The sequence below is a fragment of the Malus domestica genome, chromosome 12 (assembly GCF_042453785.1).
Source record: "Malus domestica chromosome 12, GDT2T_hap1".
NCBI classification, from domain to species: Eukaryota; Viridiplantae; Streptophyta; class Magnoliopsida; order Rosales; family Rosaceae; genus Malus; species Malus domestica.
In genome coordinates this window covers 25,541,508-25,612,170 of record NC_091672.1, presented here as the reverse complement: position 1 = coordinate 25,612,170, position 70,663 = coordinate 25,541,508, and the positions used below count along the sequence as shown (strand labels likewise).

Here is a 70,663-nt window from a genome sequence, read left to right as displayed (position 1 = left end):
CTATATTTCTGAGTTAGTCTTGAGTTCAGTTTTTTAAAATAATCCTACCAAACAAGTTTTAAGACATAAAACTTGAAAATTGTTTCTGAGTTTAAAAAGTTAGATTCAAGTAGAGTACCAAACATGCCCTTATGAGTTTAAGATATTCAACCTATAAATTGGGATCACTCAACTCATATTTTTTGGTTGTATATGTGTTTAATTCTTCTAGATTGAATCAAACTCAAATTTTTGGCCTACTGTGAAAGGCAATAGGGATCATATTATTAAATACCACTTGTATATAACAGTGACAGTCCTCGATTTGGATATCTAAGAGGACACTAAAATCAAGGCATGTTGGCCGATACTTGAAGGGTGACGAAGCTATAACATGACAGTGATGTGTAAATAATGAATAAATAAAACCAAAGTCTAAAATTAACTTAAACAAAGAGTGAGAGTGTGCAGTACTGGAAGAACCCTTATTACAAAGCATGCATTGTCAAAGCATAGATAAAAGTGCAGCAGAAAGGAAAATATTCTCATATTGGGTAAGATGGATATTATACATACTAACACAAAATAAATTTCCTACATTAATAGAAGTAGATGTTAGAACCACCAATAATCCCCCGCTCGCTACATAATCCAGCTACTAGGTTCTAGAGGGAAACAAAACACAAAGTGCTAGGGGGGAAAAATAAAGATTCTCTTAAACCTTTACTTTTTGTAACATATAGTAATCCCTTATTGTAAAATCTGTATAGTTTTCAAAATCATACTACATATAAGAATGAAAACCAAAGCGATTGAATAGTAATAAGTAGTTTTGTTAGGTATACAGAAAAGTCACAAATATCTCAACAATGTAAACAATATGCTAAAAAAATGTAGACACATAAGTTCATGCAAAAAGTAGCTACATGAAAAGGTTGGGTAGAATAATCTACGCTTGATTACTACATACATATGAAGCTGGCACTAAAGACATCACATATGAGTCCTAAATACAAAAGCAACTAGTAAAAGTTGGCATCCACAATGGATTCATTGTGAGTGTAGTAGTGCAATGTGAACATACACATGAAGATGGCCTTGGCCCGCTCAAGTACTATAGACACCAATATAAGCAAGCATGATGAGCAGATAAAATATGTATGATCATGCCATCATAATTTCATAAATCCCACCATCATCAACTAACGCTTATGTTTATAAGTAAAAGCATGGCATGATGTAAACCCACTTCATCGAAGCAGTTATGTAAATTATATATGTACGCTTGACAATAAAGCCCACTCATTGATACTTCGTCAGGTCGTAGCCATCTTACCTAGCCTAACTCTGAAATCCTCGGGATAAGTTTCTTTTATATGGAAAACCATTACACTAATCATTAAACTACTCAAAGCCTGTAAATACTAGGAAAAAAGCTTGAATTCCCTTTGTATGCTCAAAATGATGATTGAAAGTACGGTTATACTTGTCGTTGAAGGCGCTTGAGGAGGGTCGCGATTGGCAATGTACTCACCATTAACGGTGTTACACACGTCAGCGCGTTCCATTACAGTTAGAGCAACTCCAGCCTTCTACTTTGCTCGGGGGACGGGCTGCAGGAAGGGGCCCGAGGGCCGGTTGATTCTTCTCCAGCCATGGAGGGCTCGAGTGAGGGTGGGAGCCCGAGCACAAGGAGAGTGGATTATTGATAGGCCTGCAGCCCGAGGGCCAAGGCATTTTTTTATTGTTTTTTGTGTCAGCCCGAGGCCCAACAGCCCCATTTCCCTATTTTTTTTATTTTATATTATTTAAACAAACAAAAAAAACTACTATTTTATTACCTATTGCCAGGGGGAGGGCTCCAAGGGTGGAGATGCAAAATGTAATTACTATTCATTAATGGTAGTTACTATTCATTAAAGGCAGTTACTGTTCAATAGGGTGGATTCAATAGTGGATTGCCATGGGGAAGGGCTCCAAAGGTGGAGTTGCTCTTAGCGAGATATACCTGTTGTTAACGAAATATGCTCATCCATTTCCTCACGCACGTCGCCGAAGTCACCGTTAGTCGGCCAAATAGACACCGATTAGCCTAATTTCTCATAGATTTTTCACGTAATTTATGTTCAAATGAAGCTTACGAAGAGAGGTAATATTTTACCTAACCCAAGCTTTGAAATTGGTTGGAAATGGCCTGAAATTGGCCGGAATGTCTCGGCCCAGGAATTAAGATTTCATATCTATTTGAATTAGCATAGATCAGAGAACGAAATGCACGAATGTATTCAATTGGGAATTTGAAAGATTTTAATGGATTTATAAATCTATAGATTTTTATGGAGTTTAACTGATTTGTAGAGATTCTATGTAAAATTTTAATTGAGATTTGTGGATGCTTAAAATACACTACAAAATCTCTCAAATTCCCTCTAATTCCTCAACTTTTCCAAATTATTTAAATTCAAATTCTAATTGAATACACCTGAAATGTTATAAATTTCTTTAAAGTTCTAATTAAATACACCCGGATTTCTAAGGATTTTAATAAATTATCTTAAAATCCTGATTGAATGCACATTGAATTTCAGAGAATAACTTAAAATCCTAATTGAATACCCCTATATTCATTAAAATAATTAAAATCCCTCAAAATTTCAATTGAAAACACTCCCCTAAGTCTAGAAGTGGTGGTGATAATCTCGTCCAACACGACGAGATGAAGCAGAAAATCTTTGCCGGTTATCTGCAATCTCGCTGAAAAATAGATCTGTCAAAGTTATCTTGGAATCCCACAATTGTGAGGTAGATCTTCACATACAAAGGGTCCAGAAGTTACCTCAATTGATGGGAAGTTGATTGGTAACAACCTCAAGACCCACCGCCACATGTATCACCGTGAAAGACAAACCGGACTTGGTTTATGGGTTCTCGGATCTGGGTTCGAGTTTAGGAAAATGGAATGTATGTTGTGTTGGGTTTGAGGAGGAATGAAGGAGGGCCAGCCCTGAGAGGATGTCAGGCGTGCGATCGCACATGGTCTCGATTTTTAGGGATCTTTGAATTTTAATAACCTTTATAATGTACTACATATAAAAAGAGTGTGACCATATTTCACAATGTTACGTTAGGGGAATTGTCAAGTATTGGTACTTACATTTGTTTTTGCAAGGTTTCGAGTACTAGTAGAACCCTTTTTGGGCCTTTTTTGAACTACATTAATTTTTTCTTTTCTCTTTAATATTTGTAGCTTAATTTCTATCATTATAAAAGATAACTTTTGATGATAAATTTATGATTAGGAATATCATAATTAATTAAAATCCTTAAAAGTTTGAAGATAAAATCTTTAAAACCCCCCTTTCCATATATGATATCATTTAATCGAAAACATGTCATTAATTTTCATTCTATTTGAAGACCATTTAGTCATCCATATATATATATAATACAACTTTGCTCATAACACTAAAGTGGAGGTGAGCAAGTGATGCTCATCCCTTATTGATTACCGTTAAATTAATTTGATTTAATTGATTTAAGACACGAATCTCGAATTCTAACTAATCTAACGACAATCAACCGAGTGGGGGTTAGAATCATCCTCACTTTAGGGATTGAGAAAAAATGCAATAAAAAAAGGAACAATTCATTATCAGATGTTACAATATCAAAACCAGTGATTTGTTTAACTAGTTCATAATAAAGAGCATGAGTTGTTCTGATTATAATACATGTACGGTGATATGATATGTACATAGCCACCACACAATGATTTTTGTATTTAAAAAGTAAGGAGTTTCGAACTCAAAAACATAAGGAATGCAGATACATAGCCACCAAACCATGCTTCTTTTTTATTTATTTTCTTTTGCGTTTATATCAATTTATACACACAAAAAAATATAAAATATAACGGAAAATATAGCAACCAAACTTTAGACCTTGTAACTTGTAAGGGTTTCCGTTTGAGTCTCGCATAGGGCCTTCAAAATCTCAGGACCGGCTTGGAATGAAGATGGTGGTGGTACGATGACCAAACTTGCCGAAGAATGGCGACTCTGTATTTGTCTTCTTCTCGATGTTTCCAAAACGGAAGGGAGAGATAGAGTAAGCTGAATGAGAGAGAGAGAAAGAGTGTTGATGTATAGAGAAAGAAAAGAGAAAATGAGGGAGAGATGAAGAGTGATCTACTTCCATTAAAGGAAAGGGTGAATAAATAACCCATTACCCTAACTAGAAAAATTGAAATATTTTTCACGTGCAAAAATTCAGAACGTTCCGCTTAGCCCGTGAGTAAAATAAATATCAATTTTTGGTCTTACAATACACTCAACTTCTTTTTTACGTGTTCGATTTACATTCAATAAGCTCACGTGTTTTTATCGACGAGTACTACTCAAGCATGGTAAAAAGGGAGACAAAGTATGAAATGAGCTCAAATGTCCACGTAGGATTTAGCCATTCCTAGAGCATTTTCTTAATTTCATAACTTTAAAAATTAAAGTATAATAAAATTAGAGACGGTTTATAATTGATAATGTGGTTTAATGAAGATGACAAAGCAACTGTATTTGTTATAAATAAGATGCAATACGCACAACACATAATACTATTAGTTGTTTTCTCCTCTTTTTAAAATAGTGGCGTTTTTAACCGACATAAAAATGACTGTAGGTTAAAGAACCATTGCTTTTATCCGACAAAATTTGCTTTTATTTTAAAACTTCCCACTTGCTTTGCAAGCGGAATTGGTGGTGTTGGTTGTAACCGACGGAGTAGGAATTGGGCAAAGTGATGTCAGTTAGTGCATAGTGGTGTCAGTTTTAACTGACACCTTTGCAATTTGTGTCAGACATTGATTAATGTAGGTTTGTCAGTTTTCAAAGTTGGTGTCGGTTCTTTCCAACATAATGTACAATTAGTAGCAATTTTAACCGACGGCCAACCAAGTTGCTCATGTGGCTGCATCTTTAACTCATTTGAGGGTGAGTAATCTCATGGGCAACTTTGCCCCTCCTTCACTGGTAATGGTGCTATCTCGAGATGGGCTTCCATGTCTTCCTCCATCTTTTGCTTGAGGTCTGATAATGGTATCACTATCAACCTCTTCCTCTTTTGTTTCACCTGAGTGGTATTTAGTAGTGTTTGTCTAATTGTCTAGGTCGTATTTCCCTACTGCCTAATTTGTATCGACTGCACTTTTTTTTTTATTCTGGGTTTTGTCTTTGGGTTATCATAGTTTTATTTGTACTTACTGCCCCTTTTCGGTTTTTTTTATGAATTTTTCATTTGACCAAAACAAAAAAAACAAAAAAAAGGTATGAATTTTCATTTGTGCTGAAGAGGAATAATTTGGTTGACTGTTTGAGTGGCTATTAAGATGTTGAATGTTTGGATGGTATCTATAGTATATGGAAGAAATTTGAAATTTCTTATCTTTTAGAGAATTGTTATTAGCACTCCAAAAATCTTATTCTACACTCCTCATAAGTGTATTTTTCTTTCTAATTCTAGAAAGTTTGGAGTTTCAAATGAGATTTTAGTAGTGCTAATAACAATTCCCATCTTTTAGTAGTGCTAATAACAATTCCCATCTTATTCTGCACTCCTCACAAATGTATTTTTCTTTCTAATTATAGAAAGTTTGGAGTTCCAAATGAGATTTTAATAATGCTAATAACAATCCTCACAAATGTATTTTTCTTTCTAATTAGTGGCGTCGGTTATGAGCAACAATATAGTTGTTTTTATTTTATTTATTCAAAAACTGAAGTATTTTTTTTTTGTATTATTAATGGTCAGTCATGTCAGTTATGGGTGACACAAAGTTGCTCTATCCGACAGACTTTCTCAGTATTTAATGTCGCATGTATCCAACGACAGTTTCCATGTCACTTATATCCGACACTACTATCCTTTTTTTTTCTTGGTTGATTAAGGGAACTAACAGACAAAAAAAGCCTTTTCATGACGCTAGCAATTCTGTCGGTTCTTTTATCCGCCATTACATGAATTTCTGTCAGATTCTTCATAATATCCGACATAAATGGGCTTTTCTTGTTGTTTTTAAAAGCGACACTATTGGGTATTTTTGTAGTAGTGATTCTAATCTCTAAACAAGTGAATGTATATGAAACCTTCACGCCTTCTTACAGTTTTTTTGTTGACACCCTTTTTTACTTCTCACACATCTTTTTAATTTTCTGTCGTCAGATCAGATGTATTGAAGAAGATCAAATGACAAAAATTAACAAGAGGTGTGTGAAAAGTAAAAAGGAGTGTGTGGATAACACATCCCTATTCAAAACACTCACCTAATTAATGGAAGAAATCGATTGAACTAATTACCAAAAAACTAGTAAATTATTCGTTGAACATTATTTCTTTTTGCTATCAAATTGTGATTCGTGATAACCTCATTTTTCTTAAAACTTTCTTTTTGCATGACTTTAAACTAAGGGTGGGCAAACGGGTCATGGACTCGCGGGTCGGGACGGGTTAATGAGGTTCGGGGCAGGTCTAAAATCTTTAAAGTCCAAATGGGATGGGGCGGTGTGGGTTACCAAATTAGCGGGGCAAGGCGGATCCAAAAGTCTGAGGACACGCGCCCCAAACCCGAACCGTGTGATGGAACAAGTCTGCAAATCTCGAATCATGCTCGAGTCTCTACCCAACCAAAATTTTCTCTTGTAGGCTGTCGATCACAAACCCACCCACCCTCTCCCAAATCCACCTACAAAATTTAATAAAGATTTTTCCAACCGAATCTCTCTCTCTCTCTCTCTTTTGTTGATCACAAACTCTTCATTCTCCCAAATCCCAAATCCACCTACAAAATTTAATAAAGATTGAAGTTTTCACTCCCATAGACAGTGAGAAGGGGCAATGAAAACCCACATGGAATTTTGATCAGGGGAAGCTTTTTATTGGTGGAATTTCATGTGAGACCTCAGAGGATAAGCTAAATGAGTATTTTAACTACGGCGACGTTTTGCAGAAGGTGGTCATGAGGGATAAGGTCTCTGGCTGCCCCATAAATTTTGGGTTTGTGGTTTTTGTAAATCATGTTGTTCTTGATAGGGTTCTTCAGTATAAGAACACCATTGATGGTAGAACGGTGAGATTCAAATTCCTAATTTTTTATTTTTTCAATGATAGAATGGTTTGTGGTTTCAGAAATAAGGAGAAGATGGTTGGAGATTTGAAAATACAACTCCAGTCTCTCCAGAAGTTGGGCACTATAGAAAAAAAGTTCTCTACAAAAGGACTCGTGGAGGACCCGTAGAACCGGCCCGTTTCAAATAGGTTGAGTTAGGTCCAGTGTCATTTTTAAACTTTCTGTTACCTAATCCAGTCCGTCCCAGTTTATTTTCAAGCGTGTCTAGTCCGATTCCTCTAATTTTGGGCCCAGCCCTACTTTAAACTCTTTGCTTCTTATTTCTCTAGTCACATTACTCTTTTTTGGTAGAAAAAAAGTCTAAACGGAGAGGAGGCTACCTATTTTAGAGTCATGGTATACCACAACCCTTTCTAAAAACTTGTAGATGGGTCTTTTGGGCTTGGGATTTTTCAGTGTGACCGTCACACGATGTGGTATATCATGTGTCCCTATATAAATGGTGAGTTATGTGTGTTAAAAGGTTAATAACTTAACAATTAAAATTTTTCACCACTTACATAAAAACACATGGTATATCATTCGTGTTCCCGTCACAACTAAAGATTTCTCCTTTTGGGCACCTTTTGAATTATCGTGTGGAATCCAGAAAAAAAAAACCCCCAAAAGACATCGTAACCATTAAATAAGTTTGTTGAATTTTATTTTTATCATGATTTAAGTTTTTGAAGTTGTTATTATTATTAATTTTTAAAAGAAAACTAGAAATTAAGACATAATAAGAAAAGAACTGGAAAGGCATATTTTATACTCTTGCAAAAAGAAAATCCACAACTTGACGACTTTGCTTGGTACGGAAAACATGGCCAACTCAACTATGGATTCCAGTTTTCTGTTAATTACCTATTCCAAATGTAATTAGGGCTTGGTGCCCATTCAAATCCTACTTTTTTATATTAATTATCTCGGCTCCACTGAAAGTTCAATCCAAGTATATCCAGTCCAGACTGCGTACGACCGGACTTTTACACTCTCGATTTTAACCGCCGTCGGATTAACGCGCGACGACTCTCAGATTCAAATCCTTGCACGGGATTTCAGAAATCAACGCTCAACGCGTCGGGACCACCGTACGCAAGTTACACCTTGGAAACTTACAGTCGGAGAAAACAAAACAACGGGGAACAGTGTTGAAGGGACCTAGACACGTGGCTGGTCACAATTGGCTCCCACGTCACGTAGATGCAAAGTGGCATTGCGTTATTAAAACGTGAGCAACCACTTTATATAGCTCCAACAACTCCAATCGACAGAGCGACAAAAAACCTGTTTCCCAAAAAACACAATTGTTTCTCAATTCTTTCCCAACTCAAAAATCCGTTCTCGAACTTCTTCTGTTTCGAATCCATACGACGCCGTTGAGATTTTTCGGTGGAAATTGGTCCTAACAGATTGTTCGTCAATTTAGGCAGTGAATTCAAGGGGAGGAATTGGGATTATTTTCTGGTAATCTCCGCGAAATTCGGGAGCCATGCCGGAGATCGACGTCGTCACCGACAATGGCGACGACTCCGGCGCAGACGAGGTTAACCTGTTCGGGAAGTACGAGGTTGGGAGGCTGCTGGGCCGCGGGGCCTTCGCGAAGGTGTACCACGCGCGGAACGTGCACACGGAGCAGAGCGTGGCGATCAAGGCCGTCAGCAAGCAAAAGGTCCTGAAGGGCGGGTTTGCGGCCCACGTTAAGCAGGAGATCTCTATCATGCGCCGTCTTGGGCACCCGCACATCGTGAAGCTCAACGAGGTTTTAGCGACTAAGACCAAGATCTACTTCATCATGGAGTTCGCCAAGGGCGGCGAGCTCTTCACGAAGATCTCCAAGGGGCGGTTCAGCGAGCATCTCAGCCGTCGGTACTTTCAGCAGCTGATCTCCGCCGTCGGATACTGCCACTCGCGGGGAGTGTACCACCGCGATTTGAAGCCCGAGAATCTGCTCCTCGACGAGAACTGGAACTTGAAAGTCTCGGACTTCGGGCTGAGCGCCTTGACGGAGCAGGTCCGGTCAGACGGTCTCCTCCACACACTCTGCGGGACCCCCGGGTACGTGGCGCCGGAGATTCTCGCGAAGAAGGGGTACGACGGCGCGAAGATCGACATCTGGTCGTGCGGCATCATTTTGTTCGTTCTGAACGCGGGCTACCTACCTTTTAACGACCCGAATCTCATGGTGATGTACCGCAAGATTTACAAGGGAGATTATCGGGTTCCGAGATGGACGTCGCCGGAACTGAAGCACCTGATTTCTCGGCTCCTCGACACGAATTCCGAGACGCGGATAACCGTCGACGAGATTTTGAAGGACCCGTGGTTCGAGAAGGGGTACCGGGAGACTAAATTCGACTTCGAGGACTTTGGCTTGGAGGACATGCGGGACGGGGACAGCGACAAAACGTCGTCGTTGAACGCGTTTGATTTGATTTCGTTCTCGTCTGGGTTCGATATCTCGGGGTTGTTTAGCAAGTCCGCGATATCCGACTGCGGGGAGCGGTTCGTGTCGGCGGAGACGCCGGAGAGGATAATGGAGAAGGTGGAGGAGGTGGCGAAGGCGGGGGACGTGTCGGTGACGGAGAAGAAGAGCTGGGGGGCGAAATTGGCGGGGAAGAATGGGAATTTTGTCGTGATGGTTGGGATTTACCGGTTAACGGAGAAGCTGGTCGTGGTGGAGTTGAATTTAAGGCAAAGAGAAGTTGAAAGTGGGCCGCAAATATGGATAGATAAGCTGAGGCCGCAGCTAAACTGTTTGATGTACCGACCGGGAGAGCCGGTCGCCGGTGACTGTTAGGACCCCAGAAACCGGAAGAAAACATGTCCAGGAATTTGAGTTGTATATTAAAAATTGCTATTAAAAATTGCATGGGCGAAAAAAATTGCATGGGCGAAAAAAAAAGGAACAATATAATTTCAGTGTCCGGGTTTTCTTGTATCTTTGTTTTTGGCCGGAATTAATTTCGAACATCTCAAAAAGAGACAAAGGAAAGGCTAGTTAAATTCAGCTAGTTACTGTTTAAAAAGTTAAAATAGCTAGTGTTGGAGCTTGATTTTTGTTAAATTAGCCAAAAAAACATCATTTGGATAGGCTGTTGAAGATGCTCTTATATTCTTCTGTATATTCATAATTTCATTTCATTAAATCTATGGTAAGGTGCAGCAAGTATCAAGAGATTGCAATTAGTAGCATTGTTTATTGTTAAAGCTAAAAGCTCGTTTGATAACCGTCAATTTATTTTTTGGGCTGAAAAACGAGGCTAAAAGCGAGCCCAAACAAACCTTCTCAATAATAAATATAGACCAGGACATCCAAAGTCGATCCTCATGAATAAAACTAACTGAATAAGAAGAAGTATAAAAAAAATGACCTAAATTTAAATCAAGACTATAGGTCGCTAAACTGTCCGCCACAAAATTCTTTTCTCCGTAGACATGCCGAAAAGTTCACATTGCCAAGATCTTGAAAGCAAATCTCGACAGGCCAACACAAGGGAACCTAAAGGATGATTATTGCCAGCAGCTTGCAACACCAGATGAACGGTGAATGCAGAGTCTGATTCCACCAATAATTTATCAATCCGTAATCTCCATGCCAATTGTAAGTCCAAGTAAAGACCCCATAGCTCAGCATTGAGAATCTCTTATGTGCCCAAGTTAGTGCAAAACCCATAAATCCATTTACCATCATAATCTCTTAAAACACCACATGCTCCAATAGAATTATTACTTCCCTTGCAACTATCAACATTAAGCATAAACCAACCTGAAGGAGGAACTTTCCAATGGAGCAAGATTCAATCCTATGTGATTTATCAATCTTGTGAGTATTTGCCGTCAATTTCGTTATTAGATGAATATGCTGGCCTAGATTAGCTAATTTTGTTTTTGTTTTTGTAATAATTTCGTTCAAAACACTCCGACATTCGTAAATATGAATGGACTTATTGCTTCCAGTTGCAGCATGCCAGCATGTGAAGTACTCGATCAATCTTACCTAAAAGGTTCAAGTAACTCAGACATCTACCAATATCCACGAGAGTCCCATGACTCATCTCATTGCAAAGTGCTTGTAGCAATTAGGTTAAAAACATTGGTTCACGTACTCGAAGTCAAATTTATATTGTCAGAATGCACAAAATTGTATCGCATCGAAAATTTACAAAATAAAAAAAACGGAATATATAGTTGGATTACTTCACATTAACCGGTTTCTCCCACCTCAGTATCTCGCTTGTATCCAACATGTTATCTGATTAAAAATCCAGTGTGGGATCGTGGGAGAAATATGAATGTGATGCAGAGTGGTAGGTATAGCTTGACAAAAATTGCAGTTAGTGTCCTATCGTTAACATTCTGCACTTGCTCTGGCTGCCTTATCCGTAGCAGATAATCAAACCGCAATAACACATGGACCCGGCTTCTTTGCCCTACCACTTTCCAGGAGGAGGATCCTCTCCTGAGCTAAGGATGAGGATCCTCCTCATTAAGGGATGTGGGCTGTTGGATGAAAATTCAACGGCTACAATTATTATAATTTTAAAGGAACCTCCTATTTGTAGCCGTTGGATTTTCATCCAATGGTCCACACTCATTGGTGAGGTGGATCCTCATCCTTAGCTTAGGAGACGATCCTGGTCCCACTTTCCATACTCTTATCCTCCCTTATTTTGTGCAGTCACGGTTAAACCACGTCAATATTTTATATTAATTTTTTTTATAAAGATAATAAGATAAAAAATAATAATAATATAAAATATTGACGTGACTTAATCATGATCGCATAAATAAAAAAGGACGAATGTATATGAGAAGTGGGAGAGCAGAGAAACCAGGTCCATAACACACCGACCCTTTAAACTAATTTTTTTTTTCTGATTTGATTTGATTTGATTTGAATTGATTTTATACATTTTTGCGTCTGAGGCACTGTTTACTGATGAGTATATAATATTTTTAATTAATTTTCTTTGTGTCACTTCCAAATCCTGTGGTGTGTAGGCAGTTGCAACATGGGGTAGTGGTGATCGGGTTCCAAATCCACCGTCGGATCATGAATAAACAAACGCAAGAGGGTCCATCACACACTGCTTTATGCAACTTTGTTAATCAATATTTTATAGCAAGCCAAATGGTCCACCATGCAATTATATACATGCATGATTGCATACTATTCGATTGCATGAATCAGAATTACGTATATATCGTTGTACATATCTATAATGACCCTAAATTTAATCTTTTTGGGTTGTTAGCAGTGTCCAAAGGCTGGAGTTAGACGGATCAAAATATGAATAGCTTAGAAGTCTGTTTGTGCCACAATCATCATATTTCAAAATTCGTGGGTGAAATCCGATGAGACTTCGTTGAGATTGGCCATGCTTGTTCTGTAAGAGACCGAAATCCAATCCAACAAGGAATTATCAGGTTGCCTATAATCTTGGACTCCTTACCATCTAAGGTTGGCGTGCGCTGCAAGTAAATTACACTCCTAAAACGATACAATATCTATTTTTATATATCCTTTGCGATTTTCCCGTTTAATACGGATTCCCTATCCTAAAAGATCACATCCTCGACTAGTATAAATACACCTTCTAAGGTTATTTTCTGGTAACACAATTATCATATACTTATTCTCTTACCCATTGATTGAGTCTTATATTGCTTATTAACTTGACCGTATGAGAGCCTTTGACCGGCACACCCTCCCCCAATCTTTGGCTAACTTACGGTTTATTGTTCTTTTACCAGTTACACAGATTTGTGCATCTCCACCCTTCACGATGGTGCGTGAATTTAGTTCTAACAAGTAGGTATTGAAAGCAAGTTTGCAAATCTGGTTTAGCTACAACATTGTGTTCCTCATACAATAATTAAGTTCTATTTTCGCTCTCCTCTCTTTAGTTTAAAACTAGTTTAAACTACAAAGATAATTATTTGAACTAGATTGACTCTAGTCAATATAACTACTCCTACGTTCGAATCAAAAGAATGTAAATTTTAATTTCAACAAAAAAGTGTCCTCATGAGAAGGGTGTAGCGTGTGGCGCAAGGTGCTAGGGTTAGGGTTTTCAACTTGTGACGGCGCTGGCAAGTGAGTGGTGATCAGTAGGTTTGAAAGGCTGGTAGTGAGTGGATTCTTCACGACTGCTGGTGGTGTTTGTTTTGCCTGTGTTTTGAGTTTGACTAAATTGAAAAATTAGGGTTTGTAATGGAGAGATCGAGTGTGCAGAATATGGAGTTCTTGACAACGAAGTTTGGCACGGGCTTATCATTATCAGAGAATGAGAAGGGTGGGATTAAGATTAGGAAGAAAGCTATTGAAGATGCTCTGCTGGGCTTTCAGTATAGTGTGGTTGCTGAAGTTTGCACGCGGAATGATGTTAATGATAATGGATTTATTAATCAATTTACGAATCTTTTGAGAGGAAGGGCGAGGGTATCAATTAGGGCACTGGGTGGGGCTAGGTTCATGGCTCGCTTTGTGGGATGCCGGGACATGTGTCGTGTACTGGAGGCGGAGAAGTCGTGGCTGTTTAAGGATGATTTGGTGTTGGTGGTTGATGGGCTCGTCGTGGTCGATGGGCAGAACCCCTTTACTTGGTGTCCATGTGGGTGCAGTCGCACAATGTACCACCCATTAGTATGACGGAGGCTATATCATCCACAATTGGGGGTTTGATTGGTATGGTGCTTAGGGTGGATAAAGATGACGGTTGAGATTGTATTAGAAGATTTTTGTGTGTTAAGATTTCCTTTAATGTCTGTGAACCGATCATAAGGGGAACCAATGTGGATTTTCCTGATGATGGTAATATATGGATGGACTTTCATTATAAGGGGTTGCCTAGCTATTGTCTTATATGTGGTAAGGTGGGGCATGTCACACGACGATGTAGGGAGGGTCGAGATGGCGAAGAAGGGTTAGAGGAGGATATAGAGACGTCATATGCATTCAAAGGGCTCGATGTGGAAGTCAATCTCAAATGGAATGTGATTACAAAGAGAAGTGATGTAGGAATGTGATTACAAAGAGAAATGATGTACAAAGAGGAACAAGGGGGATGATGGGCTCGTCTTCCTCATCTAACTGGTGGAGAAATGAGAGTGTAGAAGAACGAAGGCATGTCCAGGATGATGTGGAACATGAACGACAATGGAGGGAAAGAGAGACAAAGTTTGATGCAAGTTTCATTGGCCTGGGGGGTATTATTGTTGTGGCTGCTGGGGGGATTGTGTTACATAATCCACCGGATGAGGAGGGCGGGAATATGGGAAGCAGTGAGGTTGTGTAGCCAAGTACTGTCTTTGATCTTTATATGCCGATTATTGCTGAACAGGAGAATAAGCATGACGGGATCCTGAAAGGGGCTGTGATGGGTGGTGAGTTGAGGGAAGGGTTGATGTCCTAAGACTCTGATTCGTTTAACCTACTTCCCATAATTGAAGCTGTTTCTAGAGGTAGGGTTAAAAGGAGCCGTGAAGATGGTAGTGAGGGGTTGGAAACATGTGAAGATTTGTACCGTGTAATTAAACACTAGAGGTCTGCTTTGGACCAAATGAAAGCCACCTGCGAGGGGTCTCCATGATCGCAATGAAAATCATATGTTAGAACTGTCAGGGTATCGGGGAGGACTGACAGTTTATGATCTTATGGAGTAGAATAGGCTCCACTCCCCAGAGGTAGTGGCGTTATTAAAGACTAAAAACCATAGTAGAAGGTACTGTTACTTAAAACGAAGGCTTGGAATGTCATGTATGCATACAATCGAGCCTAGGGGAATTGTATGAGGTATGTGTATGTTTTGGAGAGATGCGAATGATGTTGTATTGGTTAAGTATGGGGATTTTTTCATTGAGGTGTTGATTGTGGATGAGATACAACATTGTAGGTGGCGACTTGTGGTTGTGTATACAAGTACTGATGCTCATAAAATAGAGCAACAGTTAGATATGTTAATGGACCGAATTGATGAATATCCAGAACTATGACTTTTGATGGGTGATTTTAATGACTTACTACTTGAGTCGGAGAAGGTGGGGGGCAATGTGCAGACGGCAACTAGTATGTGGACCTTCAGGAATTTCGTCACTCAATCACTGTTGTTGGATTTGGGGTTTAAAGGTTATCCGTATACATGGAGGAATAGGCGGGAAGAGGGTTTTATTCAGGAAAGAATTGATCGTGCACTTGCTACCAATGAATGGGTCCAAAGTTATCAATAAGCGGTAGTTAAGCATGTAGTGCTCGAGAGGTCTGACCATGCGATGTTAGTGCTTTTAATGGAAATGGACCAACCTAGGCGAAAGAAGAGATTTATGTATGACCCTAGTTGGAACGGGGAGGATCAGTGTGCATAGGTGGTGAGATCTTGTTGGGGTATTAAGCTTGGTGGAGCTCCGAATCTTGAACTGGTGGCTAATTTAAAATGAGTTAGACATGGTTTAGTGATGTGGAGGAAAAATGAGGGTCGTAATGAGGAAAAATAAATTTGTCGATTGATGGAGATCATTCGTTGGGAGTATCAAAAGCCGGTGTTTGATGGCTATCAAGTCCTACAGTTGAAGGCTGACCATTTGCGTGCGGTTATGATGGAAGAGGTTTATTAGCGTACGAAGTCAAGAGTGCAATGGTTAAAGGAGGGTGATAAAAACACTAATTTTTTTTCATGCACAAATATTGAAACGAAGACGGATGAATGCTCTTCGTGGTTTGGAGAAGGAGGCCGGCACTTGGTATACTGATGAGCAGTGGTTGAGTGATATTACTGTGAGATAGTTTCAACAATTATTCACCACGGATCAACCTACAAATGTAATGGAACTTATGCCATGTGTGCCGTGTAAGGTTGATCAAGTGGAGAATAGGAAATTGATTGCTCAGATCACGAATATGGAAATTGAAAATGATATTCATCAAATGCATCGAACGAAATCGCCGGGTCCTGATGGATTTAATGCTGGATTTTTCCATCATCATTGGGAAACGGTGGGATGAATGGTTATGGGGATGGTTAAATCTTTCTTTCAATCGCGGCGAATGTTAAAAGAGTTGAATCATACCAATATAGTGCTTATTCCCAAGGTGGATAATCCAATGAAGATGTCTCAATTTAGACCGATTTCGTTATGTAATGTGGTGTACAAGATTATTTCAAAGGTGTTAACGAATTGGTTAAAGAGAGTTCTGCCTAAGGTGATAAGTCTAAATCAATCGGTGTTTGTAGCAAGAAGGCAAATCTCGGATAATATTTTGGTAGGTCATGAGCTCTTACACTCAATGAGACAAAGGAATGATGAAGGTATTAATTTTATGGCACTTAAATTGGACATGGCTAAAGCCCATGATAGAGTTGAATGGTCGTTTCTGAATGCTATGATGCATAAGTTAGGATTTGATGATGTCTTTTCCTAATGGGTGATGAAGTGTATGCAAACAGTGTCGTATAGTGTGGTAATTAATGGGGAGGCCACGAGCAACATTAAACCGAGTAGAGGTCTCCGACAAGGGGATCCATTGTCACCGTTCTTGTTCCTTATTTGTGTCGAGGGTTTTTCAACTTTAATCCATGATGAGGAACGAATTGACCGGATAAGGGGTATCACAATGAATTCCTTAGCTGAGCCCATTTCCCATGTATTCTTTGCAGATAACTCGGTTCTTTTTTGTCGGGCTACAGAGACAGAAGCTCGGAATGTTAAGGAGTTGTTGAAGAAATATGCCGGAGGGTCAAGGTAATTCATTAATATGGAGAAGAGTTCGGTGCATTTTAGTGAGGGATGCTCTCAGACTTTGAAAGATCAATTATCAAATGTGTTGGGTATTCGACACTAGGAGGGCTTTGGAAAATATTTGGGCATTCAAGCGGATTTTGGGGCATCGAAAAAGAAAGTGTTCGAAGATGTACGAAATAGATTGGATGAAAGGATTAATGGGTGGGCGGAGCAGTTTTTGTTGGTTGCAGGGAAGGAAGTACTAATTAAAAGTGTGGCGTCTGCTTTACCAAATTATACAATGTCGTGCTTCCAACTTCCAATACAATTGGCTAAGGAAATTGCGCATGTTATTGCTTGATTTTGGTGGCGAGATCAAAAGACTAATAAAGGTCTACATTGGGTGGCTTAGAGTAAGGTTGCGAAGAAAAAGTTCGTTGGAGGTCTTGATTTTAAGGAAATTATTGCCTTTAATTTAGCAATGCTTGCTAAAGTGGGGTGGCGTGTGATTTGTAATATGGAGTCAATGTTGGCTAAAGTGCTCCAAGCGAAATATTATCCTTCCTCATCATTTCTTGATGCTCCGGTGGGTAGAGGAACATCATGGGGTTGGAAAGGAATATTACAAGGAAGGAAAGTACTAAAGGCAGATGTTCGTTGGAGGGTGGGAGATGGAAGAAATATTCATATTTTAACTGATCCATGGATGCCAACACTAAGATCTTTTAAGCCTTTGTCAAGACATATTGATATGCCTAGTAGGGTGTCTGACATTGTAGCACCTGGTGGGCAATGGGACAGGGAGAAAATAGAGAGGTGCTTTAGTCCGGAAGAAGCTGGTATTATTTTATACATGCCATTGAGCAAATGTGGTTGTTCTGATCGTCTTATATGGCACTATACTCGTAATGGGATGTATTCGGTTAAATCTGGGTATCTAGTTGCTCAAGAAATGAACAAGAACAAGGAGTTAGGGCGGAAAGGTGTTGGGCAATCAAGTAGAGAAGATGATAATGATCCGATATGGTTGGCATTATGGCGGTTGAGAGTTCCTCCCAAGTTATGCCATTTTATTTGGAGGGGTTGTAGAAATATTCTTCCAGTAAGGTCTAATTTGCTAAGAAGGGGTATAAAACTAGAGACTAGTTGCCCGTTATGTGATGAAGAGATGGAAACACAGGTACATTTGATTTTCCGTTGTCCGTTTGCTCAAGTATTTTGGTTTGGTTCAGCGCTCCAATTGGATGTACTTACGGTGGAGGGTGGAGACTTTTTGGAGTGCTGGAAATGGCTATGTAAAAAATATAATGAGACTAAGGATACGGAACAACTTATGCAGTGGGTGGTATGTGGTTTGTGGCTGATATGGAAATGCTGAAATAGTGCAGTGTTTGAGACAGTTATTATACCACCGAGTGATGGTGGCGGGCAGATTGTGCAGCAACATGGTCCTAGGTGAAACCTTGAGGGGGAGGTGCATGTGCGGTGGGTGAAGCCCCCTTTTCGTACTATTAAGGTGAACTGTGATGGAGCTTGGTGTAAGCAAACGAGTGTGGGGGGTTGTGGGTGGGTAGCGAGGGACTTTGTTGGGATCATTAGAGCTGCTGGTGGTTTGGGAGATATAAGATGTGGTTCTAGTTTGATGGCGGAAGTGGAAGCATTGCGATTGGCATTGATGGCTTGTGTGGAATTTGGGTTCGAGTTTGTTCAATTCGAGACGGATTCGAAGGTCTTGGTGGATATGATTAATGGGGTCTTGGCTCCGGAGGCAGATTTGGAAGGTATCCTTTGGGATATGAACCATATTCGACAACAATTAAGTTAAGTAAAGTTTATGTTTACTCCTTATGTCTGTAATAGGGCTGCGCATCAAGTGGCTTCTTATATCACGAGTGTGTGTGTGTGTGTGTGGGGGGGGGGGGGGGGGTTTCATATGTGGGATCGTTTTGAGCAAGAATGGTTGTTTAACACTCTGACTTCTGATGTAAACATTTCAATTCATCTTTAATAATATTTGAATTTCGACACAAAAAAAAAAAACTAAATTTTAGCTATTAAAAGCAGACAAAACCATGTGCTATATATGATTAATGAACGACAATACGGGTAGGTTTGTATTGTTCTAAAACCACAACAACAAAAAAATAAAAAAAATTGTCTGCCAAAAAATTTAAAAAAAAAAGAAAGAAAGAAAGAAAAAATAATTTGGTCTGGGTCAGGTCAAGACTCAAGACAAATACAGGACATGGTCCACCATACCCTACGTGATCGTCATTCCAAGATACCTTGTACGCAAAATAAAACGACTTTTATGGAAGTTCCTATTTGGATAAATCTTAATGTGCATTTTACTAGAACATAAGCCATATCTTACTAGTTTATGTGTTATAATAAGAGCAGACAATTTAGACATTATATCATGTTTTTATGGATATTGATTTAAAAAAAAAACAAATTCATTTGCTATAATTTAAGTAAAATAATAATGACGGCACAACATGATTGTGTTTCATATACACCGAAAAATTACTTATGTATGGTAGACCAAGTTCTTCTAACTTTTAGGATGCGATTTTAAGGTCATTTTTATGCAATTTTAAAGTCATTTTTAATGCAATATTAAAGTCATTTTTATGCAATTTTAAAGTCATATTGTATGATGCATGCACTAAGTTAATTCTATAATCTACATTAATTTATAAACATGTTCACTATTGGTGATCCCTTCACAAGGAGGGAAGAACGATCTCTCTCTTTTCTCTTACGATTTAGGTTTAAATCTTTGAATCTTTTGCTAAGTATCTGGTTTAAATCTTTGACGACTTGTTATATTAGTGTATTACATTTGCGGAAATTACAGAGCGGAGATGAAATGGAAAATCTCACTGACATAATAATACGATGAATTAGCAATTTTGAAGAAAATTTTCACAAAAAAAAAGAATTCTTCACTTATGATAATTCAAGAACTAAATCGATACTTCACCCTATATATTCTGCATATGTGTTTGTGTGTCATGTCCTTTTTACAAGCACCCCTGTATAAACTTTTTGGCCTCATCCCTTTCTCTTGGTTCTTATCTATTGAAGATGCTCAATCGGCAATATCCATTTCCATGCCTTTTGGTTGGTTTCGATAGTTCTGCATTATTGGTTGCAATTTTGTTTCCTTTTGGTCCGACCACACACGTGTTGCACATACAATGGCTGTGGAAAACTAAGTTTCGTTTCAGTAATATTACCATGGTTCTCTGTTGAGATCCTTGGTCTGCTACACACTCGATCTTTTGGCTAACACATGGTTGTTTGTTCTTTTTATAAGTTACACAAATTACAACTTATGTGGGTGTGATTGTGGCATTGTCAATTGTTGATGAATAATATAGCCTCGCCAATTATTATTTTTTTAGTTGTAAGATTAAATATCATTGATAATGGAAATATTACAAATATGAGGATGCAAAGAGTGGTCTCGTTAAAACCTTAGTATATAAAAAAAACTTTAAATAAAAAGAAGCTAACCAATGACTTGTTTGGAAGTTCTTTTAAAGCAGCTGAAAGTACTTTAGGTGAGAATGTTTTTTGAAGCAATCTTTAGTGAAAATCTAAGTAAATCTTAGAAAAGCATTTGAAGTGCTTCAAGCAAAAACACATAACTGATACTTCTTACAGGAAACATTTCAAGACTTTTGGAACCCAAAAATATTTTTTTAAGAACATTTTGAATCATTTTAAAAACACTTCCAAAGAAATTTTAATATTTTTATTTAAATAAATTAGATTTAGCTACGGTAAGAGTTGTAGGCGATCGAAAAGACCAAAAAGACAAGATTTTAATAACTTACTAGATATAAGCCCGTTAAAGCAAAATATATGATCATGGGCCAAGAAAGCAATTAGTAATGGGCTCACATGAGAGGTTGATAAGCCTACAATTTTTTTTTTCTTATGATCGAAACTGTTAATATAAATTAATGTGTTAAGAACATGTTTGTAAAAAAATCAATAAAAATATGAGATGACATTGAATTGGTGAAAGCATTACCAGTTATTTATCTATCTGTTACAATTTACTGACTAAACAACCTTATTTTTAATTAAATTTTTACAGAGATAATTTTACATAATAGTTTATAATATGAACAGTTCTGATCATAAGCATAATGTTTACGAAACCATAAAATATTTTGCAGAGAAACTTCTACAAATCTTTGAGGAGCCAAAACTTTATTCTTCAGGATATTCTTGAATAATTTTGACTTCGATGAGGAAATATTAATATTTCAAGTTCAACATTATAATGTAACATTTATTCTAGCAAACTACAATTTGTTTTCGTGTTTGGTGAGCCAATGAATACGAAGATACTAGATTATTTGTTAATATAAAATCAATTTGAACTAACGTCAACCAATTCTTTTTTATTTTCTGTTGCTAGTTTCAAACCATGACAAGATGATTTCAGACTGTTTTGGCCTGCATAGGCAGCTTCTAAAATATAAATTTGTAGTAAAGAAAAAAAACATAGCGGATTTGTCATTCGAATTTGGATAGTACGAGGGAGAAGATTCGAACTTGGAATGTCTTTTCAGTTTGGGAAGAAGAGTGGCACGAGACCAACAACCAGATGATGAACTAGTTTGTGTATTTATTTCATGTTTTCTTGAGTTGGGTTTGTGACAATAATGAAATATAAGTACTTGCAAGATTTGGTTAATTATTTATTTCATGTTTTCTTGAGTTGGGTGTGTGACAATAATTCAAAATAAGTATTTGCAAGATTTGGTTAATTAGCTATATAACTTCTCTTTGGCTTGGACTAATTTAGGAGAAGCAAACGAATATGGAAGAAGAAAATTAGGTACAAGTACTTCTAGTTAGAAGTTAATAAAATTCAAGATTACGCTCTCCTTCTCTCTCATATTCTTTCTACTATAACCTGTAACTCACCTTTTTTCTGTACAATGTGTCATTAAAACTCAAATAACAACCATATGAGGGGATCACGCGGCTAGCAACAATCTTTCTATTGACAGTTTGATACTTAGCAAACAATTGAACGGAGTAGGATTCTTTCCCCTCTTTTTTTCCCTTCCATTCATTCTCCTCCTATTTGAACGGTCACAGTTAAGCCACGCTAACATCTTTTATTAATTTTTTATAGCAAGAGAAAGACATAATAAGAGAATGTGAGAGAAATGGATGGAAATGGATGGAAAGAGGAGGGAAGAGACTCCTAGTCTCAATTGAGCAACTGCGTGAGCTTCAGTTCTATCGAAAAAAGGGAAGAAACCAAATTAAAGAAAATTTGAATAATAAAGAATTAATGTAAATGTACAGTGGTCTTTAATATGCGTTATCTAATAATCAACTACAACAACAACAACAACAAAGCCTTTTCCCACTAAGTGGGGTCGGCTATATGAATCCTAGAACGCCATTGCGCTCGGTTTTGTGTCATGTCCTCCGTTAGATCCAAGTACTCTAAGTCTTTTCTTAGAGTCTCTTCCAAAGTTTTCCTAGGTCTTCCTCTACCCCTTTGGCCCTGAACCTCTGTCCCGTAGTCACATCTTCGAACCGGAGCGTCAGTCGGCCTTCTTTGCACATGTCCAAATCATCGGAGCCGATTTTCTCTCATCTTTCCTACAATTTCGGCTACTCCTACTTTACCTCGGATATCCTCATTCCCAATCTTATCCTTTCTCGTGTGCCCACACATCCCACGAAGCATCCTCATCTCCGCTACACCCATTTTGTGTACGTGTTGATGCTTCACCGCCCAACATTCTGTGCCATACAACATCGCTGGCCTTATTGCCGTCCTATAAAATTTTCCCTTGAGCTTCAGTGGCCTACGACGGTCACACAACACGCCGGATGCACTCTTACACTTCATCCATCCTGCTCGTATTCTATGGTTGAGATCTCCATCTAATTCTCCGTTCTCTTGCAAGATAGATCCTAGGTAGCGAAAACGGTCGCTTTTTGTGATCTTCGCTAGATTGCTCCGGTCATTAGTGTGGATAAGTATATAAATGGATAGAGATAGGAAAGCAAACACAATATGTACGTGGTTCACCCAGATTGGCTACGTCCACGGAATAGAAGAGTTCTCATTAATTGTGAAGGGTTTACACAAGTACATAGGTTCAAGCTCTCCTTTAGTGAGTACAAGTGAATGATTTAGTACAAATGACATTAGGAAATATTGTGGGAGAATGATCTCGTAATCACGAAACTTCTAAGTATCGGAGTGTGGTGTCGTCTTGACTTGCCTTATCTGTCTCATAGGTAGATGTGGCATCTTCTCTGGAAGTACTCTTCCTCCATCCAGGGGTGGTATCTTTAACTGGTGGAGATGCACAAGGTAATGTATCAATTTCACTTGAAGCTTACTTGTAGTCTCAGGCTTGGTCAAGCGCGATACAAACCATGTAGTAGGAGTCCCCCAAGTCGCCGAGCTAGGGGGTCTGCTGAAAGAGGTGACAGACAAGGTAAGCCATCAGAGCTCCGACTGATTGTTCACCTTCTCCCCATCTTGCAGCAGCATGAAGGATAAAGAGAAGAAAAATGAGAAGAGATGATATGAGATACTTTTGCTTTTGAAGAAGTAACTTTCCACAGGCTTATTCTTGAACTGAGCTGGAGGGTTTTCTGGTTTCCTCCAGAGTATAAGGCCGACTGAAGAATTTGAGGGTCAAAACAAGTCCATCAAATCTAGAGTACGTTCCACCCTGCTGATATGGGATACTTTTGCTTTTGACAGAGTAATGGGTGTATCGGCACGTGTGCTGTTACGCTTGTCTCCACATGCTTCCTTGTATCCTTCGCACTTGCCCTATCTGTTCCTCAAGCAGATGCGGAATCTTCCCTGGAAACATAAGATGTTGAAGATGAGTACTCAAGAGCAATGCCAGGTAAGTAATCAGGTAAGGGGTTCCAGGCAGTCAGTTCCTGGCTGGAAGCTTGATTCCAAGTGCTGACTGATTGCTCTCTTTCTCCTTGTCTTGCAGGTAAAAACAAGGCCAAAGGAAAAGACAGGGAAAAAGCATGATATGGGATACTCTTGCTTTTAACCCTGATGATATGAGATATTCTTGCTCTAGTATAGCTTGTTTGCAGAGGTATTATCGGGGGGAAAGAAAGCTGAATATTTCGAAAGGCTTCGTTGGGAGTGCCCTCTCAGATATGATGAAGGGTTGAGCATTTTTGCAGGTCTGCCTGTCCGTTGGGGATGGAGGTCGACATATATAGGAGTCTCCCTAACAACAAGTAGTAATGCTATTCCTTTACCCTGCTTGGTCATAGCACGGTAGTGGGAGCTGCCAGTTTCACATGTTTTAACTCTGTCAGAGCACTTTGAAAAAGTGGTCTGTGGTATCTGGCTCTCGAGATTCGGAGAACGATGCCTCTTCGATTTTTGAGAAAGCAATCATGCTGGGGGTCTGGCTCTCGAGATTCGGAGAGCAGTGTCTCTTCGATTTTTGAGGAAGTAATCATTTTGGGAGTCTGGCGTAAAGGTTGGGCATGTTTGCTAGTCTACCTTGCCACGAAGCACAAAGGTTGACACACAGGGACTTTCCAATTATCCAGCAATGGTACTGTTCCTTTACCCTCTCTTCGATTTTGAGAAAGTAGTCATGTTGGGAGTCTGGCTCTCGAGATTCGGAGGACGGTGCCTCTTCGATTTTGGAGCAAGCAATCTTGTTGGGAGTGTTTTCTCGAATGTGAGTAAAGGTTGGGCATGTTTGCTAGTCTACCTTGCCACGAAGCACAGAGGTTGACACACAGGGACTTTCCAATTATCCAGCAGTGGTACTGTTCCTTTACCCTTGTGGGTAATAATATGGTAGCTAGACCTTCAAAATTTATGTGTCTAAACTTTGTTAGTGCTGTTTCTTTGCTATTCTTTTACCTTTCTTGGTCAGAGCGATGTAGTGGGAGCTGCAAGCTTCACGTGCTCAACTTTGGCAGAGAACTTTGGCAAAGTTATCTGTGGTACCCATGAGCTATTGTTGCGTGTGGGAAGTGGGTGATTGAACAGTAAGATTCATGTGCTTTCTACTTCACCAGAAGTCTTCGACAGAATGCCCATAATTTTTGCAAAGCTGAGTGTGCGTGTGACAGGTGCTGACAAGGCTAGAAAAGTAGGTGCCTCTTCGATTTCTGAGATCGGCCATCGTGGTCTCTGAGCAGCCTAGCTTTTGAGAAAGCGAGCGCCTCTTCGATTGATTCGGAGAACGATGCCTCATCGATTTTTGAGAAAGCAATCATGCTGGGGGTCTGGCTCTCGAAGATTCGGGGAGCAGTGTCTCTTCGATTTTTGAGAAAGTAATCACGTTGGGAGTCTGGCTCACGAGATTCGGAGGGCGGTGCCTCTTCGATTTTGGAGCAAGCAATCTTGTTGGGAGTGTTTTCTCGAATGTGAGTAAAGGTTGGGCATGTTTGCTAGTCTACCTTGCCACGAAGCACAGAGGTTGACACACAGGGACTTTCCAATTATCCAGCAATGGTACTGTTCCTTTACCCTCTCTTCGATTTTTAAGAAAGTAGTCATGTTGGGAGTCTGGCTCTCGAGATTCGGAGGACGGTGCCTCTTCGCTTTTGGAGCAAGCAATCTTATTGGGAGTGTTTTCTCGAATGTGAGTAAAGGTTGGGCATGTTTGCTAGTCTACCTTGCCACGAAGCACAGAGGTTGACACACAGGGACTTTCCAATTATCCAGCAGTGGTACTGTTCCTTTACCCTTGTGGGTAATAATATGGTAGCTAGACCTTCAAAATTTATGGGTCTAAACTTTGTTAGTGCTGTTTCTTTGCTATTCTTTTACCCTTCTTGGTCAGAGCGATGTAGTGGGAGCTGCAAGCTTCACGTGCTCAACTTTAGCAGGGAACTTTGGCAAAGTTATCTGTGGTACCCATGAGCTATTGTTGCGTGTGGGAAGTGGGTGATTGAACAGTAAGATTCATGTGTTTTCTACTTCCCCAGAAGTCTTCGACAGAATGCCCATAATTTCTGCAAAGCTGAGTGTGCGTGTGACGGGTGCTGACAAGGCTGGAAAAGTAGGTGCCTCTTCGATTTCTGAGATCGGCCCTCGTGGTCTCTGGGGAGCCCAGCTTTTGAAAAAGCGAGCGCCTCTTCGATTTCTGAGATCGGCCTTCGTGGTCTTTGAGCAGCCCAACTTTTGAGAAAGCAAACGCCTCTTCGATTTCTAAGATCAACCCTCGTGATCTCTAAGCAGCCCAGCTTTTGAGAAAGCAAACGCCTCTTCGATTTCTGAGCAGGCGCCTCTTCGATTTCTGAAGCTCCGTCGAGTGCAGATTTTTATAGAGGCTGACATTAAGTTCCAAAGCACACTTGAATCTCCACCAGTAGAAGCTTCATTCTTGCACTTCTAAGATCTTGATTTGTCTGACCTCTTCTCTCTTCAACACCTTTGAAAATGTCTGGCCCCTCCGACCGTCGTTTTGACTTGAACCTTGTTGAAGAGGCAGCCCCGCCTTCTCCAGACAACATATGGCGCCCATCCTTCGTCTCCCCTACTGGTCCTCTTACCGTTGGGGATTCCGTGATGAAGAATGATATGACCGCTGCGGTGGTGGCCAGGAACCTTCTCACTCCCAAAGATAACAGACTACTTTCCAAACGGTCTGATGAGTTAGCTGTTAAGGATTCGCTGGCTCTCAGTGTTCAGTGTGCAGGTTCTGTGTCTAATATGGCCCAACGCCTATTTGCTCGAACCCGCCAAGTTGAATCCTTGGCGGCTGAAGTGATGAGTCTCAAACAGGAGATTAGAGGGCTCAAGCATGAGAATAAACAGTTGCACCGGCTCGCACATGACTATGCTACAAACATGAAGAGGAAGCTTGACCAGATGAAGGAAACTGATGGTCAGGTTTTACTTGATCATCAGAGATTTGTGGGTTTGTTCCAAAGGCATTTATTGCCTTCGTCTTCTGGGGCTGTACCGCGTAATGAAGCTCCGAATGATCAACCTCTGATGCCTCCTCCTTCTAGGGTTCTGTCCAGTACTGAGGCTCCAAATGATCCCCCTCCGGTGCCTTCTCTTTCTGGGGCTCTACCGACTGCTGAGACTTCTCCTAAGCAACCTTTGTGAAGGCTCCGTCTTGTGTGTTTATTTTGACTCATGTATATGTACATATTTGTAGCTGATCGGGGATATCAATAAATAAGCTTTCCTTCATTTCAACGTATTGTGTTAAACCAAAGCCTTCTTCGCTAAGTTCTTTGAATTTTCTTTTGTTGAAGCTTGTATGTTGAAGCTTTCTGAGTGGAGCATGTAGGTTGGGGTAGTGTTCCCTTAATTTCCCGAGTGAGGAAAACTTCTCGATTGGAGACTTGGAAAATCCAAGTCACTGAGTGGGATCGGCTATATGAATCTTAGAACGCCATTGTGCTCGATCCTGTGTCATGTCTTTCGTTAGATCCAAGTACTCTAAGTCTTTTCTTAGAGTCTCTTCCAAAGTTTTCCTAGGTCTTCCTCTACCCCTTCGGCCCTGAACCTCTGTCCCATAGTCGCATCTTCTAATCGGAGCATCAGTAGGCCTTCTTTGCACATGTCCAAACCACCGTAACCGATTTTCTCTCATCTTTCCTTCAATTTCGGCTACTCCTACTTTACCCCGGATATCCTCATTCCTAATCTTATCCTTTCTCGTGTGCCCACACATCCAACGAAGCATCCTCATCTCCGCTACACCCATTTTGTGTACGTGTTGATGTTTCACCGCCCAACATTCTGTGCCATACAGCATCGCCGGCCTTATTGCCGTCCTATAAAATTTTCCCTTGAGCTTCAATGGCATACGGCGGTCACACAACACGCCGGATGCACTCTTCCACTTCATCCATCCAGCTTGTATTCTATGGTTGAGATCTCCATCTAATTCTCCGTTCTTTTGCAAGATAGATCCTAGGTAACGAAAACGGTCGCTTTTTGGTATTTCTTGATCTCCGATCCTCACCCCTAACTCGTTTTGGCCTCCATTTGCACTGAACTTGCACTCCATATATTCTGTCTTTGATCGGCTTAGGCGAAGACCTTTAGATTCCAACACTTCTCTCCAAAGGTTAAGCTTTGCATTTACCCCTTCCTGAGTTTCATCTATCAACACTATATCGTCTGCGAAAAGCATACACCAAGGAATATCATCTTGAATATGTCCTGTTAACTCATCCATTACCAACGCAAAAAGGTAAGGACTTAAGGATGAGCCTTGATGTAATCCTACAGTTATGGGGAAGCTTTCGGTTTGTCCTTCATGAGTTCTTACGGCAGTCTTTGCTCCTTTATACATATCCTTTATAGCTTGGATATATGCTACTCGTACTCCTTTCTTCTCTAAAATCCTCCAAAGAATGTCTCTTGGGACCCTATCATACGCTTTTTCCAAATCTATAAAGACCATGTGTAAATCCTTTTTCTCATCTCTATATCTTTCCATCAATCTTCGTAAGAGATAGATTGCCTCCATGGTTGAGCGCCCTGGCATGAACCCGAATTGGTTGTCCGAAACCCGTGTCTCTTGCCTCAATCTATGCTCAATGACTCTCTCCCAGAGCTTCATTGTATGACTCATTAGCTTAATACCCCTATAGTTCATGCAATTTTGTACGTCGCCCTTGTTCTTGTAGATAGGCACCAAAGTGCTCGTTCGCCACTCATTTGGCATCTTCTTCGTTTTCAAAATCCTATTGAAAAGGTCAGTGAGCCATGTTATACCTGTCTCTCCCAAAAGTTTCCACACTTCGATTGGTATATTGTCTGGGCCTATTGCTTTTTTATGCTTCATCTTCTTCAAAGCTACAACCACTTCTTCCTTCCGGATTCGACGATAAAAAGAGTAGTTTCTACACTCTTCTGAGTTACTCAACTCCCCTAAAGAATCACTCATTTCATGTCCTTCATTGAAAAGATTATGAAAATAACCTCTCCATCTGTCTTTAACCGCGTTCTCTGTAGCAAGAACCTTTCCATCCTCATCCTTGATGCACCTCACTTGGTTTAGGTCCCTTGTCTTCTTTTCCCTTGCTCTAGATAGTTTATAGATATCCAACTCTCCTTCTTTGGTATCTAATCGTTTATACATATCGTCGTAAGCCGCTAACTTAGCTTCTCTGACAGCTTTTTTCGCCTCTTGCTTCGCTTTTCTATACTTTTCACCATTTTCATCGGTCCTCTCCTTGTATAAGGCTTTACAACATTCCTTCTTAGCCTTCACCTTTGTTTGTACCTCCTCATTCCACCACCAAGATTCCTTTTGGTGTGGGGCAAAGCCCTTGGACTCTCCTAATACCTCTTTTGCTACTTTTCGGATACAACTAGCCATGGAATCCCACATTTGGCTAGCTTCCCCCTCTCTATCCCACACACATTGGGTGATTACCTTCTCTTTGAAAATGACTTGTTTTTCTTCTTTTAGATTCCACCATCTAGTCCTTGGGCACTTCCAAGTCTTGTTCTTTTGTCTTACTCTTTTGATATGTACATCCATCACCAACAAGCGATGTTGATTAGCCACGCTCTCTCCTGGTATAACTTTGCAATCCTTACAAGTTATACGATCCCCTTTCCTCATTAGAAGAAAATCTATTTGTGTTTTTGACGACCCACTCTTGTAGGTGATCACATGTTCTTCTCTCTTCTTAAAGAAGGTGTTGGCTAAGAAGAGATCATATGCCATTGCAAAATCCAAGATAGCTTCCCCATCCTCGTTTCTCTCCCCAAAACCATGGCCACCATGAAAACCTCCATAGTTGCCTGTCTCCCTGCCCACGTGTCCATTTAAATCTCCTCCTATAAATAATTTCTCCGTCTGAGCAATTCCTTGCACCAAGTCTCCAAGATCTTCCCAAAATTTCTCCTTCGAACTCGTATCCAACCCTACTTGAGGTGCGTACGCACTAATCACATTGATAAGTTCTTGTCCTATTACAATCTTGATTGCCATGATTCTATCTCCTACCCTCTTGACATCTACAACATCTTGTACCAAGGTCTTGTCCACGATGATGCCAACACCGTTTCTCGTTCTATTTGTGCCCGAATACCAAAGTTTAAACCCTGAGTTTTCTAGATCCTTTGCCTTACTACCAACCCACTTAGTTTCTTGTAGGCACATAATATTTATCCTTCTCCTCACCATAACTTCCACTACTTCCATAGATTTTCCCGTTAAGGTTCCTATATTCCACGTTCCTAAACGCATTTTGCTCTCTTGAACTCTACCCTTCTGTCCTAGCTTCTTCACCCTCCCCCGTCTAATAGGATCAAAGTACTTCTTTTGTGTGTCCCGGGTAAAGTTGATAGGAGCATATGCTCCCAAACAACTTTGAGTGGAGTCGTTCGAAAAGAAGTTTCTATGGCCCCCTTGCTCATTTAACACTGCATCCGGGTGCCGATGGAGATACAGCGACCCTTGCTCACTTATCACTGTGCTCAGGCCACACAGCGCGCCACTTACGGGTGACGCCCTAGCTTTAGCGCGATTTTGTTCTGGATTCATTTTCATAAGGATTTGACGTGATCATGGAGTGCCGGCTGTCGACTACCTGACGCCCTCCCCCTCCTCCTTTATCCGGGCTTGGGACCGGCCATGTAAGACATAGGCGGAGTTTATCTAATAATCAACTATGATAAAAAAAAAAAAAAAAAAAATTTGCAGCTCAAGCGATTTTTTTACTTTCTATTTTTGGTTATTTGAGATGAAAGTTTAAATGATTATAAGTAATTACTTTTACACAAGAAATTTTGTACTCGATTATATGTATCCATAATTTCACCCTCCCTAGCAATTACTTATTTGATAAAAATTATTAAAGAAAATTGGAGCAGTTGTCTCTGAATGAAGTTTTGAATAACTTAAAATCCATGAGTATTTGTTCATGAACTTATTATAATGCGAATCAATTATCCTTTATGCTACATTTGTTAGAATTTTTATCCAAAATAAAGGGTTTAAAAGGACAAAAAATAGATAGAAGTTTTAACAAAGTTGGCCCAAAAGACCATTGCTCCATATTATTATAAGTTCAAAGACAGATACTCACAATTTATTTTTATTTCAAAAACCAAAACTCCAATTAAACTAAAACTACGGGATTATTCCTGTTATCTAGACTTACTATACATGGAAAGAATAAGGGATCCCAAGATTCTCTCCTTACCAATTACCCTAAACTCACATCATAATATCTGCCCCACGATTTTCTATCATCGTTCACATACTCTTTTCAACTCCGCCTATGTCTTACATGGCCGGTCCCAAGCCCGGATAAAGGAGGAGGGGGAGGGCGTCAGGTAGTCGACAGCCGGCACTCCATGATCACGTCGAATCCTTATGAAAATGAATCCAGAACAAAATCGTGCTAAAGCTAGGGCGTCACCCGTAAGTGGCGCGCTGTGTGGCCTGAGCACAGTGATAAATGAGCAAGGGTCGCTGTATCTCCATCGGCACCCGGATGCAGTGTTAAATGAGCAAGGGGGCCATAGAAACTTCTTTTCGAACGACTCCACTCAAAGTTGTTTGGGAGCATATGCTCCTATCAACTTTACCCGGGACACACAAAAGAAGTACTTTGATCCTATTAGACGGGGGAGGGTGAAGAAGCTAGGACAGAAGGGTAGAGTTCAAGAGAGCAAAATGCGTTTAGGAACGTGGAATATAGGAACCTTAACGGGAAAATCTATGGAAGTAGTGGAAGTTATGGTGAGGAGAAGGATAAATATTATGTGCCTACAAGAAACTAAGTGGGTTGGTAGTAAGGCAAAGGATCTAGAAAACTCAGGGTTTAAACTTTGGTATTCGGGCACAAATAGAACGAGAAACGGTGTTGGCATCATCGTGGACAAGACCTTGGTACAAGATGTTGTAGATGTCAAGAGGGTAGGAGATAGAATCATGGCAATCAAGATTGTAATAGGACAAGAACTTATCAATGTGATTAGTGCGTACGCACCTCAAGTAGGGTTGGATACGAGTTCGAAGGAGAAATTTTGGGAAGATCTTGGAGACTTGGTGCAAGGAATTGCTCAGACGGAGAAGTTATTTATAGGAGGAGATTTAAATGGACACGTGGGCAGGGAGACAGGCAACTATGGAGGTTTTCATGGTGGCCATGGTTTTGGGGAGAGAAACGAGGATGGGGAAGCTATCTTGGATTTTGCAATGGCATATGATCTCTTCTTAGCCAACACCTTCTTTAAGAAGAGAGAAGAACATGTGATCACCTACAAGAGTGGGTCGTCAAAAACACAAATAGATTTTCTTCTAATGAGGAAAGGGGATCGTATAACTTGTAAGGATTGCAAAGTTATACCAGGAGAGAGCGTGGCTAATCAACATCGCTTGTTGGTGATGGATGTACATATCAAAAGAGTAAGACAAAAGAACAAGACTTGGAAGTGCCCAAGGACTAGATGGTGGAATCTAAAAGAAGAAAAACAAGCCATTTTCAAAGAGAAGGTAATCACCCAATGTGTGTGGGATAGAGAGGGGGAAGCTAGCCAAATGTGGGATTCCATGGCTAGTTGTATCCGAAAAGTAGCAAAAGAGGTATTAGGAGAGTCCAAGGGCTTTGCCCCACACCAAAAGGAATCTTGGTGGTGGAATGAGGAGGTACAAACAAAGGTGAAGGCTAAGAAGGAATGTTGTAAAGCCTTATACAAGGAGAGGACTGATGAAAATGGTGAAAGGTATAGAAAAGCGAAGCAAGAGGCGAAGAAAGCTGTCAGAGAAGCTAAGTTAGCGGCTTACGACGATATGTATAAACGACTAGATACCAAAGAAGGAGAGTTGGATATCTATAAACTATCTAGAGCAAGGGAAAAGAAGACAAGGGACCTAAACCAAGTGAGGTGCATCAAGGATGAGGATGGAAAGGTTCTTGCTACAGAGAACGCGGTTAAAGACAGATGGAGAGGTTATTTTCATAATCTTTTCAATGAAGGACATGAAATGAGTGCTTCTTTAGGGGAGTTGAGTAACTCAGAAGAGTGTAGAAACTACTCTTTTTATCGTCGAATCCGGAAGGAAGAAGTGGTTGTAGCTTTGAAGAAGATGAAGCATAAAAAAGCAATAGGTCCAGACGATATACCAATCGAAGTGTGGAAACTTTTGGGAGAGACAGGTATAACATGGCTCACTGACCTTTTCAATAGGATTTTGAAAACGAAGAAGATGCCAAATGAGTGGCGAATGAGCACTTTGGTGCCTATCTACAAGAATAAGGGCGACGTACAAAATTGCATGAACTATAGGGGTATTAAGCTAATGAGTCATACAATGAAGCTCTGGGAGAGAGTCATTGAGCATAGATTGAGGCAAGAGACACGGGTTTCGGACAACCAATTCGGGTTCATGCCAGGGCGCTCAACCATGGAGGCAATCTATCTCTTACGAAGATTGATGGAAAGATATAGAGATGGGAAAAAGGATTTACACATGGTCTTTATAGATTTGGAAAAAGCGTATGATAGGGTCCCAAGAGACATTCTTTGGAGGATTTTAGAGAAGAAAGGAGTACGAGTAGCATATATCCAAGCTATAAAGGATATGTATGAAGGAGCAAAGACTGCCGTAAGAACTCATGAAGGACAAACCGAAAGCTTTCCCATAACTGTAGGATTACATCAAGGCTCATCCTTAAGTCCTTACCTTTTTGCGTTGGTAATGGATGAGTTAACACGACATATTCAAGATGATATTCCTTGGTGTATGCTTTTCGCAGACGATATAGTGTTGATAGATGAAACTCAGGAAGGGGTAAATGCAAAGCTTAACCTTTGGAGAGAAGTGTTGGAATCTAAAGGTCTTCGCCTAAGCCGATCAAAGACAGAATATATGGAGTGCAAGTTCAGTGCAAATGGAGGCCAAAACGAGTTAGGGGTGAGGATCGGAGATCAAGAAATACCAAAGAGCGACCGTTTTCGTTACCTAGGATCTATCTTGCAAAAGAACGGAGAATTAGATGGAGATCTCAACCATAGAATACAAGCTGGATGGATGAAGTGGAAGAGTGCATCCGGCGTGTTGTGTGACCGCCGTATGCCACTGAAGCTCAAGGGAAAATTTTATAGGACGGCAATAAGGCCGGCGATGCTGTATGGCACAGAATGTTGGGCGGTGAAACATCAACACGTACACAAAATGGGTGTAGCGGAGATGAGGATGCTTCGTTGGATGTGTGGGCACACGAGAAAGGATAAGATTAGGAATGAGGATATCCGGGGTAAAGTAGGAGTAGCCGAAATTGAAGGAAAGATGAGAGAAAATCGGTTACGGTGGTTTGGACATGTGCAAAGAAGGCCTACTGACGTTCCGATTAGAAGATGCGACTATGGGACAGAGGTTCAGGGCCGAAGGGGTAGAGGAAGACCTAGGAAAACTTTGGAAGAGACTCTAAGAAAAGACTTAGAGTACTTGGATCTAACGAAGGACATGACACAGGATCGAGCACAATGGCGTTCTAAGATTCATATAGCCGATCCCACTCAGTGACTTGGATTTTCCAAGTCTCCAACCGAGAAGTTTTCCTCATTCGGGAAATTAAGAGAACACTACCCCAACCTACATGCTCCACTCAGAAAGCTTCAACATACAAGCTTTAACAAAAGAAAATTCAAAGAACTTAGCGAAGAAGGCTTTGGTGTATTTAACACAATACGTTGAAATGAAGGAAAGCTTATTTATTGATATCCCCGATAAGCTACAAATATGTACATATACATGAGTCAAAATAAGCACACAAGAGGGAGCCTTCACAAAGGTTGCTTAGGAGAAGTCTCAGCAGTCGGTAGAGCCCCAGAAAGAGAAGGCACCGGAGGGGGATCATTTGGAGCCTCAGTACTGGACAGAACCCTAGAAGGAGGAGGCATCAGAGGTTGATCATTTGGAGCTTCATTACGCGGTACAGCCCCAGAAGACGAAGGCAATAAATGCCTTTGGAACAAACCCACAAATCTCTGATGATCAAGTAAAACCTGACCATCAGTTTCCTTCATCTGGTCAAGCTTCCTCTTCATGTTTGTAGCATAGTCATGTGCGAGCCGGTGCAACTGTTTATTCTCATGCTTGAGCCCTCTAATCTCCTGTTTGAGACTCATCACTTCAGCCGCCAATGATTCAACTTGGCGGGTTCGAGCAAATAGGCGTTGGGCCATATTAGACACAGAACCTGCACACTGAACACTGAGAGCCAGCGAATCCTTAACAGCTAACTCATCAGACCGTTTGGAAAGTAGTCTGTTATCTTTGGGAGTGAGAAGGTTCCTGGCCACCACCGCAGCGGTCATATCATTCTTCATCACGGAATCCCCAACGGTAAGAGGACCAGTAGGGGAGACGAAGGATGGGCGCCATATGTTGTCTGGAGAAGGCGGGGCTGCCTCTTCAACAAGGTTCAAGTCAAAACGACGGTCGGAGGGGCCAGACATTTTCAAAGGTGTTGAAGAGAGAAGAGGTCGGACAAATCAAGATCTTAGAAGTGCAAGAATGAAGCTTCTACTGGTGGAGATTCAAGTGTGCTTTGGAACTTAATGCCAGCCCCTATAAAAATCTGCACTCGACGAAGCTTCAGAAATCGAAGAGGCGCCTGCTCAGAAATCGAAGAGGCGCCTGCTCAGAAATCGAAGAGGCGTTTGCTTTCTCAAAAGCTGGGCTGCTTAGAGATCACGAGGGTTGATCTCAGAAATCGAAGAGGCGTTTGCTTTCTCAAAAGTTGGGCTGCTCAAAGACCACGAAGGCCGATCTCAAAAATCGAAGAGGCGCTCGCTTTCTCAAAAGCTGGGCTCCCCAGAGACCACGAGGGCCGATATCAGAAATCGAAGAGGCACCTACTTTTCCAGCCTTTTCCAGCCTTGTCAGCACCTGTCACACGCACACTCAGTTTTGCGGAAATTATGGGCATTCTGTCAAAGACTTCTGGGGAAGTAGAAAACACATGAATCTTACTGTTCAATCACCCACTTCCCACACGCAACAATAGCTCATGGGTACCACAGATAACTTTGCCAAAGTTCTCTGCCAAAGTTGAGCACGTGAAGCTTGCAGCTCCCACTACATCGCTCTGACCAAGAAGGGTAAAAGAATAGCAAAGAAACAGCACTAACAAAGTTTAGACCCATAAATTTTGAAGGTCTAGCTACCATATTATTACCCACAAGGGTAAAGGAACAGTACCACTGCTGGATAATTGGAAAGTCCCTGTGTGTCAACCTCTGTGCTTCGTGGCAAGGTAGACTAGCAAACATGCCCAACCTTTACTCACATTCGAGAAAACACTCCCAATAAGATTGCTTGCTCCAAAATCGAAGAGGCACCGTCCTCCGAATCTCGAGAGCCAGACTCCCAACATGACTACTTTCTTAAAAATCGAAGAGAGGGTAAAGGAACAGTACCATTGCTGGATAATTGGAAAGTCCCTGTGTGTCAACCTCTGTGCTTCGTGGCAAGGTAGACTAGCAAACATGCCCAACCTTTACTCACATTCGAGAAAACACTCCCAACAAGATTGCTTGCTCCAAAATCGAAGAGGCACCGCCCTCCGAATCTCGAGAGCCAGACTCCCAACATGATTACTTTCTCAAAAATCGAAGAGACACTGCTCCCCGAATCTCGAGAGCCAGACCCCCAGCATGATTGCTTTCTCAAAAATCGATGAGGCATCGTTCTCCGAATCAATCGAAGAGGCGCTCGCTTTCTCAAAAGCTGGGCTGCTCAGAGACCACGAGGGCCGATCTCAGAAATCGAAGAGGCACCTACTTTTCTAGCCTTGTCAACACCTGTCACACGCACACTCAGCTTTGCAGAAATTATGGGCATTCTGTCGAAGACTTCTGGTGAAGTAGAAAGCACATGAATCTTACTGTTCAATCACCCACTTCCCACACGCAACAATATCTCATGGGTACCACAAATAACTTTGCCAAAGTTCTCTGCCAAAGTTGAGCACGTGAAGCTTGCAGCTCCCACTACATCGCTCTGACCAAGAAAGGTAAAAGAATAGCAAAGAAACAGCACTAACAAAAGTTTAGACACATAAATTTTGAAGGTCTAGCTACCATATTATTACCCACAACTGTAAACGAACAGTACCACTGCTGGATAATTGGAAAGTCCCTGTGTGTCAACCTCTGTGCTTCGTGGCAAGGTAGACTAGCAAACATGCCCAACCTTTACTCACATTCGAGAAAACACTCCCAATAAGATTGCTTGCTCCAAAATCGAAGAGGCACCGTCCTCCGAATCTCGAGAGCCAGACTCCCAACATGACTACTTTCTCAAAATCGAAGAGAGGGTAAAGGAACAGTACCATTGCTGGATAATTGGAAAGTCCCTGTGTGTCAACCTTTGTGCTTCGTGGCAAGGTAGACTAGCAAACATGCCCAACCTTTACTCACATTCGAGACAACACTCCCAACAAGATTGCTTGCTCCAAAATCGAAGAGGCACCACCCTCCGAATCTCGAGAGCCAGACTCCCAACATGATTACTTCCTCAAAAATCGAAGAGACACTGCTCTCCGAATCTCGAGAGTCATACCCCCAGCATGATTGCTTTCTCAAAAATCGAAGAGGCATCGTTCTCCGAATCTCGAGAGCCAGATACCACAGACCACTTTTTCAAAGTGCTCTGACAGAGTTAAAACATGTGAAACTGGCAGCTCCCACTACCGTGCTATGACCAAGCAGGGTAAAGGAATAGCATTACTACTTGTTGTTAGGGAGACTCCTATATATGTCGACCTCCATCCCCAACGGACAGGCAGACCTGCAAAAATGCTCAACTCTTCATCATATCTGAGAGGGCACTCCCAACGAAGCCTTTCGAAATATTCAGCTTTCTTTCCCCCCGATAATACCTCTGCAAACAAGCTATACTAGAGCAAGAATATCTCATATCATCAGGGTTAAAAGCAAGAGTATCCCATATCATGCTTTTTCCCTGTCTTTTCTTTTGGCCTTGTTTTTACCTGCAAGACAAGGAGAAAGAGAACAATCAGTCAGCACTTGGAATCAAGCTTCCAGCCAGGAACTGACTGCCTGGAACCCCTTACCTGATTACTTACCTGGCATTGCTCTCGAGTACTCATCTTCAACATCTTATGTTTCCAGGGAAGATTCCGCATCTGCTTGAGGAACAGATAGGGCAAGTGCGAAGGATACAAGGAAGCATGTGGAGACAAGTGTAACAGCACACGTGCCGATACATTCATTACTCTGTCAAAAGCAAAAGTATCCCATATCAGCAGGGTGGAACGTACTCTAGATTTGATGGACTTGTTTTGACCCTCAAATTCTTCAGTCGGCCTTATACTCTGGAGGAAACCAGAAAACCCTCCAGCTCAGTTCAAGAATAAGCCTGTGGAAAGTTACTTCTTCAAAAGCAAAAGTATCTCATATCATCTCTTCTCATTTTTCTTCTCTTTATCCTTCATGCTGCTGCAAGATGGGGAGAAGGTGAACAATCAGTCGGAGCTCTGATTGCTTACCTTGTCTGTCACCTCTTTCAGCAGACCCCCTAGCTCGGCGACTTGGGGGACTCCTACTACATGGTTTGTATCGCGCTTGACCAAGCCTGAAACTACAAGTAAGCTTCAAGTGAAATTGATACATTACCTTGTGCATCTCCACCAGTTAAAGATACCACCCCTGGATGGAGGAAGAGTACTTCCAGAGAAGATGCCACATCTACCTATGAGACAGATAAGGCAAGTCAAGACGACACCACACTCCGATACTTAGAAGTTTCGTGATTACGAGATCATTCTCCCACAATATTTCCTAATGTCATTTGTACTAAATCATTCACTTGTACTCACTAAATGAGAGCTTGAACCTATGTACTTGTGTAAACCCTTCACAATTAATGAGAACTCTTCTATTCCGTGGACGTAGCCAATCTGGGTGAACCACGTACATCTTGTGTTTGCTTTCCTATCTCTATCCATTTATATACTTATCCACACTAATGACCGGAGCAATCTAGCGAAGATCACAAAAAGCGGTCGTTTTCGCTACCTAGGATCTATCTTGCAAGAGAACGGAGAATTAGATGGAGATCTCAACCATAGAATACGAGCTGGATGGAAAGAGTGCATCCGGCGTGTTGTGTGACCGTCGTAGGCCACTGAAGCTCAAGGGAAAATTTTATAGGACGGCAATAAGGCTAGCGATGTTGTATGGCACAGAATGTTGGGTGGTGAAGCATCAACACGTACACAAAATGGGTGTAGCGGAGATGAGGATGCTTCGTGGGATGTGTGGGCACACGAGAAAGGATAAGATTGGGAATGAGGATATCCGAGGTAAAGTAGGAGTAGCCGAAATTGTAGGAAAGATGAGAGAAAATCGGCTCCGGTGATTTTGAACATGTGCAAAGAAGGCCGACTGACGCTCCGGTTCGAAGATGTGACTACGGGACAGAGGTTCAGGGCCGAAGGGGTAGAGGAAGACCTAGGACAACTTTGGAAGAGACTCTAAGAAAAGACTTAGAGTACTTGGATCTAACGGAGGACATGACACAAAACCGAGCGCAATGGCGTTCTAGGATTCATATAGCCGACCCCACTTAGTGGGAAAAGGCTTTGTTGTTGTTGTTGTTGTTGTTCACATACTCTTTTCGCTTTATCCTCAAAACCTGCCACGAGCTTCAAATTCTAGTCAAAATCTGACCTCCTTGAAGAACAAGAAAAGACCCCGCCCACTTTGACAAATTTCAAGCTAAATTTTTACCCTTAAACGTAATTAGTAATTAATTAATTTGGCATGCAAAAGACATTTCAAATGCTAATCACGCCTTCCCTAAATGCACCCATCAATGACTGCAATAATATTTCCCTAATTAAATTTACTTATTTAATTAAACAATTAATCAACTCTGACCCTCAAATTAAACCCATATCTAATATAATTTTTGTCAAAAAAAAAAAAAAAAAAAAAAAACCCACTTTTTAACAATAAGAAATTTCACGTTTACCAAACCGACGATTCAAAGACCGGTTGACTTCGAACCCGGTCCGACCGGGCGGTCCAGTGCTTGGTTATATAATTGATTTTCTTTACGTTGTCTCAATTTCTTCTCCATCTCTCTTATCTTTTTCTGCTTTCTTTCCATCATCGCAGTTTCTCAACTTTGGTGCTGTTTCGCAACGAAAGCGATAAAACGAGCTCAACGGCCGGTGCGACCCGAATCCGAGTCCTAAACCCTTTTCAAAGCGGCGGCGGCGGCTCCAATTAGCCTTCCGAAACTTGGGCCCTCATTCCGAATACGGCATGCACTTCGAATCTGTAAGTCTCCGAATCGCTGAACCCATTTGATTGATGTGCAGCTCAGAATCTTGAAAACCCTAAATTTGATTGAATTTTCGAGCTCTTTTGGGTGCTGCTCAAACATTAATGGTGAATTGTCTTTTTCCATGCTTTTTTGTATCTTGAAGGGTTCGAGATTTTAGTTGCTTCTAGGGTTCTTGGCGACGTTGGGGAAATTTGTTGTCTTGGTTTTCGATTTGAGCGGGAAATTAGGGTTAGGGTTTGCTATTCGGAGCATTGTTGCTTGGGGAAGTTTGCTGTCTGAAAATCTAAGGGTTTTTAATTTGTCGAAATTCGAGACTGGGAAAGATAGGCGTATGCTAGAGGATAATGTGTATACTTTGTGTGATTCAGAAGTGGTCTCGCCGGGTTGCTACAATGCTTCCTTGGTTAGTTATTCCATTAATAGGACTGTGGGGTCTCTCTCAGCTTCTACCACCAGCTTTCCGATTTGAGATAACTTCGCCTAGACTCGCTTGTGTTGTTGTGCTCTTGGTTACTCTCTTCTGGTATGAGGTTTTGATGCCTCAGCTTTCAGCTTGGCGCTTGCGGAGGAATGCAATGCTTAGAGAGAGGAAAAGGTTTGAGGCAATAGAGTTGCAAAAGCTGAGGAAAACAGCAACAAGGCGGTGTCGAAACTGCTCGACACCATATAGGGATCAGAATCCTGGTGGTGGTCGGTTTATGTGTTCGTATTGTGGGCATTTATCAAAGAGACCGGTTTTGGACTTACCTGAGGTACCCGGGATGGGACTTTCGAAGTCTGGGATCATCAAAGATTTAGTTGGAAAGGGTGGAAAGATATTGAATGGAAAGGCGTGGTCTGAAAATGGGTGGATGCAAGGTCAAGATTGGTCGGAGAATGGAAATTGGGTCAATGGTTCTGTTGGAGGAAAGTCTAGTTATTGGAGAAAGGACGGGAGCGGTGTTTTTGGAGCGGATGAGAGTTGCTTGGCAGAAAAGTCGTATTCAGGTGTTGTTAATTTTGCTTGCAAGCTACTAACCTTTTTTTTCTTGAGTGTTAGATGGCTTTGGAGAAAGCTTTTTAGTAGTAGTACATCAGATGATGCATCTGACGGAGATCGTAAAGGATTGGCCAAGAGGGGCGAGAATGGGGCCAACTTGAATGAAAGTAGAGGAGAAAAGGCCCGCAGAAAAGCTGAAGAGAAGAGACAGGCTAAGATAGAGAAGGAGCTTTGGGAGGAGGAAGAAAGAAAGCAGAGGGAGGAAGTTGCAAGGTTGGTGGAGGAACGCAGGAGACTTAGGGATGAGAAAAAGGAAGCTGAACGTGGGAAATCATCACCACCTGTGATTGAAAAAGATACTAAGAAGGAAGCAGAAAAGAAACGACAGGAAAGAAGGAAAGAGAAAGACAAGGGTTCTAGCAAGAGCAACTCTGATGCAGAAGAGCTGGAAAAGAGAGCAGGTAAGGAAAATGAACGAAAGCGGGACCTTGACAAGAAGAGTGACATTGACCGCAGGGAACATCTGAAATCAGGGGCAGATTTTCTTAAGGGACAAAGCACGGAGATGGGGAATAATATAAAAAATGCATCTGCAAACAATTTTATTCAGGGAAATGCTGGATCTAGGTACCTGGACCGCATGAGGGGTACGATTTTTAATTCTTCAAAGGCATTTGGTGGAGGTAGTTTCTTTGGAAAGGATGCTAATACTACAATGACAAAAGAAACCAAATCTAGCAGTTCTGTAGATCATGTCCATAGTTATTATGCCCAGAAGAGAGACTTATGTCCACCTGAGCGCGTAGCTGCAAGACCTTTTATTAATGGAGATGATAAGAGTGTCCACCGCCCTGTAAGTTTCTTGCTTTATACCTCATTGTTAATATGTGCTTTCATATAACTTTAAATATGTATCAGTAGCCTGCCTAACTTCTAAGGGAGAATTTATACACTAATAATTTTCATGGGAATTATAGATACCTGTGATCCAGTTGAGTTTGTTCATTATGCCGTTTATCTATTAGGTTGTTTTTGACTTTCTGAGCATTTAAAAATGTGATTGTATCAAGTTCAACAGTTCTGTAACTTAAGTAGATTCAGGCTCAACATTTTCTGGATCCTTCTTGGAACTTCTACCCAAAAATCTACAAAGTGAAACACTAATTTCAACTCCTGTTGCCTCATAAATGATAATAATATTAGGCATATTATAACAACATTTAGATGCATACAATAAGTGTTACAATGTGATCCATTTCAATGCAGGTTCACTCAGAACCACAGTCAGGGACTGCACCTAAAAAATCATGGCAGCAGTTGTTTACTCGTTCATCGTCAGTGCCTTCATCATCAAGTGTAAATGTAATAAGTAGACCAAAAGCAAAGTCTCAGACAAAAGTTCAAAGTTCTCAGTTATCTGGCCAGTCGTCATCAATCCAATCATTTGATAATCCAATCAACTTTGGGCTGCCATCACCATTCGCTTTATCTACTACCTATCCAAAAGGATCTACTAGCAGCAGTTTAGGTTTTTCACCCGCAATTGATCCCATATTTCCTCACATTGGAGAAGGACATCATGAACTTATACCCGAGGAGCCAGAGCTTTTTGAAGACCCAAGTTACGTCCCTGATCCGGTATCCTTGCTTGGGCCAGTTTCTGAGTCACTTGATAATTTTCAATTAAACATGGGATTGGAGAGGCCTCGCACATTGAAGAATGGACCTGCTTCATCTGAAGTGAACAAGCCATCTCCAATCGAGTCACCAATGTCGCGAGAAAAGCTTAATAATTCTAGTCGCTTCCCTAGTACCCCAAAGGCCCATGATATGCATGCTTACCCCTTGGATGATGCAAGTGCAAATGATAAGGGAACGTGGCAAATGTGGAACAGTTGCCCTCTTGGTCAGGAAGGTCTAGGTTTTGCAGGTGGCTCTCCAAGCTGGTTTCTACCTCCAGAACTGAACAGATCAAACAAGGATGATCTTTTGCACCCATCATCAGTATCACTGTTTACTACAGAAGATCAGGTTGTTTCTGGCTCTCAATCTCCTAAGAATCAGAGAATTTTTCTTGGAAATGGCCAGAATGGCGGAACCTTTAGCCCTGTTACTGGTTCCGGTGATCATGATCCTTGGTTGCAGAAAGCCTTTTTTCCTCCATTGTCAACAGCTGAAAACCATTTTCATCTGAGACCTCCAGACGAAACTTCGAAGAATGAACTGATTTTTGGGAGTCCCATCAGAGCTACTGGTAACCATCCATTTGAGCTGCCTCAAGCGAATGGTTGGTCCGAGTAAGTGCATCACACCTCATCCTCTGTATTTCGAATTTAGTTTCTAAAACTTGCTTTTTATGTCCTTCATAGAGCTTTTATAGATTAATTATGGCGGGATTACTGTCCTGTAATAGTGGTGTGTAAAGGTTAGGGATATTTGTTCTTGCCTGAAGCGAAGAATGTCAACTAGAAACAATAATGAATCACGAAGGGAAAGTTAAAATGTTTACACTTTTTTATTCTTTCCCGTTCTTGCAATGTAATCCATCCAGGACAACACTAGGGTGGGCGTTTGAATCAATAATGAATCAGGAAGGGCAAGTGGAAACGTCTACGCATATTTTCTTCAGTTCTTGCAATATAATCCTGTATAGCACTAGGGTGGACGTTGGAGTTCTAATGTGCTGAGAAAGGGTTTGGATATGCACAGTATATAGCTTGATGTTTTAGTTATGTTGTTGTGGGAGTAATTTCTTCATTAAATGGCTTGTATGTTTTGTTGCCTCTATTTGCCAAACCTTGTCATTGGATGAGGTTGACCATGTACCATGTCGTGGACGGAAGTTGGTAAGAGTTTTCATTGATGCGATAGGCACAACCCCAAAGCTGGAACTCAATTAAAGTTGTCACTGAATAATAGTTAGTATAAGTTTGTTTTGAATGGTTGGACAACGAGTAGATTTATGCAGTGCTTTTAACCAAGTCATGGAGTCCTTGCTTGGTTTGCTATTCTGTCGTGCTATTTATCTCAGTGTTAAATAGAATTCATTGTTTGAAAATGCCTTCCAGTTGATAACGGTGATCTAATTTTTGTTGTGATTTGGTTTTTGTTTTCCAGCAGAAAGGAATGGGATGAATGCGCTGTGACGGGAACAGGGGACGGTGTTGGAAAGCCATATGTGTTGAGGCCTCCTGTCAGGGGTATGTATCCGACCCCGAATCCAAATGTACAGCCGCTTTGGTGATTTTAATTGAAAACAGAAAATGAGAAACAGTCTGCCTCCTGTACTAGTGGTCAAATAGCCTGTTTTGGCGGATAGTTTAGAAAATACTGGACGCATTGTATCTTCCTGCTCTTCTTTATAAGGGAGATTGATGTTTACTTAACAGTAGCTTGGATAGGAATACTAAGAATTCTGCTGCATTTGCCCTCCCTCTCTCTTTGCTTGAACCATGATATGAATGTTGGATATCTTGTAACATACTAACTAGCAAGAGGAACCAAGGAGTCCCTTCATTCCTATATATAGTTGTTTTCCGCTTGTTCCTGGTCGTTTTTAAGGGTTTTTTTAGCACTGAGTTGTTGAACACCTGCTTCCCTGTTGAATAAGCGGTTTAGAGAATCGAACAAACGACACTCATCTAACTATGGTTGGAGGTTAAATAGCACTCATCTAACCATGGTTAATGCGGTGGTAAGATTGTTGATTTGGGTGGATTTTGCTCCTATAGGGGTTTTAGGGGAGTTCTGTTATGAATAGTAATAGACGTGTTAGTTACTATTGGCAATGATTATTATTTTTTCTTTTACGTATGATTCAATTACTTAATAATTATTTCATAGATGAGATGAATTCAGAATAGGTTGCTAATATAGTTGCGGTGTCCAAATTTTATTTCGACAAAAAAAAAAGGGATTTTATTTTATTTTAAATATATTCGTCAAATTAGGGGTGGGTTCAAAAAACCGAAAACCGAAAAAAACCGAAAACCAAACCGAACCGAAACCGAAAAAACCGAACCGAACAAAAAAACCGAACCGAATTGAAAAAACCGAACCGAACCGAATTCTTTTGGTTCGGTTCGGTTTTAGTGATCTAGAAACCAAACCAAACCGAACCGAACCGAATTAATTAAATTAATTTTTTTATTTAATTATTTGTTTTGGATATTATTTTCTAAACCCAATTTGTAAGTTAAAATATGCTAAACCCAATGTGTTGCCAAACTTTAAGCTCAAAATATTAAAAAAAAGTCCTATAAAAACTTTAAACCCTAACCTATTATTTATCCCCTATATAAGGTTCCGGAGCCAAACCTCATCCTGAAGTACCTACATCCATCTCCATAGCACTGTCTACTTTTGTCTCAGCTTTCTTTTCCAAATCTACTCTCATATAACATGTAACAGAATCTATAAACATTTATTTCGGGTAGATTACTTAGGGAATTTGTGATGGAAAAGAATCCAACACACACTAAATAAATCCACCCACGCATTTCTTTTACTAATCAAGTTGTCAACATGCAGTTACAAGCAAACAACCCCGATCTTTGAACAACATCATACAATTTAACTTTTCTAAGTCATTTGTACGATTTTTGTGTTGTGATGTTGTTAGTTTGGACTTTGGAAGACTTGATTGATGATTTTAGTTCAACTTTAAATGTTTATTTTCATTGTCTTTGATTATAGTTAGAATGCTTGTGTTATGATTGTGTTGGATACGTTAAAATTTAAAATTTCAATGTTTTTCATTTTTTGAAAGAAAAAAAAAACAAAAAACCGAAACCGAACCGAAAAAAACCGAACCGAAAAAAAACCGAACCGAAAAAAACCGAAAAAAAAATGAACCGAACCGAAATTTCGGTTTGGTTTCGGTTTTGGCAAAAAACCGAACCGAATTAAACCGAACCCACCCCTACGTCAAATTTTAATAGATTCATTTTTTTTTTCAAAATTTTATGATTTTCTTATAATTTTTTACTTTACATTTAAAAAAAAATGTTGGATTGAAGTTACCATTTGATCAGAAGGCTAGAAAAGTGTCACTTGGCAGTAGGGATGGGCAAATATCCATTAGTTATGGGTAATTGTGGTTATCCGTCCATTTAAATTTCACGGTTACGGTTATGGGTATAACCGTTTATCCATAAAATTTAAATGGACGGTTATGAATATTAACTGCGGTTATAACGGTTACCTGTTTATTTTAATAGATATATAAAATAAAAAAAATAAAAAACCTAATCTGTAAGATTTTAAATTTCTATTTCTCTTAATGGTGCACTGAGGAATCTGACTGGTATAGATTTGACATTTTGGGCTATAATGGTGATGTGCATCATAGTAGCTATAATGGTGTTGTGCATCATAGTAGCTAGGTGATGAATATGATTGGTATGTTTAATTCACTTTTTAATTGTTGCCGTGGGAACCAGTTGTGGACCTGTGGTATGAATATGATGTATAATCTAAGGTCACATTCGCTAGTTATACCTTACTTAATGCATTCTCTTCTAGTTGTCCTTTTTGATCCTTCATACGTATTTCCTCCTATATGCCAACACCTCTGGTTAGAAACATTTATTTTGGGATACTAATTCAATTTATACATTTCTTTTGTAGCCGATGAGACTTTGTGATTGAATGTGCTTAAAGCATTAGTGTTTGAAGGTGTTTAGTTTAGAAATATTTTAGAGCTATGAATTATTTAGTATTCAAGATAATGATAGTTTTTAGAAGCTTTACTTTGTAATCATATGGATGTTATAATTGAATAATTGCTTGGGTATAGAAGAAAAATATGTCGAAAATACATGAATTTTCTTTCCAATATGCTTGCTTAAGTAATGAGAGGTATTTTGTTAGTAAAAAAATCAATTATTAGCAAATATATTATATTACCTTGATTGATTAAAACTATCGTTCGTCTTAATTATTTCAATTATTGGAGTTGTATATGGTTACAATTAAAAAAATATGTAAATAGGCGCAAAAAGGGGTAAATGAGTTAAAAAATGGATAAACGGATAAACGGGTATACGGTTACTGTTAAATAGGTACGCGGTTATGGGTATGGTTAACCGTTTATAAACGGTTATGGGTATGAGTACAACCATTTAGGCAATTACCCAACAGGTAAACGGTTATGCGGATATGAGTATAAACGGTTATGGGTAAATAACCGCGATTACCCGTCCGCCATAACCATTGCCCATCCTTACGTGGCAAAGACCATTACACTCCAGCTTTTGACTGGCCTCACGAGACATGTTCACATGACTAACGTCATCCCATGATGCATAAAAGGTCATTCCTCTCAAAGATCATCAAGGTTAAAGGAAAACAAACACCATTGAACTCTTATTTTGACGAATCAATATTTTAGCTACTCCAGTGTATGGAGAAGAAGATTGAACTTGAATGCAATAGAGCACCGCACAATCCTGAGTAACTAGTTTAGTTTTTAGGATCAGGATCCTCTCCTGAGCAGATGGAGAGGATCCTCCTGACTAGGTCCATCGGACTGTTCAAAAATTATCCAAGGGCTATAATTATTATAATTTTTAGTGGAGCCCCCTGTTTGTAGCCGTTGGATAAATTTTGAACGGCCTGATGGGCCCGGTCAAGAGGATCCTCTCCATTTGCTCAGGAGAGGATCCTAATCCTAGTTTTTATTCATCGTGTTAGAACAAGACAGGTGTCTTGACTAAAATACATGAAACATTATTAATAAAATTAGAAAAAGATAGGGAACTTTAACGAAAAGCTCCCGGTACTGTTCATTTTAACGAAAAACCACATTTTTACACTAAAAAGTTAATCCTGGTACTATTCACTTTACCATTTATTTTGTCCTTATCATTAAAACTCAAAGTTTTCAAATCCTTTTCATTAGTTTTCCTAAAAAGATATGCCTCAAAAAAAAAAAAAAAAAAAAAAAAAAAGTTATCATTAAAACTCAAAGTTTTCAAACCCTTTTCATTAGTTTTCTTAAAAAGATATGCCTCAAAAATAAAAAATAAAAAATATAAAAAAAAAGAAAAAGAAAAAGAAAAAAAGGGAAATCCGACCTACCGGATTCGAACCAGTGACCTAAGGATGCCTGACAGGCTTTTTACCCACTACAGTCCTCCGCTCTACCAACTGAGCTAAGGTCGGTTGTTGATGTTGTTCCTATTATACGTTGTAGTATCCCATTAGTAAAACATACCAAAAAATAAAAAATAAAAAAAGTGTAAGGCAGCATTTGCCACCTTTTAGGTTGTTTTTTACACATTCTACCCGTCAAATATGTGGTCAAAAAAACAAAGTCACTCGGTAATCCCAAAACCTCCGCTGATCCAAAATTTCCACGTCCACTTTGCATTCTAATTCCAAATCTGAGTTGTATTAGGAGAAGCATAGATTGGCTATTTAAGCAGCTACAGCCACAGCCACAGCCACATCTCTCTCAAATAGTTGCTCTTAATTCTTAACTTCTAAATCCAACGTTAACAAAGAAACAAGGAAAGAATTTACGAAAGCAAGAAAGAAGAAGGAAAGGAAAGAATGTGTCCGCTGAGGTTCATACTCATCTTCTTGTCCGCCGCGCTCGCCGCATTCTTCGCTTTGAGGAACCTCGAAAACTTGTTCCAAGATTCTACTACTTGTGCTGACCATCACCAGGAACTGCTCAGTTCGCTCAAAGGTCAATCGGCATCCCCTTCCTTGTCTTCCAAGGTTGCATCTGCTGCCGGAAAGGGTTTTTGGACGTTCGTTGACATGGCAAGCGGACACTACCTTTGGAGGACTTTGGTTTCATCATCTTCTTCTTCTTCTTACACAGCTTGATTAGTGTTTTCTTGCTGCAGCTCTTATTCAATGTTTTATTTTTTATTTTTTAATCCGCTTGTAATTTATTTACATGTAGTAGGAAAATTCTTGCATTAGCAATAGGTTTAAGAAAAATTCAAATTCTTGCATTCATTGTACTTTGCAATCGCTACAATGATTAATGTTTCTCGATAATGGACCAACAAAGTTCATACTAGGACATACTACAAACGAATCCGCTACCCTTTTTTTATTCGATTTTTATGAATCCTAGGGTGCGACTGCGTGCACTGGGATTGCCAGAGAAGGCTGTTGCTCTTGCTGCCCTAGTTGTGGCAGCTCTTGTTCTTGTTGCTGCAGCAGCTGCTGCCCGAGTTCTGGTGGCTCTTCTTGTTGCTGCTGCTCCTCTCCTTGCCAAGTCCAAACAATGTCCTTGAGAGCTGGTCTGATATCTTTCTTCATGGCCTTGCGATACTCCAGTGTATCTCCACTAGACTTCTTCACTTCTACCAGATGAAAAGACGGGGTGATTTCAAATATCTCGGTTTCAATGCCCAGCACCCCCTTCCTGCCTTCTGTGGACCCTTCCATTTTCAACAACCCTCCATCCCACTTCTTTATTTTCAGTTTCAGACGCTTGGCAATGTCCTCCAGCTTAGAGATGATGGTGGAGGCCGTTTTGTTGGACGTAAACCGCACTTCCTTTTTCTGATCTGTCTGCTCAAACAATCCAGACAAGTCAAAGCCTGCTGAGTAGGAGATGATATCGAAAGCATTCAAGTTAGATGGCTTTGATAATTCTTGCTTTGACTCCACAGAAGAATTGCTATCTTCATTAGCTCCAAAAATTGCATCAACATCCAGAGGGGCTGGCTCTTTCATTGGTACCTCAGCAATTACAGGTTTCTGGACGAGTCCCTTCCGGCACCAAGAACTCTGCATAATTTTGGCAATGGATATCCGAGTATTTGGATTCGGGTCCATGATCTTTGACAGCAACCTGCGTACTTCCGGAGAAAACCAGTTCGGGAATTTGAATTCACCCTTACCAATCTTCCTATACATCTCCATCAGATTTGAATCGTGAAATGGGAGATAGCCAGCCAATAGAACATACAACACCACCCCACATGACCAAATGTCAGCCTTGGCGCCATCATAGCCTTTCCTGTTTATTACTTCTGGAGCAACGTATGCAGGGGTTCCACAGGTTGTATGAAGCAGACCATCTTGGCGCTTAGATTCACCAAGGGCACTAAATCCGAAATCCGAAACCTTTAGATCCTCATTCTCATCCAAAAGTAGGTTTTCTGGTTTCAAATCCCGATGGCAGACTCCTCGACTATGGCAGTAATCAACAGCACTGATGAGCTGCTGAAAATATTTCCTAGCAACATCCTCTTTTAGCTTGCCTTTGGAAACCTTGTTGAAGAGCTCACCGCCTTTGACATACTCCATGACAAAGTAAATCTTGGTTTTGGTGGCCATTACCTCATAAAGCTCCACAACATTCGGGTGTCTAATCAGTCGCATGACAGAAATTTCTCGCTTAATCTGATCAATCATTCCGACCTTCAAGACCCTCTCTTTATCAATTATCTTAATCGCAACACTCATGCCGGTTTTAAGGTTCCTCGCATGGTGAACCTTGGCAAAGGTTCCTTGCCCTAATAATCGCCCCAATTCATACCGCTGCATCAACACGCTCCCTTTTTTCTCCATCTCCAGCTACTATTCTTGTACACTGCAGAAGCTACTTCTACCCGATAGCGTAATATATAATACAGAAGCTATATTCTCAAGAATATAAAAGTTCAACCATCTTCATAGACATCATGTTTTGACAAGATGTGCCCGCCTATATTTCTCACTGAAGTGGGCACTTGAGCATAGAATCTGAACTCGTAGCGAGTTTTATCAATCTCATCATTGATAAGCAAGGGCAGCTCAAACAGAGCCACAACCTCATCAGTAAGAGATGGAGAGCTCTCGACCTTGACGCACATCTTTCAGCATTCCCTGGCTTTCGTCTTTGATAACCAAGAGAAAACTGAGGAAGATGACTTGCTCAAACTCAACCGGACGCGAAACCAGATCCTCACCTGAGAGAAAAACAACGGAAACATAAGATCTTTGACCCTTCCATGCTTAAATTTGGTGCATAATTTGGAAGTAAGTTCGAAAAAATGCGTAGTTTTCACAGTGAATTACAAGTTTACAACAACCCTGTCAAAGCTTTAATATTTTACAACATTTCGTCAATTTCTCTATCTTTCATATTTGAAAGCTGTGAACTTCACCAAGTATTTCAACAATTTATAAATAATTTGCAGCTTTTTATTAATTTGCAACAAGAAATAATTACAATTCAGCAACATAATCATTTCTTAAACTCGATATATTCAACCAAGACTCATCCAAAAAGAACCAGGAAGAAAAACCCATTTCCCAGCTTCAGATTTCCAAGATTTCAGCATATCAAGAAGGGAAAATAAAAGAAAAAACTCAAATTTTCTCGGCAACCAAACAGTAAACAGATTCGAAACAAAAACCCTCAACCTAAAAACAAACAAAATTGAAAAATTCACACTCAACAGAAACAGCAAAGAAAACCAGAATCGAATAAAAAGATTCGAACTTTACCTTGAAATTAAAGCAGAAATTCTTCCCCAGTTGAAAGAATGAAGAGAATTTGAAGCGAATGAAATGCTTGGTGGTTATCTTTTAGATTTAAAGCAAGAAAAAAAGGGAGAATTTGAAGAGAATGAAATGCTTGGTGCTTGGCTTTTAGATTTAAAGCAAGAAAAAAAGGGTGGAGCGCTGTGCCTAACGCGCCAACGGCAACCAATAATTTTCCAAATCGTTTGTTTTTTTGTTGTTGTCTTCTTGTTTCCCTGAGATTACAGCACTGCCACTCACTGTTCGGGGAATAATTACAAAGATGCCACCTTTTTCTTATTAATATAACATTATTTCCATAAACTTTGATAAAATATTTGTAAAATTTAGATAAATATCTGTTTTGTTTTGCTAACTACATACGTTTTTGTTAAACGGAAAAGCATTAAGCTTTTATCATGTTTCTAAACTATTGTGTCTGCCATTACACTTGTTTACTTTTCTTAATTGGAGGCTTAGCATGAATCTTCATCACTGCTTCGCAATTAGCACGGCTTTAACGCGATGGATATCAGTATTTCAAAAACTCTTTGTCATTTATAGTTTTATATTAATTTTCATGCTAAAATTATAATATTATGTCAAAAATATAAGTGTAGAGCAAAAAAGAATCTCAAAAAATCCAAAAAACGATATTTGAACTTATTCCTTAAATAAGAATACAACAACAACAACAACAAAGCCTTTTCCCACTAAGTGGGGTCGGCTATATGAATCCTAGAACGCCATTGCGCTCGGTTTTGTGTCATGTCCTCCGTTAGAACCAAGTACTCTAAGTCTTTTCTTAGAGTCTCTTCCAAAGTTTTCCTAGGTCTTCCTCTACCCCTTTGGCCCTGAACCTCTGTCCCGTAGTCACATCTTCGAACCGGAGCGTCAGTAGGCCTTCTTTGCACATGTCCAAATCACCGGAACCGATTTTCTCTCATCTTTCCTTCAATTTCGGTCACTCCTACTTTACCTCGAATATCCTCATTTCCAATCTTATCATTTCTTGTGTGCCCACACATCCCACGAAGCATCCTCGTCTCCGCCACACCCATTTTGTGTACGTGTTGATGCTTCACCGCCCAACATTCTGTGTCATACAACATCGCTGGCCTTATTGCCGTCCTATAAAATTTTCCCTTGAGCTTCAGTGGCCTACGACGGTCACACAACCCGCCGGATGCACTCTTACACTTCATCTATCCAACTTCTATTCTATGGTTGAGATCTCTCTCTAATTCTCCGTTCTCTTGCACGATATATCCTAGGTAGCGAAAACAGTCGCTTTTTGTGATCTTCGCTAGATTGCTCCGATCATTAGTGTGGATAAGTATATAAATGGATATAGATAGGAAAGCAAACACAAGATGTACGTGGTTCACCCAGATTGGCTACGTCCACGGAATAGAGGAGTTCTCATTAATTGTGAAGGGTTTACACAAGTACATAGGTTCAAGCTTTCCTTTAGTGAGTACAGGTGAATGATTTAGTACAAATGACATTAGGAAATATTGTGGGAGAATGATCTCGTAATCACGAAACTTCTAAGTATCGGAATGTGGTATCGTCTTGACTTGCCTTATCTGTCTCATAGGTAGATGTGGCATCTTCTCTGGAAGTACTCTTCCTCCATCCAGGGGTGGTATCTTTAACTGGTGGAGATGCACAAGGTAATGTATCAATTTCACTTGAAGCTTACTTGTAGTTTCAGGCTTGGTCAAGCGCGATACAAACCATGTAGTAAGAGTCCCTCAAGTTGCCGAGCTAGGGGATTTGCTGAAAGAGGTGACAGACAAGGTAAGCAATCAGAGCTCCGGCTGATTGTTCACATTCTCCCTATCTTGCAGGCAGCATGAAGGATAAAGAGAAGAAAAATGAGAAGAGATGATATGGGATACTTTTGCTTTTGAAGAAGTAACTTTCCACAGGCTTATTCTTGAACTGAGCTGGAGGGTTTTCTGGTTTCCTCCAGAGTATAAGGCCGACTGAAGAATTTGAGGGTCAAAACAAGTCCATCAAATCTAGAGTACGTTCGACCCTACTGATATGGGATACTTTTGCTTTGACAGAGTAATGGATGTATCGGCACGTGTGCTGTTACGCTTGTCTCCACATGCTTCCTTGTATCCTTCTCACTTGCCCTATCTGTTCCTCAGGCAGATGCGGTATCTTCCCTGGAAGCATAAGATGTTGAAGATGAGTACTCGAGAGCAATGCCAGGTAAGTAAGTTCCAGGCAGTCAGTTCCTGGCTGGAAGCTTGATTCCAAGTGCTGACTGATTGCTCTTTTTCTCCTTGTCTTGCAGGTAAGAACAAGGCCAAAGGAAAAGACAGGGAAAAAGCATGATATGGGATACTCTTGCTTTTAACCCTGATGATATGAGATATTCTTGCTCTAGTATAACTTGTTTGCAGAGGTATTATCGGGGGGAAAGAAAGCTGAATATTTCGAAAGGCTTCGTTGAGAGTGCCCTCTCATATATGAGGAAGGGTTGAGCATTTTTGCAGGTCTGTCTGTCCGTTGGGGATGGAGGTTGACATATATAGGAGTCTCCTTAACAACAAGTAGTAATGCTATTCCTTTACCCTGTCAGAGCACTTTGAAAAAGTGGTCTGTGGTATGTGGAAAGCTGATGTTGCGTGTGAAGATTACAGACAGCTTTATCCAATGAGATCCGGCTCTTGTAGTTGGGAAAGTGTTGCCTCTTCGGTTTTCGAACAAGCAATCCTATCAGGGATCTGGCTCTCGAGATTCGGAGAACGATGTCTCTTCGATTTTTGAGAAAGTAATCATGTTGGGAGTCTGGCTCTCGAGATTCGGAGGGCGGTGCCTCTTCGATTTTGGAGCAAGCAATCTTGTTGGGAGTGTTTTCTCGAATGTGAGTAAAGGTTGGGCATGTTTGCTAGTCTACCTTGCCACGAAGCACAGAGGTTGACACACAGGGACTTTCCAATTATCCAGCAATGGTACTGTTTCTTTACCCTCTCTTCGATTTTTGAGAAAGTAGTCATGTTGGGAGTCTGGCTCTCGAGATTCGGAGGACGGTGCCTCTTCGATTTTGGAGCAAGCAATCTTGTTGGGAGTGTTTTCTCGAATGTGAGTAAAGGTTGGGCATGTTTGCTAGTCTACCTTGCCACGAAGCACAGAGGTTGACACACAAGGACTTTCCTATTATCCAGCAGTGATACTGTTCCTTTACCCTTGTGGGTAATAATATGGGGTAGCTAGACCTTCAAAATTTATGTGTCTAAACTTTGTTAGTGCTGTTTCTTTGCTATTCTTTTACCCGTCTTGGTCAGAGCGATGTAGTGGAAGCTGCAAGCTTCACGTGCTCAACTTTGGCAGAGAACTTTGGCAGAGTTATCTGTGATACACATGAACTACTATTGCGTGTGGGAAGTGGGTGATTGAACAGTAAGACTCATGTGCTTTCTACTTCACCAGAAGTCTTCGACAGAATGCCCATAATTTCCGCAAAGCTGAGTGTGCGTGTGACAGGTGCTGCCAAGGCTGGAAAAGTAGGTGCCTCTTCGATTTTTGAGATCGGCCCTCGTGGTCTCTGAGCTGCCCAACTTTTGAGAAAGCAAGCGCCTCTTCGATTTCTGCGATCGGCCTTCGTGGTCTTTGAGCAGCCCAACTTTTGAGAAAGCAGACGCCTCTTCGATTTCTGAGATCGACCCTCGTGGTCTCTGAGCAGCCCAGCTTTTGAGAAAGCAAACGCCTCTTCGATTTCTGAGCAGGCGCCTCTTCGATTTCTGAAGCTCCGTCGAGTGCAGATTTTTATAGGGGCTGACATTAAGTTCCAAAGCACACTTGAATCTCCACCAGTACAAGCTCCATTCTTACACTTCTAAGATCTTGATTTGTTCGACCTCTTCTCTCTTCAACACCTTTGAAAATGTCTGGCCCCTCCGACCGTCGTTTTGACTTGAACCTTGTTGAAGAGGCAACCCCGCCTTCTCCAGACAACATATGGCACCCATCCTTCGTCTCCCCTACTGGTCCTCTTACCGTTGGGGATTCCGTTATGAAGAATGATATGACCGCTGCGGTGGTGGCCAGGAACCTTCTCACTCCCAAAGATAACAGACTACTTTCCAAACGATCTGATGAGTTAGCTGTTAAGGATTCTCTGGCTCTCAGTGTTCAGTGTGCAGGTTCTGTGTCTAATATGGCCCAACGCCTATTTGCTCGAACCCGCCAAGTTGAATCATTGGCGGCTGAAGTGATGAGTCTCAAACAGGAGATTAGAGGGCTCAAGCATGAGAATAAACAGTTGCACCGTCTCGCACATGACTATGCTACAAACATGAAGAGGAAGCTGGACCAGATGAAGGAATCTGATGGTCAGGTTTTACTTGATCATCAGAGATTTGTGGGTTTGTTCCAAAGGCATTTATTGCCTTCGTCTTCTGGGGCTGTGCCGCGTAATGAAGCTCCAAATGATCAACCTCTGATGCCTCCTCCTTCTAGGGTTCTGTCCAGTACTGAGGCTCCGAATGATCCCCCTCCGGTGCCTTCTCTTTCTGGGGCTCTACCGACTGCTGCGACTTCTCCTAAGCAACCTTTGTGAAGGCTCTCTCTTGTTTGTTTATTTTGACTCATGTATATGTACATATTTGTAGCTTATCGGGGATATCAATAAATAAGTTTTCCTTCATTTCAACGTATTGTGTTAAATACACCAAAGCCTTCTTCGCTAAGTTCTTTGAATTTTCTTTTGTTGGAGCTTTGTGAGTGGAGCATGTAGGTTGAGGTAGTGTTCCCTTAATTTCCTGAGTGAGGAAAACTTCTCGGTTGGAGACTTGGAAAATCCAAGTCACTGAGTGGGATCGGCTACATGAATCTTAGAACGCCATTGTGCTCGGTCCTGTGTCATGTCCTTCGTTAGATCCAAGTACTCTAAGTCTTTTCTTAGAGTCTCTTCCAAAGTTTTCCTAGGTCTTCCTCTACCCCTTCGGCCCTGAACCTCTGTCCCATAGTCGCATCTTCTAATCGGAGCGTCAGTAGGCCTTCTTTGCACATGTCCAAACCACCGTAACCGATTTTCTCTCATCTTTCCTTCAATTTCGGCTACTCCTACTTTACCCCGGATATCCTCATTCCTAATCTTATCCTTTTTCGTGTGCCCACACATCCAACGAAGCATCCTCATCTCCGCTACACCCATTTTGTGTACGTGTTGATGCTTCACCGCCCAACATTCTGTGCCATACAGCATCGCCGGCCTTATTGCCGTCCTATAAAATTTTCCCTTGAGCTTCAGTGGCATACGGCGGTCACACAACACGCCGGATGCACTCTTCCACTTCATCCATCCAGCTTGTATTCTATGGTTGAGATCTCCATCTAATTCTCCGTTCTTTTGCAAGATAGATCCTAGGTAACGAAAACGATCGCTCTTTGGTATTTCTTGATCACCGATCCTCACCCCTAACTCGTTTTGGCCTCCATTTGCACTGAACTTGCACTTCATATATTCTGTCTTTGATCGGCTTAGGCGAAGACCTTTAGATTCCAACACTTCTTTCCAAAGGTTAAGCTTTGCATTTACCCCTTCCTGAGTTTCATCTATCAACACTATATCGTCTGCGAAAAGCATACACCAAGGAATATCATCTTGAATATGTCCTGTTAACTCATCCATTACCAACGCAAAAAGGTAAGGACTTAAGGATGAGCCTTGATGTAATCCTACAGTTATGGGAAAGCTTTCAGTTTGTCCTTCATGAGTTCTTACGGCAGTCTTTGCTCCTTCATACATATCCTTTATAGCTTGGATATATGCTACTCGTACTCCTTTCTTCTCTAAAATCGTCCAAAGAATGTCTCTTGGGACCCTATCGTACGCTTTCTCCAAATCTATAAAGACCATGTGTAAATCCTTTTTCCCATCTCTATATCTTTCCATCAATCTTCGTAAGAGATAGATTGCCTCCATGGTTGAGCGCCCTGGCATGAACCCGAATTGGTTGTCCGAAACCCGTGTCTCTTGCCTCAATCTATGCTCAATGACTCTCTCCCAGAGCTTCATTGTATGACTCATTAGCTTAATACCCCTATAGTTCATGCAATTTTGTACGTCGCCCTTATTCTTGTAGATAGGCACTAAAGTGCTCGTTCGCCACTCATTTGGCATCTTCTTCGTTTTCAAAATCCTATTGAAAAGGTCAGTGAGCCATGTTATACCTGTCTCTCCCAAAACTTTCCACACTTCGATTGGTATCTCGTCTGGGCCTATTGCTTTTCTTTGCTTCATCTTCTTCAAAGCTACAACCACTTCTTCCTTCTGGATTCGACGATAAAAAGAGTAGTTTCTACACTCTTCTGAGTTACTCAACTCCCCTAAAGAAGCACTCCTTTCATGTCCTTCATTGAAAAGATTATGAAAATAACCTCTCCATCTGTCTTTAACCGCATTCTCTGTAGCAAGAACTTTTCCATCCTCATCCTTGATGCACCTCACTTGGTTTAGGTCCCTTGTCTTCTTTTCCCTTGCTCTAGCTAGTTTATAGATATCCAACTCTCCTTCTTTGGTATCTAGTCGTTTATACATATCGTCGTAAGCCGCTAACTTAGCTTCTCTCACAGCTTTCTTCGCCTCTTGCTTCGCTTTTCTATACCTTTCACCATTTTCATCAGTCCTATCCTTGTATAAGGCTTTACAACATTCCTTCTTAGCCTTCACCTTTGTTTGTACCTCCTCATTCCACCACCAAGATTCCTTTTGGTGTGGGGCAAAGCCCTTGGACTCTCCTAATAACTCTTTTGCTACTTTTCGGATACAACTAGCCATGGAATCCCACATTTGGCTAGCTTCCCCCTCTCTATCCCACACACACTGGGTGATTACTTTCTCTTTGAAAATGGCTTGTTTTTCTTCTTTTAGATTCCACCATCTAGTCCTTGGGCACTTCCAAGTCTTGTTCTTTTGTCTCACTCTTTTGATATGTACATCCATCACCAACAAGCGATGTTGATTAGCCACGCTCTCTCCTGGTATAACTTTGCAATCCTTACAAGTTATACGATCCCCTTTCCTCATTAGAAGAAAATCTATTTGTGTTTTTGACGACCCACTCTTGTAGGTGATCACATGTTCTTCTCTCTTCTTAAAGAAGATGTTGGCTAAGAAGAGATCAAATGCCATTGCAAAATCCAAGATAGCTTCCCCATCATCGTTTCTCTCCCCAAAACCATGGCCACCATGAAAACCTCCATAGTTGCCTGTCTCCTTGCCCACGTGTCCATTTAAATCTCCTCCTATAAATAACTTCTCCGTCTGAGCAATTCCTTGCACCAAGTCTCCAAGATCTTCCCAAAATTTCTCCTTCGACCTCGTATCCAACCCTACTTGAGGTGCGTACGCACTAATCACATTGATAAGTTCTTGTCCTATTACAATCTTGATTGCCATGATTCTATCTCCTACCCTCTTGACATCTACAACATCTTGTACCAAGGTCTTGTCCACGATGATGCCAACACCGTTTCTCGTTCTATGTGTGCCCGAATACCAAAGTTTAAACCCTGAGTTTTCTAGATCCTTTGCCTTACTACCAACCCACTTAGTTTCTTGTAGGCACATAATATTTATCCTTCTCCTCACCATAACTTCCACTACTTCCATAGATTTTCCCGTTAAGGTTCCTATATTCCACGTTCCTAAACGCATTTTGCTCTCTTGAACTCTACTCTTCTGTCCTAGCTTTTTCACCCTCCCCCGTCTAATAGGATCAAAGTACTTCTTTTGTGTGTCCCGGGTAAAGTTGATAGGAGCATATGCTCCCAAACAACTTTGAGTGGAGTCGTTCGAAAAGAAGTTTCTATGGCCCCCTTGCTCATTTAACACTGCATCCGGATGCCGATGGAGATACAGCGACCCTTGCTCACTTATCACTGTGCTCGGGCCGCACAGCGCGCCACTTACGGGTGACGCCCTAGCTTTAGCGCTATTTTGTTCTGGATTCATTTTCATAAGGATTCGACGTGATCATGGAGTGCCGGCTGTCGACTACCTGACGCCCTCCCCCTCCTCCTTTATCCGGGCTTGGGACCGGCCATGTAAGACATAGGCGGAGTTCCTTAAATAAGAATACCCTCATTAAATAGGCAATGTCCACAAATATTCTCACGCAGTTCAACATACTTGGAGGCTCGAGCATACTACGACTACATTAAGCTCTAATGCTCGTGACATAGGAAAATTAAAGACATTCAAGATATGATTAATCTCAAAATCTTATTTTTAATAAATATCTGATTAAAAATCAACTCAAACAAGTAAGAAATCATCATCACAATCAATCAAGGATACCTACCTCATCATCTCAAGATATTATCTCCTAATTAATATTTTTGGGATTTTTTTTCCTCATTCATCCTACATATAACTTACCTTGGCCAATCAGAACCCACCACGTGTAGGCAGAACCCTACCATGGCCAACCACCTCTCCTCTCTATGAATGCCCCATCTCCACTAGTTCTTGGTAAGCTGAAGGCTGCATATACAAGCCCTTTTCAGGGATACAGACTTGTGGCTTTGGTCCTTGATCAAAAGTGTTATTTGTTTTGTAGTATAAATTCGTCAAGATTGAACATGGCAAAATTTTGCTACCACAATGAGGTAGCGGAGAGTCCCTGTAGAGCCTCACTTTGAGATAATCTCATTTGTATTTTCTTACGATGTATAACCGCTTTATTTTGTCTTCTAAACGTAAACGCTTTTAGCTGTCAATAAAACACATAAAAATCGCGTTTTTAAAAAAATTGAAAATATTCTTCTCAATATGGGAAGCACTCCAAATGAGAAACTCAATTTGATTCCATAAGCCTTAATCACCACAAAATTAGAACAAGATTTAAGTGGCATGATCAAAATAAAATAGTGATTTGGGGGTGCAAATGCAATGCACAGTTGCACAGAATTTGGGTAGGCTGGGGGCGGGGCCATGTGAAGCTTCATGGCTCGGACGTCATTTGCAGGTGTCACCCAGCAACCAATCAGCACACGACAACCCGAAAGTCAGTGGGACTTTTTGTTGTTAGTTTATTATTCTTTTTTTTGTCGGAATTAATGAATTAGTTTCCAGTTTTTGGTATTTAGCGGAGGCTTGACCTTCCTCAGGTCACGTACCAAGTCCACCCACTTACAGGTTTCAACTGCGACGGCTGCCAACCTTCCACGTTCCGCTCGGCGATTGCCTGTCACAAACCCACGCGTCCGGTTGCCCATCCTCGGGCCCCACCGTCTCCGGTGTTGGGAGTTGGCCGCGCGCTGCTCCGTACAAAATCAATGCATGTCCCTTCGATAAACCAAACCATGAATAACGAAGCATTTCAAGCCACATGGATAGGAAATCGCGACAAGTGATTCAGTGAATCGTGCGAACATCAGCTTTCTACGAAGTGGTTATGATGATGAGAGTGAAATTTCCAACCATCATTCGGATCCAAAAATAGTGGAAAATCTTAATTTGTTACGAATTGTCTTTTTTTTTTTTTCTAAAAAAACCTCCGCAAGAATAAGAGGAGGAGAAGAAGTTGAGGGAGATTACGAATTCATTTCTTTTTTAATAAGCTCGTTTAATTTTGATTTTTCGATTGAATAAGTTAAATCAGTATTAATCGACATGAATGAATAGTGTGTGCGCAAGGAGAAAAAAAAAATGCAAAAATTGTTTTCCTAAGCTGAAACGATCCAAAATATACGGGGGTGAAATTGTAATTGTGCTTAGTAAGTTGGAAGTTAGAATGCTATAATCTTATGAGAAAATGATTGACTTCGAAGTCTTAACATATGAAACAAAAGGTAGGAGAAATCTAGAATTGGGGAAGTTTCATGAAACCAACCGACCAATCCTTTTTAATTTCTTTAGCAACGACTCCATCGTCTCCACCCAGTAAGAACTACGAGATCAATCCATGGACTCCTTCGGCATTCAGTGGTCGTAGACAAACCATATAACCCTATTCAATAAGTGGACCGCATCAGCTGTTTGCTTTCAGAAGAAGGGCAATTACTCATTCTTAAAACCAGCAACACTCGTGCAATGAACAATTTTCTTGCAAGAACATTTGCCAAAGTCAATCAAACATTTTCGTATGTTTTAACTTTTTCCGTAGCACTTACCGCCATTGTTGCAGTATCCAAAGCCAATCAAGCATTCTCAAGTTGCTAAACCTTCCTTGTTTTGAAATCTAAACATGATTTAGAACCAACCAAGATAAAGAGATTTGAATTCGTCAAAGATAACGCGGCACAGAAGTTTCAGGATCAAACATTTTCATAAATGCAGTCGAATTTTATCGCACATATTTTACAACAGATGTTTAGTCGAGTCTCCTGTCACAAATAGAATATAGCACAGGCAGGCACACCTGGGAGTGTTTTTACACAAACGGAAGCGGTAGACACAGGTTATATCTTTGTTGCCACGACGGAATGGATTCATCGGTCCAGTATCTCTTTGATTCTAAGAGGCGGACAGATTGGATATGTGTTCCGTAATGCTAGCTTTGTTCGAATTACAGGCATGAAGCGCAGTGCATATGTCCGTTGTTTCGAGGAATTGCTCTGCATTGGTAAGAATGAGGGGGCCATACTCGAAAACGAGCCTCTTGCACTGTCAAAAATCCAAGCATATCAGAAGAGAACCATATGAAGGTACTGAAGCAATAAAACTACTTTAAACAAGGAATATCATTTGATCTGAAGCTCCAGATGAGAGAAACGTTCCTATTATTTTCCGATCGTATCAACCTTAATCGGCCAATATATAGTTCTCCTATATGGCTATTATTCAAATATGTCGCAAACAAAAATAATACACAATCCCCCGGAAAGATTTTGAAGGGCCATGATATATAAAAGAAGTGATTAATCTGTTATTGCATGCAGCAATAAAATTCTCATATATGACATAAATTTTCGATTTGATCAGCCATTCATGAAAATTACTCTTCTATATCTTAATTCAACATACTGACTAAAATTCTTAATTTTCCTCACCTTTTTGGTATAGTTCTCCACCGAATTGCATGCCTTCAGAAGCAACTCAATAATCTCCAGCTGACAGAAAACAAAAATTAGAATTCAGTTGTCAAGGTAGCATGAAGAGTCGTTGGATAAAATATTTCTAAACTCAGCGGGATGAAGGATCTCCACAAGAAGTATCGAGCTATAAGTAATAATAAGAATTTCTTGCTGGTAATAAGTATATAACAATCACGAGAAATCTTGGTTGTCTATTTTGCTAATGTTTGAAGTAAAGAGTTCCTAAGTTTCAGCTCTGTTATTTTGCAACATTAATAGGTTACTCCTATTTGCAAAATGTATTGATATCTCATTTATGTTTGCAGTGAGCAGCATTTCTGAACACGTACGTCCCAAATTGCAACAAATTTTCAACACAATAATTCAAAAGCTTCAACTGTAATCTCTTAAGCTTTGTTATTCAACTAGTTTCGTTTGTCTAACAAGTAATATCTGGTCAGTTTCTACCTCTTTTGTAAAGCATATAACATCGTTCTACTTTTAGTAAGGTGTGGTGCTAAAGTTTCTCCAAGACGTGCAGAGAGCATGAAGCCAGTTGCAGAGTGCTCCCAATAAGTAGATAGAAACAATTGTAGGTTTCTTCGGGACTAGACCCAACCACAGCAGTCTAACATGGGTCATGCATGGTAAATGATTAAGTTCAAATCACGTGCAGTAGCTTGTTGAGCTTTTGCAAACAAACTAAATATCAGCAATAAATAAAATGACACATGCATTTACGTTGATGTATGGAGGGCTCCAAGTTTTCTTCTTAAGGTTGAGGATCTAATAATATGAACAGGGTTCCATCTTGTAAGTTCAAAAGGATAGTGGTAACCATAATTTATCACAAAGCATGTAAAACAGTGGCTAATCAAGGTCAAGAAGGTAAAAATAAACTTCTACACATCAAAATCTGATATGTTCAGAATTGTGTCATCTTATTATTGAAAGAGTACTGCAAGTACTAACCTGCGTGTCGGGATCCTTCAACTTAACCAACACTTCTGAAACAGCACGGTGACATAATCCACAGCTATCCTCTTTGAATTGTGAAGAAAACAAAGCCACTTGCTGACAGAGATTGACCTTCCGACAGAACTCAGAAGGTTGTAGAGAGGTGGCCTCTAAGAAGAAGAGAGGAGCATAATAGTCCACCAAAGTGACACACTGTCCCACAAAAAAATGACAAAACGTTAAGGAAGTTCTTTCTTAAAGTAGGGGAGTTGGGAGAACAAAAATAGTGTTAAACATCCCCAAATGATTTTGGTTTAGGGTTTAGATACAATGCGTCATAGCTCATCATAACTCTACAAAGCTTCTCAGAGCAATATATTTCATAGTGTATTAATACTCAATAAACTTCTTGTAAATTTGCAATAACATGTTCAACTGTCCACGCAGAGCAGCCTTCAGTGTACGAGTTTCCAACAAAACTTATGTCAAAATTAGAAAGTTCGTAAAGGTGACTACCTGCTGGTTGAATGAGCGCAACTGATGGCAGGTCTGATGTAGGTATTCAATGATCTCCGTCTGGGTCTTGTTTTCATTAAGGTAATCGAGTGCCTGGTCAGCAAACTCCTCACACAATGTGCACACGTTATCATTCCCAACAACTTCTTCAACTTGGAAAGTTTGAGTTTCCAACTGGTGGTCTGACTTTGAAACTGAATCAGAAAGTAAAACTATCAGTTAAAAATTATGTTCGCAGCACAAGAATGCAATTACTTATCAAGATTGAGGTGAAAATGGGACCCTAGATTTTCAAAGACAATACGACCAAACATGTTAATATTTCATTCTCATTGGGCAGTAAATTTTCTTACCTGACAGATCAAGGTTCGTCAGTTGTCTAGCATCACAAGCCCAACTAGCTGCCAGCACAAAAAGAAACAAAACCCCAACTCTCATGTCCATGGTGCCTGAAGTTGCAACCATTTGACGACATAAGAAAGCCGCAATGATAAAGGGTTCATAGTAAACAAAGCAATAACAAACCATAACTGATCATAGTTGTAGTTTCCCAAAAAACAAAGAAAGTGGGAATGATATAATGATAAAGTCGTAGCAAGAGAGCTTAAGCTGCAAATGCAAATAAGACTCAAGAACATATAATAATTTACTGACTCCATTCTATTTACATCCCAAATACACTTTGAACCTATTGTCTCGTGTCGCTAGATATTGAATAGCAAAGGCTAATATCAACTAGGGACAGGGCCCTAACCCTCGATTCGCTACTGACTGGCGCTGTAACGCACCTACCTAAGTTTTGATCAAGCCGAATTCACCAAGCCAAGCGTGGCAAGGTAAAATCTTGTTTAAGTCTACAACAAGCTCAAAGTTTGATTTTTTTTCACACATACTCTTCGGATTAGCTAATGATGTTTGTGATGATTTTCCCAATTGAAATTATAAAAGCAGTATCTATAACATCAATAACCAAAAAGCACACAACCTTAATCAGAGACCAAAAGCAATAAAATTTGTCAACGACAGAGAAACAGAAGAACATAATAAGCAAAACCACCCATATAAAATACCAGCATATGCCGAAAACATAGAAAGAAACATAAAAAAAACAAATAACAAACAACATAGACAGACAGATATCGAGTCAATCCTAAAAATCTCAGCTTTTGGGGGTTGGTGCTGAGAAAACGTGGGAAACGAAATAAGGAACAATTTTCAAGTTGTAAAGATCCTACGATGTTCGATGTTGGAAGAACAGAAACGAGCGGAATCGAAATCCCGCACAATCGGAGATAGATAGATAGATAGATATTTACCTGCGATTGTGAGGAGAGAGAAAGAAAGAAGTGGAAAACTTGATGTCTAGGAATTCCTCCTTTCTTTCTTTGTTGGGGCTGGGCGTTTGGGGGAGCGTTGAATTGTCGGCTGTGGTCGTTTGCTTTGCTTCTTTGTTTTATACAACCAGCTACCCAATTGCCCATCTGGGTTGGGCTTGTGCGTGCCATGCAACATGTGACGTGGACTCCTTCCTCCGTGTCGAAGGATATTGCTTTTCACTTGTAATTGTGAGGTTTTATGTTTAATTCTCGTTAAATACGAATTCCTAACTCGTTGTGAGGCTTAACCTACTAAACCACCTCTTAATATAAATAATATTGTTTGTTAAAAAATAAAAAAATAAATAAAAATAAAAAACTGCTTGGATTTGTTTTGTTTTTTGGGTTTTTTTTTTCTTTTTTTTTTCTTGTTTCTATGGAAGGGTTATGCAATTAGTAACCTAAATATTAAATTACTAATTACACGTTTTAAACTCACAAGTGTACAAGATTAAACACGTAGTATAGAAAGCACGTACGAGATTGTTGAGAATGAAACCTACATTGATGGGATGAGAGACCTTGCATGGTATATAAGTAAGTTAGGGTACTCCTTATATAGCCAATTGGTTTTATGATGGAACCCCAACTTTCTTCATAGTATCAGAGCAGTTTGTCCCACGTGTGAAGCCAAACAGCCACGTCCCCGTTGTGTTATCCACGTATTATGTTTGAAAATTCGCCACACGTGAAAGAGCATGTTGAGAATAAATCTCACGTTGATTGAAGGAGAAACTTTATATGACTATATAAGTAAGTTGAACTATTTCTCCAGGCAAATGTTTGTTTATTGGCACCATTTTTTAAATATAATCCATACAAAACACAATTGGTTTCAGCCCTCGCAGTAAGATTTGCTAATCGAGCGATATTGGAAGAAAGGGAATCAAAGACAGGACCTCGGGTGAAGGGTTTATTTCTTGTGTATCACGAACATTTTCGGGAAGAAGATTAAACATCACTCCAGAAGAATTTTAGCATTAGGTAGGTACATTTTTTTCACAACCAACACATAAAGGGTTTACATATATAATAAACAGATCCAATAGTCTGGGAACAACTACAACCTAAATGAAACGAATTCTTAAGCAAGAACAATCAGAGATGGAGGAGGGCGAAAACAGACGCGCACGCACATACAACTAAAGTCAGTTCTTGATAGGCCGAATTACTTCAAGTTTGGAGTTGGCTTCTTCTTTTTCCTGCTTTGCTTTGTCAAGAGTAGCGAGAATCGAGCAAATCCAGACTTCTTTCTCTTTGCAGAACAGTTCTTGAGATTGCTTTCCCTCTCGGACTTCCCAGAAGAGGGTAGATCGCCATTTTGTTTCTGCAGCATTTGTCCCAGCGATACCTTCTGTTTTACAGGGATTTTTCCGGCCACCTCCATTTCAACCTCTTCCGGCAAAAGCAGTTTCCTGCTTAGTATTTGTCCTATCGACAAAGTTGGCTTCAACACAGGCGTTGGCCCGTCACTAACAAGATTCAGACCATTCACATCCCGTAATTTCAAATCTTTCCCATGATTAGACGGGCACGGATTTTTGAACTTGGTAGACTTGTGTACAGAACGTCTTCTTTGACCGTGATGGGATCTCCATTTGCGAAGTGCTTCTTCAACTGCTAGTTTCCCCCTATTTGCCGCCTCCACTCTGTTCAGAGCTTCTTCCAGTTCCTTTTTACTGGTTTTGACTTCTTCGGTGGCTTCCTCTACCTTCTTCAAGATTTCCATTTTTGATACATTTGCTTCTCCAACATGAAGCATAGCATCTGTCACCCTCTTCTTAGAAAGCTCCTCCGCATCCCGAACTTTGTGGGTTAATGCTGAGTACTCCTCGAATGAAAGAGTTACTTCGTTGCGTTTCTGCAATGAATCTCCAGATGAACTCTCGTGGTACGATAGAGCCTTAATCTCTGCTAGGGTCACTGCTTCTACCGCTCTAGCTGCCTCTTTCATTTTTCTCGCAGCAACCAACCTGATTTCAGCCGTTTTTATCTTAGTTCCTGTCTGTTCAATCTCAGACGTTGCTCGCAAGACCTCTAACTTCGCAGCTTCTGCCATTCGTTTGAACTGCTCGGTCTCAGAACTCAGCCGTTGAAGCTCCCTTGAAATATCTAAAGGATTAGCGGGACCACCTTTAGTTTCACCATCCTTTGCCAATTGTAGCTTAAGTTTTGTTTGGTTTAGTTCTTCTTCAAGAGACAACGCTTTCAAAGAATTTGAAGTAAGCCTCACACGGGTTTTCTCAAGCATGGTTCTTTCTTTTTCCAATTTCTTGTTCAATGATTCAACAGAAGCTCGAATGTCAGCAAGATCGCTAGTAGTCCTTGTAAGGTTCATTTTCGCCTGTTTCAGCTCCATCAAGATTAAACCTGGAGCTGAAGAAGGGCAGGGGCACACACCGCCCATCGAATCGTAATGACCACCCCCATTCCCATGATTTTCCTTATCCTCTTCATTTACCACGGGAGTCACGTAGTCCTTGCCTCCATTTGCCTCAAGGGTCACATTAACTTCAGATACTTCGTTCTGTAGCTTCTTTTTCAACTCATCGATTGTCTTTTTGGTTTCTTCAAGTTCAATTAGAACATCCAGCGTTTCCCTTTCTTTCAATGTAAGATCTTTCTCCAACTCTAAAGCCTGCTCCTCGAGTTTTGCAGCGTCAACATCTTCAATGTCATGCTGCTAAGAAGAGAAACATGTCACCACATTATAAGGTAGTGTTTAGCAATTTGGTAAGCAATAGAAAACACCAAAAAAATAAAAGTAAACTTGAACGTTAAAACGCTAACTACGGTAAGAAGAAACACAATCATTCTCTTTGGTGCAGTTGTAGATAACAATTTATAGAGAATCAGGGTCTTACGAAGTCATGTTTAAGTAATTTTATGAAACGGGTACCATCCAGAATGATTCTAACAAGAAATGAATCAAAAGTTGCAACTTATGAATCTACACTTCGGTGCAACCAACAAGAAAGATATGACAAGATGTATCAGGACACAATCCCAATGGAACAAACCAAAACCCTTGAGTCCCCTACTCAGCAACATACACATAAATCACATTTCCGCTTTCGCAGTAGGCTGACACGCATTTCATAAATCTCAACTGCTTTGAAATTAAATCGAAAACCTACACGCCCGGTTTCCCCAGACAAACGATGATCCTATGGGATGTTCATTGGTCATAAAGCCATAAACTCCCAAAAATGGCAGAAACAGATAACTAAAAGCATTTGGGAACCCACACTATTCCACAGAAACTGAAGTTCATCAAATTCCTTCACAAATTTCAATTACTTTTCGAAGCAAAAGCAATCGGATCATTATAATTTACAATGTCAACCAACAACCAGCTTCAAGCATTAATTAAAGCACACAAGAAACATACATTTTAAACCAAAACTTCATCGTCAACCCAAAAAACAAAGCCATAAATCTCAATCCATGTAATATTTCTCCTTTTAAGAAAAAAACCCTATTCGTGTTTCTACATTTCGCAGAAGAAAACACCAATCTTTATATGTTTAGAGAGAGAGAGAGAGAGAATTACCAGAGGTTCAGAAGGCTTATTAGCAAGCTGAGAGGGTTTCCAGTAACCGATCCCACCGAATCGACTCACCGCTTCCTTCACCGATTCAAAAGGGGCCGAAGTATCGATCTCCGCCCTCAAAACCCTCTCCTCCTTCCTCACATCCAGACCCGACTCCGACACTCCGATGATTCCGGTCTCCATGTCCAAACCCGACAACCCAAATGAAATCCCAACAAAACGAATACAAAGAATGAAACTTTCTCAGAAACCTAACAACACTTAGCGAGTAGATTAATGATGTTTGGTTTCTGAGCAGACAGAGTTCAGAGTCTTTCGACAGACACAACCCCAAAGCAGCACGGCTATTAATACAAACGAAAGTATACGTTTGATTTTTTGGAGTTCCAAAAATACCCCTGAATGATGGAGATTTTTACGGGTAAGGAAGGGTTAGAGGACGGGAAATAGTGCTGGCGTTTATGGGGCTTATGGGAAAGGGAGGAGATGGGTCGGATGACACGTAGGACAGGAGAGATGGATGGAGTGATGTGCGCATTGATTTTTGAAATTTGGTGGGGCCGTCGAGTGTCTTTGGTTTTTTTCAACGGCAACAAAAGCCAACAGTACTACCTAACGGGCTTCTGCCTTCTGGGTAATGATAAAAGTGCGTCAAAGAAAAGCACTTTTGCTAGCACTCTTGGCTTTTGAGATGTTCGGCTGTTTACTGTTAGTGCGAATTTACCACAGATATACTCAATTATGTTATCCATGGCCATCAAACGTTCATAAAAACTTCAGACACTTTACCAAAACTTCTTTTTCTTCAGGAAGTACGGTCGTTATAAATATTTGAGAGTTTTAACAAAATATTTCAGGTGCTGTTTACTTTTAACGAAAATGATATTTTTATTCTTAAAAGTCACTTCTGATATTATTTATTTACAACACATTTTTGTCATTTTGATTAAAACTCAAAGTTTTCAAACAATTTTCATTAGTTTTTCTTAAATATTTTTATTAGAAGTGCTTTTATTTTGTTTGACTCATTTGGTTCATATCTTGAACTAAGACACTTACACAATTTGGTTTGGTTTTCGGTTAGAGTTAGATCTAGTTTGGTTAGCTTGGTTTTCTTTGGTTTTTTTTTTTTTTTCAATCATTTTGGTTCGATGATATAGTATTTTCGTTATTTATGCATACCTTACAAAAATATACAGTGAAACTTCTATAAAGACTTTTTAATCAAAATGGTATCTACGATTTGTATAACTCCTTATTTTGGTCCCTAAGATTTGAAATCAATAGAATTGGTCCCTGTGTTTGTCCAATCATTTTGGTCATTCCTTGAAAAATCTCCATTAAGTAAGAATAGAATGACCAAAATACCTTTAATTTTTGTCAAATCATTTTGGCTTATTGTTTATTAAATTGAGGGCATATTTGTCATTTTAATCTTTATTTTACATAACTTTGCATGAAATGATCAAAATGATTGATGGTGGACAATTTCAGGGACCACTTCCATTGATTTCAAATCTCATAGACTAAAGTGATGTGTTATACAAATCTCATTGACTATTTTGACTAAAAAGCCCTTCTATAAATGAAAAC

General features: G+C 40.3%; 5 protein-coding genes, 1 long non-coding RNA gene and 1 other non-coding gene across 10 annotated transcripts; 2 read left to right on the top strand and 5 right to left on the bottom strand.

Annotated features, from left to right (window-relative positions):
• The first annotated feature begins 8,627 nt into the window (after positions 1-8,627).
• On the top strand, positions 8,628-9,935 carry LOC103450735 (CBL-interacting serine/threonine-protein kinase 14). The gene has a single exon (NM_001329012.1). The coding sequence runs from the start codon at positions 8,628-8,630 to the stop codon at positions 9,933-9,935; it is 1,308 nt and encodes a 435-aa protein (NP_001315941.1).
• Positions 9,936-39,946: 30,011 nt separating this feature from the next.
• LOC103413910 (uncharacterized) lies at positions 39,947-44,535 on the top strand. Of its 2 annotated transcripts, none has more exons than XM_070810192.1 (4): positions 39,947-40,163; positions 40,313-42,002; positions 42,416-43,446; positions 44,270-44,535. In XM_070810192.1, exons 2-4 carry the CDS (start codon positions 40,515-40,517, stop codon positions 44,391-44,393), a joined length of 2,643 nt encoding a protein of 880 aa, XP_070666293.1. In that variant the 5' UTR covers positions 39,947-40,163; positions 40,313-40,514; the 3' UTR covers positions 44,394-44,535. The 2 variants fall into 2 exon arrangements, with proteins under 2 accessions (XP_070666293.1, XP_070666292.1); XM_070810191.1 differs by having other exon boundaries at positions 44,267-44,535.
• Positions 44,536-48,219: 3,684 nt separating this feature from the next.
• On the bottom strand, positions 48,220-48,313 carry TRNAY-GUA (transfer RNA tyrosine (anticodon GUA)). The gene is made up of 2 exons: positions 48,277-48,313; positions 48,220-48,255 (listed from the first exon to the last, which is right to left on the bottom strand). It is a non-coding gene; the product is annotated as a tRNA-Tyr (tRNA).
• A 778-nt stretch (positions 48,314-49,091) lies between these two features.
• Positions 49,092-52,043, bottom strand: LOC103423508 (CBL-interacting protein kinase 2). Its single transcript, XM_008361597.4, has 2 exons — positions 51,611-52,043; positions 49,092-51,069 (listed from the first exon to the last, which is right to left on the bottom strand). Exon 2 carries the CDS (start codon positions 50,687-50,689, stop codon positions 49,238-49,240), a length of 1,452 nt encoding a protein of 483 aa, XP_008359819.2. The 5' UTR covers positions 50,690-51,069; positions 51,611-52,043; the 3' UTR covers positions 49,092-49,237.
• A 9,317-nt stretch (positions 52,044-61,360) lies between these two features.
• Positions 61,361-61,905, bottom strand: LOC139190235 (uncharacterized). The gene is made up of 2 exons (XR_011574322.1): positions 61,766-61,905; positions 61,361-61,602 (listed from the first exon to the last, which is right to left on the bottom strand). It is a non-coding gene; the product is annotated as an uncharacterized lncRNA (long non-coding RNA).
• Positions 61,902-65,654, bottom strand: LOC103450732 (uncharacterized). 2 transcript variants are annotated; one of them, XM_029089715.2, is made up of 6 exons: positions 65,458-65,654; positions 64,495-64,590; positions 64,142-64,335; positions 63,641-63,838; positions 62,645-62,704; positions 61,902-62,258 (listed from the first exon to the last, which is right to left on the bottom strand). In XM_029089715.2, exons 2-6 carry the CDS (start codon positions 64,583-64,585, stop codon positions 62,109-62,111), a joined length of 693 nt encoding a protein of 230 aa, XP_028945548.1. In that variant the 5' UTR covers positions 64,586-64,590; positions 65,458-65,654; the 3' UTR covers positions 61,902-62,108. The 2 variants fall into 2 exon arrangements, with proteins under 2 accessions (XP_028945548.1, XP_008388327.2); XM_008390105.4 differs by having other exon boundaries at positions 65,377-65,528.
• A 799-nt stretch (positions 65,655-66,453) lies between these two features.
• LOC103450730 (WEB family protein At2g38370) lies at positions 66,454-69,421 on the bottom strand. Of its 2 annotated transcripts, none has more exons than XM_008390102.4 (2): positions 69,071-69,421; positions 66,454-68,200 (listed from the first exon to the last, which is right to left on the bottom strand). In XM_008390102.4, the coding sequence occupies exons 1-2, from the start codon at positions 69,251-69,253 to the stop codon at positions 66,686-66,688; spliced, it is 1,698 nt and encodes a 565-aa protein (XP_008388324.2). In that variant the 5' UTR covers positions 69,254-69,421; the 3' UTR covers positions 66,454-66,685. The 2 variants fall into 2 exon arrangements, with proteins under 2 accessions (XP_008388324.2, XP_008388325.2); XM_008390103.3 differs by having other exon boundaries at positions 66,454-68,197; positions 69,071-69,408.
• Between the last annotated feature and the right edge of the window lie 1,242 nt (positions 69,422-70,663).

Bases quoted from the DNA above. Each gene is read 5' to 3' on its own strand.
- LOC103450735 (NM_001329012.1), top strand. From the start codon at position 8,628: ATGCCGGAGATCGACGTCGTCACCGACAATGGCGACGACTCCGGCGCA.
- LOC103450730 (XM_008390102.4), bottom strand. From the start codon at position 69,253: ATGGAGACCGGAATCATCGGAGTGTCGGAGTCGGGTCTGGATGTGAGG. The intron at 68,201-69,070 runs GTAATTCTCTCT...TTCTCTTCTTAG, and splicing joins ATAAGCCTTCTGAACCTCTG to CAGCATGACATTGAAGATGT.
- LOC103413910 (XM_070810191.1), top strand. From the start codon at position 40,515: ATGTGTATACTTTGTGTGATTCAGAAGTGGTCTCGCCGGGTTGCTACA. The intron at 42,003-42,415 runs GTAAGTTTCTTG...ATTTCAATGCAG, and splicing joins ATAAGAGTGTCCACCGCCCT to GTTCACTCAGAACCACAGTC. The intron at 43,447-44,266 runs GTAAGTGCATCA...TTTGTTTTCCAG, and splicing joins CAAGCGAATGGTTGGTCCGA to CAGAAAGGAATGGGATGAAT.
- LOC103450732 (XM_029089715.2), bottom strand. From the start codon at position 64,585: ATGGACATGAGAGTTGGGGTTTTGTTTCTTTTTGTGCTGGCAGCTAGT. The intron at 63,839-64,141 runs GTAGTCACCTTT...TTTGTGGGACAG, and splicing joins TGCGCTCATTCAACCAGCAG to TGTGTCACTTTGGTGGACTA. The intron at 62,705-63,640 runs GTTAGTACTTGC...GTTTTCTGTCAG, and splicing joins TGAAGGATCCCGACACGCAG to CTGGAGATTATTGAGTTGCT.
- LOC103423508 (XM_008361597.4), bottom strand. From the start codon at position 50,689: ATGGAGAAAAAAGGGAGCGTGTTGATGCAGCGGTATGAATTGGGGCGA.